The sequence below is a fragment of the Pinus tabuliformis genome, chromosome 1_2 (genome assembly GCF_031772625.1).
Source record: "Pinus tabuliformis cultivar Carrire ecotype Pingquan chromosome 1_2, CPIR1, whole genome shotgun sequence".
NCBI lineage: Eukaryota > Viridiplantae > Streptophyta > Pinopsida > Pinales > Pinaceae > Pinus > Pinus tabuliformis.
Genome location: NC_142298.1, coordinates 334,301,582 through 334,373,670, shown reverse-complemented (window position 1 = coordinate 334,373,670; position 72,089 = coordinate 334,301,582). Strand labels below are relative to the sequence as shown.

Here is a 72,089-nt window from a genome sequence, read left to right as displayed (position 1 = left end):
CTAAAAAGAAATGGACAGGAAACTCCAATATTCCTTTTTCGTAATATAATCCCTTAAGTCCGAAAAAGTATAAAACAATGCGAAAGGGATGACTTTTCGATAGTTTTAACGATCCGAAAAAGACAAACGCTCGATCTTTTTGTGTAATAATCCCTCAGGTCCAAAAAGATTAAAATCTAGAGGAGGGATGGAACTTCCGATCACTTTAACGAGCCAGAGAGGCCAATTTCTTCGCAATCTTTTCATATTTTACGAGTCAGATGAAAAGAGCTTAAAGGAGACTCATTTTTTGAGGAACGGGTGATGTTTTCAGATAGTAGCTAGTTCTAGGTAATGTTTGGAACCTTTCAATCACGGTAGTGTAAAGGAGGTGGCTAATAGGATCACTCGTCGTAGTTGTTCCTCAAAAGGGGTAAACAATCAAATGGAGGCGTATGATCGGCTAAAAAAGAGTGGAGGTGATGGTAAGAACACGACCAAGGCTCAAAAGTGGATAATAATGTGATCGCAATGGTTATTTACTGAAGGTGGGTTCATTTTTTAACGAGCTTAAACTCTAGTGGAACATATGCTCATCGCTAGGTTTATTTTTTAACGAGCTTGAACTTCGCGTAAAACTGCTCATGATAATGGTCATTGATATTCGACTCACCGTTAACACTATGTTCTTTTGACGGTCATACTACCTATTCAATTGCTCCATCAAACTGATTAGAAATGAGAATACATGCTTGAAAAATGAGTTAAAAAACTAATACCCTACTTAAATTACGTGAAAAGTAACTTAAAAGTAGTTTTTACCCCTCATTTTACCATTTCATTTGGAGTTGTGATTGTTAGAGCTCTGGAGGTGTTTTCCTCTTTGATTTTCATCAGCTAATTCCGGGAGATTCTGTGGACAATTTCCAGCACCGTCTGGACCAGGTAGGAGCTAAAACTGAGCTCTTCATTTGCATTCTTTCCTTTTTGAATTCTGAGCATGTTTTCCTGCTTTTCTTAGCCTCTAGGGTTTGAACATTTCGTTCTGTCCCCCATCGCACCTAGTATACATCGAAAGGTGTGATGCATCCTAGGCTAGCCACTGGCCAGTCAGTATGCATCCCACCCAATACACAACCAGGGTGCGATGGGCGCAAGGAGGAAAACTTTTGCACTGATTTTTCATGGAAATTTTGCATGTTTTTTGCCAAATCAGGATCCTAATTCTTCTCTTGTTTGTTTTTCAGAGATTCATCGGAGCAAAAATGGTTGTTACATGGTGTGAACGCGAGCATGAAGAAGAGGACATGGTTTCCTTACATGATCCGGGTACGGTAACTGCATTTCAGAACTGTGGTTTACTCAAGTTCATCCGCATATCTACCATGAGGCAAAAAATCAACTTGCTGCAATATTTCCTCGATGCATGGGATCCTACCAACCAAGTGTTCCAGATTAGAGGCAAATCCATCCCCTTGACTATTGAGGACATCTACTTCTTGACCGGTTTATCGAGGTGTGGTGCCCCTCTCTCACTATCAAGTTCTGCCCATGGGGGCGAATCCATGAGGGATTATATTCGCCGATACTGTAGAGAAGGATCTCAGCCGAGCAGGGACGGCAAGATCAGTATCCAAGATGTCACTGACCGGTCCTTGAGGACTATTTTATTCACCTTCGCTAGATTGGCTAGTAGCACGGCCCTTCACTTGGCCAACAGGTCCTATATGCAGTACGCCTTGGAATGCCTTGAACCTAAGGTATTCAACTGGTGTGATGCAGTACTTCCAGTGATAAAGAACATCTTACCAAGGTGAAAAATGAAAGATCCAAGAACTTTGGCTATGGTTCTATTCTGACCGCTTTCGCCTTGGAGAAGATCCCACTGATGCAGCCACAGTACATTTCACTCGGACCATCAGTACCAACGGAACCACGGATGCAGAGATGGGTCGATCTTATGGCCAGACATGCTGGTCAGTCACAGATTTCATTCTCTGATGCCTTCTTTGAGTGGTTCGACCATCAGGAGATGGTCTTTGTTGAGTCTCTATATGTTGGTATGGATTTCTAGGGTGACCCAGATTTGGAGCTGCCGGCCGGTGAGCAGTGGGGTGTCATAGGTAAAAATCTCTAACCATATCTCTGTTTATTTCTTTTATAATGTTCTTGTGCTTTTCAAATGTTTATCAAGACTAATCAAAACTCATGTGCTCATGTAGATATCGGGCCAGTGCGACTAGAAGTGTGCTCGAGAGCAGCATCTGCCGTTCCAGCAAGAGAGGTTGTAGGGAAGGCCATCCTTCGTGATCTGGATGTAGCCGAGACCCTTGCAGTGTTGTAGGATCAGATCGAGGGTCTCACCCTCGGTATTCCGGATGTGAGGACCAATGAGCTACCTCTGAGATTACTGTGCCATACCATTGGCGTGCTGAGCCAATGGACTAGGCTCTTACGCATGATTGCACAGGCGGTGACTAGTTATCACCAGCACCATTGGATTAGGGTGCCCCCTTGCATCTTGAGTTTTTGGGTCATATGACCGATTTTGTCTTGGACACAGAACACTATGTACAAACTATAAACAATTATATATATTTTTTATTTTCGGAGCTTTATTTTGGTCAAGTTATATGATCCTAATGCAGATATTGATGAAGTGATTTTCTTTTACAAATGTTGCAAATGTCTACCTAACACATAATTTGCTAATGAATTAGTTAATGTGTTTAAGTTTCTGGAAATATGTTGATATTGAATAGAATCAAACTGCCTTTCCAAAATCTTGACCCTTAGGAACATACAGTAGATAGCTGGATTCTGAACGGAATAGATGCCGGTAAGCTGTAGAATGACGAGTTGTGAGTCTAGCCTGATGACAAGTCGGCATATGCCATGTGCAATGGCATCAGAGAGGAGCTCTATCAATGCATTGTATTTAGCGATTTTGTTCGTTGATCAACTAATACACACCCCTCTGAAACTCACTAACTCGCCGCTTGGATCGAAGATGGCCCAAGCTGTAGAAGATAGGTTTTGAATACTACGACTCGCTCTGTCGGCGTATCCAACAAATGATTCCAATAGGTGCGACATCTACAACAAAATGCAAAAGTGGATTACCTAACTAAAACGATCACTCTTAACGAAAACAAAAATGTAACAAAAGCATATGAAGAGGTTACTATGCCGAGTCAAGCATAGTAACGCTTAAGGTACAACCCATTCGGGGTTGCGACAGTGGAATCCCATCGTAATCTACTAGCTCGTAGGCTCCTTTTGCTAATACATGCTGTTAGAGTCGGTCTGGTCATCCCTCCATCGGAGATCATTTCTCTTATTGCATTTCATTTTTAGGTGTCTCATTGAGCTCGATTATCTGCATTCCACTAGGGGCATGCCATAATCTGACGGAAGGGTCTTGTCATACATTACCCCTCATGCCTTATCCATGCTGGCTTAGGTCTGTTCATCAAAATCAAGTTTTAAAATCACTTACAGTCCTATTTTAGTCTATTGATCAGCAAAGGTCATTTCAGTCATTAGGTCTAGGGTTAGTCAATTTGGTATTCAACAATGTCTAATAATGCTAGCTGACTAATGAGGGAGGTCCTTAATAGGTTTTCATTTCCAATATTTTCATCATCATATGCTCGGCTATGACTTTTCTTCAAAACTCTATTTTGAAGAAAATTCGTCATTTCACTTTGTAATAAATTGTCATGTAATTTTCAAAAAGTTTTTTAGTTGTTGAAATCTCCAGGCGCAACCCTGGTCTTCCTCTGTCAAGACATGCCACTATCCCTGCAAAAAATTGACAAAAGACTCATCACTCAAGCCAAAAAATCAAAAGGGAAACAAAAAGACAAAGTTTTATTAATTGTGGAAAAAGTGCCAAGTCAAAACATTACAAAGTGGGTTTGTGAGAAGCAAAAATCAAATCCATCACTATAAGATGTTCTCATGGTTTTAAAACATTCATTTGCATCTAGGAGGTCAAAGAGAGTTGAAGTTTAGTGTTGAGAGGGAAAACTTGCAAAGTTTCAAGCCAAAGCTGCGTTTAAAGCCAGCGCAGCGCATAGAGCAGGTGGTGCGGTGCACTGGGGAGGTGCAGCACATTGGGCACGATAAGCCAATGTAAATAACAAGGGCGCAGTGCTCTAGGACGGCGCAGCGCGTTGGGCAAGCTACGTGGTGCACTCAGCTGTCTGGCTCAAAAAATGCCATAACGGCCTCCAAATGCCAAAATCGTGCCAATTTCCTTTGTTTCAAGTAGGTGGAGCTCCATTTCTCTTGTGTATTAAAGTTTGGTAGTTATGCTATGATGGTTGGTGTGTTGAGCTTCCAAACCAACGATCAAACCCTATTATTTTGAATTCCTCAAATATAAGCTGCTGCCTAGGGTTTCAAAAATTGTTGGCCACCAAGCTTTTTCTTTTTTCCATCATTTCTTTCTCCTTGATTCCATTCATTCCTTGACTTCATTGTTCCCTATCCATTACTAAACCCCTATCCCAAATTCCCTTTCCCAAAACTTTTAAATGTGAAACCCTAAACCCTAATCCCACACATAAATCCTAAATCCTCTCCCATATTTCCCTAACAAATCTATCCCAATAGTCCCTAATCCCTTACTATTTTTTCCCCTTCCTAACATTCCTTGGTTTCATTTGTTTTCCCCTTGGTGGCAGAAATTAAACTCATCACAAAGAGCAGCAGTCCAGCACAGTTTATATACAACAACATCTTTTTCTTCAAGGTATTTTGTACAACAGTCATGGCATCTGAGCATTCATCTGATTATGAAATGGAAACCCAAAGTGACTCACCCATGGAGGAACATGCACCTTGGAGGCCTCATAGAGGAGGTAGACATATCAGAGAAGAACCGGTCACCCTCACTGAATTACAGGCCTGCCCTCTTGCCATGTTTTGTTTCCAGCATCAGTCATGCTATGAGTTTTGTGAAAAGGTGGCTAATGTCCAATTTCATCATGAGTTGGCTCGTCTATTTGTGTTGCATTTACATGGAGATCAGGCTACCTTAGCCGGTGTCACCTTCACACTTACACCAGAATCTGTCTCACTAGCAACCGACATACCAAACATTGGGGAACCGTGGACCAAGAGGAAGAAGATTGACCGCCAGCATTATGAGACATACATTAAAACCGGTTTCTTGAGGCAGCTCAAGAGAGTGTTTCCATTCCGATATCTTAAAGATGAATATGCTCCACTAATGAAATTTCTCATGAAGTATTTCAGCTGTGAGGGACGGTTCTCTCGTTTATATGCTTATCATATCAGGTTGCTCATGCATTTGACCAGGGTACGGATGATGAAAATTCTGTATTTCATTTGCCAGAATATAGAGAGGATGACCACCCTTGTGCAACACAAAACCCCTCAGCAGCAACTTAACAGTGTTTACCATTTTTCTCTCATCAAGATTTTGGTGGTTCATCAGCTTGGATTGCAGGGCATTACTTGGGATGATTTCATATCTCATCACTTCTTCAGAGCTTCACAGGGATTATCAAAGGTTAAACATGAGACAGGTGGACCTTCTCATCAGTATGAGCGCCATGAGACCGCTAGTGTTCCGGTATTCATCAAATATTAGAGGGACACTAGACATTTGTTTGCAGCAGTGAAACGAGTGTTATCTCCACCCAGTGTGGAAGGGGCCTCACTTCCGACATCAGCACCACAGTTACAGGACAAAGGAAAGAGGCCAATGTAGGATGAGGGGCCTTCAGGTGAACAAGAGACCGACTTCATTCTCATTCACGATGATGATACAGAGACGGGCCCACAAAGTGCACATCTTAGAGAGATCATCCAGGAGCAGCAAACAGAGGTCAAAGCCTTATCCCTTGACTTGGAGAGGGCCAAGTGGACTATGAAATACTTGGAGTAGAGAAACAAACAGCTTTAAGATCAGCAAGCAGTCATGGAGTTACAAAACATCCGCGAGAATCGCCAAGCTGCACAAAGGAGAAGGGTTGAGCTCACTTCATTGGAGCAAGAGATTAATGATGATCAAGAGTCTTGGCTCGAAAGAGTTAACATCCACTTAGAGGCACTGCTAGACAAGGTTGATAAAGACAAAGCATTGCTGAGACACGTGGCTTTCCACTACATGGCGCAGAACAAGGTCTGCAAGGCATAAATCAGGAATCTAAAGGCAAAATTAAAGAAGGCCATAAGGAAGCAAAAGAGGCAAAGTGAGCTTGATCGTCTTTAGATATTGGCCGAAGCCTCTTTAGCCCATCATGACACTTGATGGAAAAGCTCCAGCCCAAATTTCAAGAAATTTGGGGCATTTTTGGCATTTTGACAAATTTTGGCACAAAAAAAAGGGTTTTTCTCCCTATGCGCCGCGCCACGTGGCGCGCACTTTTGCTAGGGAGCTCCAAATTGCAAAAAGTTTAAATTTCTAGATTTTTCATAAAAAAATCATGGTTTTTGGTGCATGGCCAAGAAACTTGGGCAAGTTTGAGTCCTCATGAGGTCAAAAACACTCAAAAAAATGACCTCACTGCCCCTGTTTTAACACACAGGAAGCAGTCTTAAGAGATTGAAGTTTTGGAGGGGCAAATGACATCCAAATTAAGAAATTCCAATTGGGTTGGAAATTAGACAGGTAGGGCATTCCAAAAAGTAAACTTGGGCTCAATTTGGACTTCAGGAAGTGCCTCAAAATCAGCTCCAAAGTGGCGTGATGCATAGGGGATTTTTGCCTATTTTTCACTGTTCAGCTCAGAAATTCGGCCAGTTTTGACCAGTTTTGCTTCTTGAAGTTAATATTGACCTTTCATGATGTAATTTGATAAACATGATGTAATATTGGCAAATTTTTACTTGTTCTAGAGGATTCATTCACTAAAAGGTGAAAATTGAATGAATGAATCAGTTTCCTAGCATATAGGGGTAAGTTGTTTGACTACTTAGATTTCAGTTCCTTGTTTAGAATTAGTTCAAACAGCTCCTAGAATGATGAGATCGACCCCTAGAGGCAAAGGAATAGGTTTGGATTGTCTATATTATGTAATTTCTAAGTCATTTTCAGGGTTGGACACTTGGGATTGCTTAGCACTTCATTGTACATTTCATTTATGCAATTTTGGCAAAGGAAAGACAAGGGTTTTGCAGCACTTGTTGGGATCCATGTGGCTTTATGTTTTGATGGTGTGTTTCTCTATGTATTTTTAAGTTTGATGTTATTGTGTATCATTTTCTCTTCTCTTGTCTTCTGCAATTAAACAAAAGAGTGATTAAGGTAGAATTCATGGACTGTTATGCTCTGCCTAGATATTTTGTTTAATTCTTCATGTTTTCATCTATTTGAGGAGGACTCTTGAGACCTTCTTGCCCTCATTGGTGCCTCACCGGTATGATCCACCCATTCATTCAAATCCAAAGCATCAAAACTACTACCTACCTTGCCCCTACCTGACCTCTGCAAAAATCTGGCCTCATCCCCGGACCCAAAATTTGCCTGTCCCTTTTTCCAACAAAACCCCCAAAAAACTCAAATCATAACTTTTCACTTAATACCTAGCCTAAGATCAGTTTCTAAATCAGTCGTCTCAAGCCCCATTGATTATCATTCACTGAGATTGACCCGGAGAGAGCCCTCGCCTGTCCTCGTAGGACTAGCTATGAGGCTGAGCATGGTTTGATGTGGACCTAGAACCTTGTCTTTTCAGCCTGAGGCAAATCTAGGCTCTAACAAATGCTTAACAATATAGGGACCCATCCACAAAGACTGGAATGTACCTGCTCCTAATTTATCGGATTCCTGATCGTAAAGCAAGACCAGGTCACCTTTTGAGAAAACGCGGGGTTTGACATTCTTGTCAAATTGTGCTTTGACTCGTTTATTATGTGCTTCATTAGCCAAGGTGGCATCACGATGGGTTTCATCCAGTTGGATTAACTCTAAGAAACAAGCCTCTTCCTCTGAAGTTCCGGGGAGGAGGTCAACTGTGAGCTTGAGAGATGAAATTTCGCACTAAACCGGTAAGATCGCTTCCAGGCCATACACCAGCTGAAAGGGTGCAAATCGGGTTGCATTTCTCACCGATGTCTGGTATGCCCACAAGGTTGAGTATAGGATTAGGTGCCAACTCTGTTTATGGACTCCAATCATCCTTTGCAGCATGCGCTTCAGGACTTTGTTGATCGCCTCAACTTGCCCGTTAGCTTGTGGATAATACATAGTAGAGCTATCGTAGGACAGTCCTAATTTGGCAGCCAATTCAACCATCATGTGATTGCAGAAATGTGATCCATGATCTATGACTGTAGCTTGTGGAACGCCGAATCTGGAGACTACATGATTGAAAAAGAAAGGAGCGGTCATTTCACCGCTGTTATTTAATGTAGGCATCGCCTCGGCCCATTTCGTAAAATAGTCAATTGCGACTATGATATACCCATTTCCCCTGGCCGAGGTGGGGTTACATGTCATGAAATCTATACCCCATTTGGCGAATGTCCCAACAACAACTACTGGCTGCAGAGGTGCGGGTGGAATTATGGTTTTGCGGTCAAATATTTGACAAGCATGGCAACTTTTGACTGTGGTTATGTAATATTTGAACATTGTTGGCCAGAAGTATCATGCTCGTAAAATCTTTTGTGCCGTAGCATAACCAGATTGATGCCTCCCACATGCGCATAAATGACAATCATTCAGGACTTTTTGGGCCTCCTCATGGGTGAGGCACCTTCGCAAAACTGTATCGACACCACGACGGTAAAGTGTATCATCGACGATCATGTAGTCTTTTGTTTGGTATCGAGTACGTCGTTGTTCTGAGCAAGAGGTATTAGACCTATACGTTTGGGTTTGGAGATAAATGATTATATCTCCATACCACGGATTGCTTGAAGATATCAAAAACAAATATTCATCCACAATTGTTGCTTTGGATGTTGAATCGTTGGACGACGATGGGAAATCACATAGTAACTCTGCGAAACTAGAGCTTTCTTTGATTTGGATTTTACGAATTCCAGATCAAACTCTTGCAAAATTGCTATCCACTTCAAATATTTGCCCCCAAGCAACTGTCGCGACAAGATGTAAGTCATGGGGTTGCAATCTGAAAAAACTGTAGTTTTTCAAAAGAGAACATAGTGTCGAAATCTCTGTATTGCTTGAATAGCTACGAGAGCTAGCTTTTCAACATAGGAGTACTTGCTTTCTGTATCATTTAAGTTTTGACTTAAATAATAAACAGGATGTTCGATTCCATTGTCTTCTTGAACTAAAACCATTGCGATCGTCATATCTGCTGCAACCAGATACAAGTTATAATCTCTTTGATAATCATGAGCGTACATTAATGATGCTTTTGTTAGGGATTCCTTTAGAGCATCAAAGGAAGCTTGTGCAACCTGATCCCATTTGAAGGGTACTTCTTTTTTCAACAGACACGTATAACCTTTAGCAAGTTTGGCATAATTTGGAATAAACCTCCTCAAAAAGTTTGCTTTCCCTTAGAGTTTCTGAATCTGAAGCAAATTTGAAGGTGGAGACAAATTGATGATTGCCTAAACCTTGCACGGGTCGAGGCGAATTGTATCCTTTGAAACTACAAAGCCAAGTAAACGACCAGAACCAACACAAAACACACACTTGTGCGGATTGAGTCTTATTTTGTAGTGTCGGCAATGTAGAAATATTGCTCTCAAATGCTGAAGATGATCAGTCTTCTTTCACGAATGAGCCGGAAGGTCGTCGAGTTATGGTTGAACGATGTTCTTTATTTCATGGAAGGCATAATTCATTGCCCTCTGAAAAGTTGCCCCTGTGTTCTTTAAAGCAAAAGGTAGTTTACAGTATGCGAATGTGCCCCACGAACAAATAAATGCAGTCTTTGACTGGTCCTGTGGGCAGATATTTATTTGATTATACCCAGAAAATCCATCCATAAACGAAAAGACTTCGCATCTGGCGCATTCATCAATTATCTGGTCGATGAAGGGTGTAGGGTAGTTATCCTTTGGAAAAGCTTGATTCACATCCCTGTAATCGACGCACACTCTAATTGTTCCTTGCTTTTTCATCACAGGAACAATGTTTGATACCCAATCAATTAGAGGAACCGGGTAAATGAAACTAGCATGGAGAAGTTTTTCAACTTCTGCCTTGATGGCAGTGGCTTTCTTTGGGTGCACCTACCGAAGCTGTTATCTTACTGGTTTGACATCTGGATACATCTTAATTTCGTGTTCAACTATGCTTGAGTCAATGCCTGGCATTTCTTCATATGACCATGCAAAGACATCTCTGAACTCGCGAAAGAGAGTGTAATATAATTCTAGTTCTGAAGAAGAACAAGATTTGCCGACATGAATATTCTTTACAACATCTGGTTTGATCGAGATATTTATGGCGATAGTTTCTTCAATATTGGACAGATTTCACTTGGAATCCACCTTATTTACAGTATTTTATAGAAAATCAAAAACTGATGGATGATTAAGGTCACTGGAGCTATCTTCGTTGTAATCCGGAAGATGGGAGAGATGGTGGTAATCTTCCCATGGTGCCCCCTCTATGATCATTGACTGAACAATTCCTTCGTCTGTAGAATGTACATGCGACCAAGGATCTAAAGAGGTACCATACTCCTTAGACCTATCTACCCAAATGCTTGATGAGCATTCATTTGGGTTTGCCTCCCATGCCGAGAACATTGATTGCTACAATATTTCTATTAGGCTTGGAGGCAATACCTAGTGATGATCCATGCTAACATCGTGTTCGGACATCTTCTGAATGGAAGATACCATATTGCAGGTTCCCACCATGGCCACTTCCGCCAGGTTGTTTGGAGGTGGTAGGGCAAAAGTACCCATCAATGTAGGGTCTTTTAGCAGGCCTACTCCGATATTTTGAAGCAACTGAGAGCTTCTATGGATCATTGGGATGCTTCCCGTAACTTGTGAACTGTTGGGGAGAAAGGTTTTCTAGTCAACGATTGTAATTCCTCCTTGAAAAGGAAATGCAATCTTTCTGAAGTACATCGACACAACAGCGGCCATAGCATAAATCCAAGGCCTTCCCAGTAGGATGTTATAATTGAGATTTCCATTGATAACTTCAACATCAATTTCTACTGTTTTTCCCCCCAGTTCAACTTGTAAGTTACTCAAAATCTCGTATGGAGTGTATGTTCATCCATCGAATGATTTTAACGTCATTGATGATCGTGACAAGGGTGGTGATCCTAAAGTTTTCCAGCAACTCATTGACATAATACATGTAGATGCCCCCTCATCAATAATTGTTCGATGAACAATTTTGTTGAGGGCTTTCACTTGAATGAGGAAAGCGAGTTGAGCTGGTAACTGAGGTTCATATCCTTTATGATTAAAGGCCACAAGATTGGAATCTGTTGGGTCAATCCCACCTATTGCTGATAATAGAGCCTGCTTTTGGGAGGGGCAATTTTGCAGTACTTCAAGTGTTGACATAGCGGACAGCGATTGGGCCAGGTTCTCTACTATATTATAATTATATGTCGCTTTGGCACGAGGATTAAATGTCAATTTGTGTACTACTCCCTTTGGTGGCTTTATCATTAGCTCAGGAATGATGGGTAGAACAACTTCGATCGAAGTTGTTGTCGAACTACTAGGTTGATCAATAGCTTTGTTGTGCGACAGTTGTGGATTCTCGTAATCTTTATTCCTTGTCGATATCAAAGCATCATTTTGTTGTTTTGAAATGGACAACATAAGCACTTGGGATGGGGAAGCATTGTCGCTAGCAACCAGATTGGTTCCTGGGTTCGGAAATGGGTCATTCAATACTGCTGAAGTTCTTGAATTATTAAATATTTTCTTAACTTTAGCTTTATATGGACAGTCTCTCATCCAGTGGTCCTCATCACATATGACGCATGGCTGACTAAGTTTCTTTTGCCCAGAAGGGTTTGCAGAAGATTTTTCAGGAGACGAATCATCATGTTTCTTCTTTTTTCTCTTCCCCTTCTTCTTGCCCCCTGGTTGCTTCGGTTCTTTGCCTTTTTCAGTCGACATGGCATTAACCTCCGAGGCTAGAAGTTCTTCATTTGCATTTTGACCAGAAACCTTACGGGCTTTCTTAGATGTAGCCTTTGTGGATTTCGTGCTGGTCGTACCTATCATGCCATCGCCGGCATGAGTGTCTTTGTTTGATTTAGGAGGAGGAGGAACGAAAAATTCTGGTTTGGGAGCATCAGGCATTTTCTCATAGAGCGTTCCAGACTGAGTATAGATCAAGTCTAGATATTGCACATGAGCAATGACTTGCTCTTTGGTGACGACTCCTCCCTTTGCCACATCTTCTGTAATAGAAGGTAACAATGACTTAATAAACCATTCAGCTAGTAGCTCATCAGGAACATATGTTTTTACCATTCTACGATGATGTCGCCACTCATGAATATGATTAGATATGTGAGTGGCCGTCGTTTGCTTGAAATTGGTAAGAAGCTCTGTTCTTGTTTCATACCTTATTGGTAACTGAAAATGGGTTAAAAATGTGGTGGCAAGGGCGCCAAAGTTATCAAATGAAGCTCTAGGCAATTCGATGTACCATTTTGCTGCCAGACCAGTTAATATTCGCTGAAAAAGGTGAAGCCTAATCGAATCATCATTTAGAGTGTTGGAGGAACACCATAGATGAAAGTTCATCACATGATTCGATGGATCTTCACCCGGATTTCCATTGAATTTAGGAATATCTGATAGAAGTTTATGAGGAATCACTGCCCACCAAGGGGCATAAGCAATTGGATCGTTTGTTAGCCAATTTAGATCTGGTAACTCTAAAGTCGCCACGAAGGGCAACTGTTGATTCAAGTTCGGCGAAGCATACCCAGGATAAGATGGGATCGCCTGAGCAGTGGGTCTTTGCATACCAGCATAATGTATTTGATGCTGATAACTTTGATAAGGTTGCTGGGAATTACCATTTTGGGATGATTGATAATAATTGTTTTGAATATACGGCTTCTCGTTACTTGCAAAGTTTTGTTGCTCAAGTACTTGGTAAGCTTGTTGGAATTGCGGTTGTTGATGTTGCACCAGCCATGGTTGTGAAACCATTTGTTGTTGCCCAATACTAGATGTTTGACCAAGATGAGGGGTAATAGTACCTGTTTGAGCCTGAGTCGCTCCAGTTAAGGAGTCAAAAATCGGCAATTGCAGTTGCGTCGTAGAGACAAGTGGCTGTTGTATTACGACCTGAGAAAATTGAGGCTGGCATACAATAGACAATGCTCGTACTTGCGACACTGTCACAATAGCTGGTGTAGTGGGGATATTCGACATAGGTAGACTTGGTTTCATTGAGTATACAACACTTTGTTGTTGAGGCAGTATTGGTACCCAACCACTGGATGTGATTCCATTTTGACCCGAATTTGGTTGAGAACTCTCATATGGTTGTTCTCCCGAATGGAACAATGAAAGGGCATAGTGCCCCCCATACGGCGGCAATCCGATGCTCAAGGGAAAGATTGGCCTTTGTAGACTGGACTACCCAAATTGATACTGTTGCGAAGGATCAATCTGCTAAGACTCAACATAAGAAATTCCAGATATTATTCCAGACGAACAAACAGGAACAGACCATATTGTCAAAATTGTCCCTGGGTGGACTCCCTCTAGCGGTTGAGAGCTAGTTGGGACAGATGGTATGCCAGCGAACATCGTCAGAGTGGTGGCAGGAGGTTCTGCTACCACTGTATCAAATGACATAGTCTTAGATATCGATGGTTTTCCAGACATATCGAGTCTATCCAAAAGACTTCCTAGCAATTCTACAAGAACTTGCGATGAAGGGGTATTAACTTCTGAAGCAGAAGGATATAGGTGGATCCAAGTTCCAAAATGCGATGGAGTACTAGATGGAAGATCCTTCGTAATCTCTTCTATAGCAATCAATCCAGGTGGAAGAGGTAGACCGTCAGGTCCGTAAAATATTTCTGGTGCCGAAGAAGGTATAGATTCTGCAGCGACAGATGCTGGAGGGGTAACACCTTCCGAATCAACCCTAGATGGAGTTGGTTCAGGAATAGAAGTGTTTACTATTACACTAGGATCAGTTCTAATGTCCTCTTGTAACTGCGGAACTTATTCTGTAGAGGCAGGGATACCAAAAATGGTTGGAGTAACTAGAGTCTCAGAGGATGTTGATACACAAGTTTCAAACAAGCCAAGAGACTTTGACCCAGTTAAATGAGTCCGCTTGGCTCGGAATTGTTTCATTTCTGGAGTCACATACGGTTGACTCATTAGTCTCTGCGAACGACGGGGTTTTGATTGACTTTCTTCCACGATTGTGGATTATTTGATCAACTCAAAATAAGAGGGGAAAATGTTATTCTGAATTAAATGAATTTTAGACTCTTTGACACAACTTGCTTTTTCAATTTTTAAGAGTCAAGAAAAAGCTCAATATGACTCTAGTCGCCTTCAATTTTTAATGAGCCTGAAGTGACAAGTGCTCAGATGGACCTTTTCCTTTAAGGAGTCTGAAAAGGAACGAAAGAGACTACTCTAGAAATCTAGACAGAGGGATTACCAAACCAATCACAAAATTGCATAATAATTTTTACAGTACAGAAGTCAATCTTCCCAAATGTTGTGTTCAGTGCATTGCAATTGATAGGGTGGTAGACACAGCTTCCTAAGGATAAAGGATATAGCATATTGTGGTCTCCCAATATATACTTGACGATACGTGGGAGCACAAGTTCGTACTGGCACTTGTCATCTCAAAGAGGAGGAATCACCCAACCTACAATGAAAGCGACAGTTACCAGGCTTTACGACACTAGAATACGTCTCTAGCCTAGACTTGTAGATGTTGTGCGTTAGGTTCCAATGCGTTTTTATGTTCATTGAATTTATTTTACAGTTGATCTTTCTTAATAAGTTTTCCTTTAAGTTCCACCACATGATGTAGGTATGCAACTCCTAAATATGCAATCTAAGATGATAAACAGTCGTTTACTCTTCTTTTTGCAATGAAAATCCTAGCTACTAAGGAAAGAGAAGCGAAATCCTTTCAACATAGTGCAAAGAGCACACACTAGATGCACTTGTCCTAAATCAAAATCAACAATCAGTCTAAACGCAAATGCACATGCATGTATTTGTTTTCCGCTTTCTTAATGTGTGAATGACAAGAAGAATGTTAAATACAAATCTAAATTATCTCTTCTTTCAAAGCGACAATACTAATGATTTTCTTTTCAAAAAACAAAACGAAGACAAGACGACACTTTGCGATTTTGAATTGAAAACTACTTTCGACACTTGAAATACTATCAATTCAGATCAAATACAAGAGTAACAGTGTAATTGACTATCAAAAAGAGGAGGATTCTTTTCTTTGATTGAAAACTACACTTTCAAATCAAAATTCGACAGTTCGATTAAGCTACTATTTTGTAAATGAGAATTGTAAATGGCGAAAAACACATAACAACATTCACAATTCTTTGTACAATAGAGGCTGAATAATGTAAAGGGAGGGGGTTTCAATAGTGGTCTACTGATCACAGATAGCAAAACTCCTGAATAAAGCTGAAGACAGTGAAGAAAAAACCAAAATCTAGAGGCAGAAATAGTCTTACCTGATCATCACACCTGTAACATAGGGAAACAGGGATGCATCCCACCTACTACACACGGGAGGTGCGATGCATCCAGTCTGCCAAAAGGAGACAATGCGATGGTCCAGGGACGAGACTTTAACTTGGTTTTTGGTCACAATTTGCAGCTTAGTTCAAGGATTTAGGCTGAGCTAATGATAGTCAGTAAATACAAAGTATAGGGGCTGATCTAATGAGGTTACTTGAGCTACCTCCAGGGCACTTAGGATGTTTGCAAGTCAATTGTTCAGTTCATAAACAAACCCGGAGATTGACTGAAGCAGCATTGATCTACTTTGCACTTGCATAGCAAATGCAGTTCGAAGGCTAGTTGGCTTAACTTCAGGCTCCGTCTGTAGTTTATGAAGCAAACAAATAAAGACAAGCAACCAAACTATTCGCTCCCCAGTGGAGTCGCCATTTTGTTATCGGGAAAACTAGTGTCTATTCAGAGCTGCTAGTCCCACTAAGACGGGTAGCTATCTTAGAAATAAACAAACTAAATTCACTTGTGTTTTCCTTTACGAGAGATAGATGAGAAAGAAGCAAAGAGTACCAACCTCAGTCTTTCGCTTGGCTCCTTTCTTGTTTCCTTTCCCCTTTGACAGAATCTCGCCACTCCTTCCTTACTTGTCCCACTTCAAAGAGCACCTGTAGAATCAAAGCAGCATAATACCATCAAAGAATAGAGATATATCACCATAAACAATATAGGATCAGATATATATTGACCATACAAATTCATATATCAATACAAGATTCAGAGATATACAAGAATATGGAGGAAAACTCAAATAGCTTTATTGATAGAAGTAGTAGAAGAGAGGATTACAACCACTTGGTCTGACCCAGTGCCATCCTCCCAGCATGAAAGCCCTCTTCACCTCATACAAAGCAAGATCACCCAACAATGTCTTCAAAGAGAAACCAACAACACTTCCTTGCAAATTACAAAATTCCAGCCTTTTGATCTCTGGGATGAGGGATCCATATATAGATGTTTGCAGGGGGTGAGTCAGCTTCTGGGATTTTGATTAGTGTCATCTCTCTGATAGTTCTTGGTTCCACTTGGAGATTTCATGATCTCTTACTCATCCTTGGGCGAATTCAGAGGCAAGTGTCAAATGAGTAGCTTCTAGAAGATTCTCAGGGTCTCCACCTAGCAAATTGCTTGTGCCATTTGTCTGCTCTCGCTCATCGCACCCTACAGAAGGTCTTTCCAGTATGCATTGCACTTTTTGCATGTGGCAGGTTGTTGGAAATAATACTAAGAGGGGGGGGGGGGGGTGAATCAGTATTAGCAAATCAGATACTTTTTCATTTTCATACTCAAATTCATATACGCTACTTTAGTTAAGGATACCTGCGTATATACGCAATTGTGTTAAATGAAACTAGCGTACATCCAGTAACTTTATGATTTAGTTAGTTCATCTTCAGTGAATGCATCAGAACGTTATTAACCATATGAATAGTAAACAAGTGCAGTAAAATAGAACAAATCATCACACATAAGAAGCACACATGAACGCCATGATATAAGGTGGAAACCCAATGTGGGTGAAAACCACTTGCTGCAATTCGTGTCTATCTTCCTTTAATAAGAAACTTCTTTTTACAATAGTACTGGTGCAGTCTTATACCAGTACGCAAGCTTCTACCTACAGAAGGCTACGACCTTCTTAGCTCTTGTACTAGCCGATCCATTTACTAGTACGTAGGCACCGGCCTACTGAAGGCTCCAACCTTCACTCGTTTTCCAACTGCTCCTGGAAGGGAGCTACAACCCCCTGGCTCTTGTACTGGCCAATATGTTTACCAGTACGTAGGTGTCGGCCTACTGAACCCTACGATCATCCCAGGACCACGTTTCATACATTTTCATACAGGATCCATGAATACAAAACAATCATCACTGCAATACAATCATCAACTATACTTGTATCATCAATCTCTGAATCACCCAATACTGAATCTCTGAAAACCCTGTCAACAAGACAGTCACCAGAACACATAAAATACAACAGAACTTTGCAACAATAACCAGATCCAACTGCAACTTCAAATATAATGCATACGCTACTATGATGAACCAAACCCGCGTACATACACGCTTTTACCAAAGCCAACCCGCGTACAGATCTGCAAATATTTACTCATAACTTTGCAGTTGTTCCAGACATCAGTCATACCCAGATCATAACATTCATATAATAAACATGTGTCAATAGATCTAGTCTATCCATACTCAAACCATATAATGATAATCATTCCAAGCCTTAAGATCTCGTTCCATCGTTCATCATCCTCCACATGAATGCAACCTTGGTCTAGATCAAGCAAGCCATAACCAGCATCTGGATCTCACACTTCATCAGATATTCATCACTTGCTCATCCCTTTTTCCTAATGATATTCTCCTTATATAGGTTTAGGCTTCTCTCAATACCATGGTCCAAAACCATGTAGAAACAATACCTTGGACCCAATACATGGGATCAACATTTTGAACCAAATACCACGGACCAAACCATGGTTTCCAACCTGTACGCGCCTTTCCTTCTATGAACCTGTGTGTGTACGTGTACGCACCTTTTGTTCCGCTAACTCGCGTGTATACACACTTTCATCAAGGTTAACCCGCGTATACCTCTCCCTTTACCTGCTGCACTATGATTTGTCATCTGAGTGAGTTGCAATCAAGGACAACACCTGTATCATACCTCTGAGTGAGTTGCAATCGACGACAACACTTGTATCATAATGCCAACAATCTCCCCCTTTGGACTTGATGGCAACAACCACACCAAGTCACTCTCCCCCTTTGACATCAAGGGCAAAGGGCGTACCAAGATATTCTCTTCCTTGGTACACCTTCTGTTGTCCGTAGTCCCCCTGAGTACCTGCTGAAATCTTTGATTGAGCTCCCCCTTTGTACATGCCAAGATGTACCAATCCGTCCATGCTCCACCTAAGCACATGCAAGGTATCATGTATGATATGTACCATAAGCAACTGTCATTAGCATCCAAACCTATAACCTGCAATACCATTCTTTTGACCAACCAATAAGTAGCAAGATGTATCATTTGGTTATATAAGCATCATCACCAAAGACTTCTCATCAAAATGCCAACAATGCATTATTTAAGTATATGCTCCCCCTGAACCTGTGCCATGCCATCATCAAACAGTGACTGAACCATATCAGACTTCTGTACTGCTGCTTTTCTTTAGAACATCATATACGTGACTGTGCAGCATATAACTTGCATATATACGCGACTTGTCTTCATGAAACCTGTGTATGAGATTTAGAACACTGATGTTCCACACTTCCAGCTTCCTCTGAATCTGTCATGTCTGTGTGTACTGCTATGCCACATATTTCTGGTTGTACTTCCTTTTTCTTACATATCTTCAACTGTGATGATGTTTTCTTCTTTTGGTATGGTGCCCAAAATCTTCTCCTACATTCCTTTGCTATGTGTGCCAGCTTGTTACATGCATAACATCTTACATGTTTCATATTCCTTTTGTAGCAATCAACAACTTTGTGACCAAACATATTGCAAGCAAAACAATATCCCTTGAAGTACCTGGAACGTGATGATCTTCCTGTGTGATGGTCTTGAACCATTCTACTTCTGCATCTGGCTGCAACATCTCCAAGATTATGACATACATAACATTCAACATTCTTCATTGGAGGAAATAATCATCTATTACTTCCATTGTTAGGAGCTAAAGATTTTCTTTGAGGAATTTCTTTCCTTTGATGGGGTTGTCTTCTCATCTCCTTATTGATCATTTTAGATTTCTCATTAGAGTTCCTTGTCTTACTTTGTGAACTAGATTCACCTTCAACATATTCATGAAAACCAAGACCACTTTTGATAGCAGGAGACCTTTGACTACTAAGAATATCATCCAAGATCTTAGTACTATATTGAAATCGAAATAGTTTATCTTTTTCTTCTAATTTACCTTTCAAGATATTTACCTCAACCTGATGTTGTTCTTCCTTTTCCAGACATTGCTTCGTCAAAGTTTCTTCAGAATTTCTTCCTTCTTCCACTTGTTGCCTTAGTTTGAGAATCTCATTTTCTTGCTCTTCATTCAGCACCTACAGCATTTTTCGTACTCTGGAGGCACATTCCAACTGAGCTTTTAAGCTGATAATTTCTTCTTTGAGGGCACTCTCCCTTTTTCTAGGTAGATCTTGTTGATCTATGATTTTATCTGATGCTTCATTTGCTTGTCCATCTTCAATCTGAGGTGATTCAGGATCTAAATACTTGCTTCCACTCAATAGTAGGCTGTCATTGTTCCTTTGAGCTGTCTTCTTCTTTTGATGCGCTTTCTTTCCCATTGTTCTACGGATCTCCTTCAAGCGATCAAGCTTCTACCAAAGGACCTGCTCTGATACCAATTGTTGGAAATAATACTGAGAGGGGGGGGGGGGGGGGGTGAATCAGTATTAGCAAATTAGATACTTTTTCATTTTCATACTCAGATTCATATACGCTACTTCAGTTAAGGATACCCGCGTATATACACAACTAGCATACATCCAGTAACTTTATGATTTAGTTAGTTCATCTTCAGTGAATGCATCAGAACATTATTAACCATATTAATAGTAAACAGGTGGAGTAAAACAGAACAGATCATCACACATAAGAAGCACACATGAACACCATGATATAAGGTAGAAACCCAATGTGGGTGAAAACCACCTGCTGCAATTCATCTCTATCTTCCTTTAATAAGAAACTTCTTTTTACAATAGTACCGGTGCAGTCTTATACCAGTACGCAGGCTTCTACCTGCAAAAGGCTACAACCTTCTTAGCTCTTGTACTAGCCAATCCATTTACTAGTACGTAGGCGCCGGCCTACTGAAGGCTCCAACCTTCACTCGTTTTCCAGCTACTCCTGGAAGGGAGCTACAACCCCCTGGCTCTTGTACTAGCCAATATGTTTACTAGTACGTAGGCGTTGGCCTACTGAACTCTACGATCATCCCGGGACCACGTTTCATACATTTTCATACAGGATCCATAAATAAAAAACAATCATCACTGCAATACAATCATCAACTATACTTGCATCATCAATCTCTGAATTACTCAATACTTGATCTCTGAAAACCCTGTCAACAACACAGTCACTAGAACACATAACAAACAACATAACTCTGCAAAAATAACCAGATCGAACTGCAACTTCAAATATAATGCATACGCTACTATGATGAACCAAACCCGCGTACATACACACTTTTACCAAAGCCAACCCGCGTACAGATCTACAAATATTTACTCATAACTTTGCAGCTATTCCAGACATCAGTCATACCCAGATCATAACATTCATACAATAAACATGCGTTAATAGATCTAGTCTATCCATACTCAAACCATATAATGATAATCATTCCAAGACTTAAGATCCCGTTCCATCGTTCATCATCCTCCACATGAATGCAACCTTGGTCCAGATCAAGCAAGCCATAACCAGCATCCAGATCTCACACTTCATCAGATATTCATCACTTGCTCATCCCTTTTGCCTAATGATCTTTTCCTTATATAGGTTTAGGCTTCTCTCAATACCATGGTCCAAAACCATGTAGAAACAATACCTTGGACCCAATACCTAGGATCAACATTTCAGACCAAATACCACGGACCAAAACCATGGTTTCCAACCTGTACGCGCCTTAACTTCTATGAACCTGCATGTGTACGTGTACGCGCCTTTTGTTCCGCTAACTCGCGTGTATATGCACTTTCATCAAGGTTAACCCGCGTATACCTCTCTCTTTACCTGTTGCACTATGATCTGTCATCTGAGTGAGTTGCCATCAAGGGCAACACCTGTATCATACCTCTGAGTGAGTTTCCATCAAGGACAACACTTGTATCATAATGCCAACACAGGTGAGATGCATCGCACCCTTAGCACTGGGCAGTGTGTATGGTCCTGCTTTGACCAGTTCTGAGTAGTTTCTCATGGAGAACTTCTGGGAGATGATGTAATTAGCTGACATTGCTCCTTTAGGGTATGAAACAACACTTTTAGGGACATAGAAGCCCTTGGTTTATGGACATATATGATTGGGGTTGCAGTGCCCAAATATGTCTATAACACTTACAGACAGGTTGAGGCAATCAACAAAGTCCTTAAGCGCATGTTGCAGAGAATGATTGGAGTCCACAAACGGAATTGGAATTTAATCCTGTACTCAGCTCTGTGGGCATATAGGACTTTGGTGAGAAATGCGACCAGATTTATGCCCTTTCAATTGGTGTATGGTCTAGAAGTTGTCTTACCAATTCAGTGTGAAATCTCATCCCTCAAGCTTGCAATTGATCTACTTCCTGAAACAACAGCAGAAGAGGCTCGTTTCTTGGAACTAATCCATCTGGATGAAACCTGTCGTGATGCTGCGTTGGCTAACGAAGCACATAAGAAATGTGTCAAGGCGCAATATGACAAAAATGTCAAGCCTCGTGTCTTCTCAAAAGGTGACCTGGTCTTGCTTTACGATCAGGACTCTGACAAATTAGGAGCAGGTAAATTCGAACCTTTATGGATGGGCCCCTACATTGTTAAATGAGTATTGATAAAAGGATCCTACGAGCTAGTCAATTATGATGGGATTCCATTGTCGCAGCCTCGAAACGGGTTGTATCTTAAACGTTACTATGCTTGATTAAGTATAGTAAACTCATTGTACAGATGCTTTTGTTGCATTTTTGTTTTCTTTTAGAGTTGTCATTTTGGTTAGGTAATCCACTTCGCATTTGTTGCAGATGTCAGACTTTTTGGAACCATTTTTTGGGTATGCCGACGGAGCTAGTCGTAGTACACAGAACCTATCTTCTGCAGCCTGGGCCATTTTTGCTCCAAGCAGCGAGTTAGTGAGTTTCAGGGGGATATGTATTGGTCGATCGATGAACAACATCACTGAGTATAGTGCGTTGATTGAACTTCTCTCTGATTCCATTTCACATGGCATACGCCGACTCGTTGTCAGGCTAGATTCGCAACTCGTCATTCTATAGCTTACTGGCATTTATTCCGTTCGAAACCCAGCTATTTATCACATGTTCCTAAGAGTCAAGATTTTGGAAAGACATTTTGATTCCATTCAATATCAACACATTTCCATAAACTTAAACACATTGACTGATTCATTAGCAAACTATGTGTTAAATAGACATTTGCAGCATTTGTAAAGAAAGCATTTCACATCAACATTTGCATCAGGATTGCATAACTTAACCAAAATAAAACTCCGAAAATCAAAAATAGATAGTTGTTTATAGTTTTTACAAAATGTTTTGTGTCCAAGGCAAAATCGGTCATCTGACCTAAAAACTCAAAATGAATGCAGAAAAGCATCCTAGACTAATGATGTTGGTGATAGCATGTCATCGCCTGTGCTATCATGTGCAGGAGCCTAGTCTAATGACTCGGTATGCCAGTAGTATGGCGTTGTAACCTCAAAGGTAACTCGTCGGTCCTGACATCCTAATTGCCGAGAGTGAGGCACTCGATCTGATCTTGCAACATTTCCAGGGTCTCTGATATGTCCAGATCCGAAGGACGGCCCTCCCTACAGCCTCTCTTGCTGAAGCGTCATCTGTCGCTCGTGGGCGTGCCGCTGGTCGCACTGGTCCAATATCTACACACACATATGAGTTTGATTAGTCTTGGTAACATCAAAAACCCAAAAAAATTATAAAACTGATAAACAAATATGTGGTCGAATGATTTTACCTATAGCACTCCACTGCTCGCCAGCTGGTAATGCCAAATTCGGGTTGCCGCGGAAATCCATCCCGACGTATGGATACTTCACAAATACCATCTCCTAGCGGTTGAACCACTCGGAAAAGGCATCAGAGAAGGAAATCTGTGACAGGTCGGCATGTATGGCCATAAGATCAACCCATCTCTACATCTGTGGTTCCCTCGGTGCTAGCAATCCCAGTGAAAAGTTATGAGGTTGTATCAGTGGAATCCTCTCCAAAGCAAAAGCAGTCAATATGGATCCATAGCCAAAATTCTTGGTTCTTCCATTCTTTACTTTGGAGAGTTGTTCTTTTATGACAGGAAGTATCGCCTCACACCAATTGAACACCTTCGGTTCCAGGCATTCCAGGGCATACTGCATGTAAGATCTGTTCGCCAAATGTAAGGCCGCGCTACCAGCCAATCTAGCAAAGGTAAATAAAATGGTCCTCAAGGGCCGATCAGTGACATCCCGGATATTGATCTTGCCATCTCTACTGGGCTGAGATCCATCCCTGCAGAACTGACGAATGTAATCTTTCACAGATTCACCCCCACGAGCAAATCTTGATAGTGAAAGAGGGGCACCACACCTCAACAATCCCATTAGAAAGTAAATGTCATCGACTATCAAAGGAATAGATTTACCTCTGATCTATAATACTTGGTCAATCAGATCCCAAGCATCGAGAAAATACTGCAACAAATTGATATGTTGCCTCATGCTGGATATGCAGAAGAACTTCAGCAAACCACAGTTTCTTAATGCATCAACTGTGCCTTGGTCATGTAAAGAAATCATGTCCTCCTCTTAATGTTCTTGTTCATGCCATGTGACAACCATCTTGATCCAACCAATATTTGAAATGAAGACAAAAGATGAGTTAGGATCCAAATTTGAGCAAAAACGGGCAAAAATTTGATGAAAATACACTATGTAAAGATGCCTTTATGCACCCATCGCACCCTGCCTTTGAGTAAGGTGAGATGCATATTGACTGACCTGTTGGCAGCTCAGTATGAATCACACCTTTCGATACAGGCTAGGTGCGATGATTTGGGAACGAAATCTTCGAACCCCAGGGGCCCAGAAAAATGGAAAAACTTGCTCAGAATCAAGAAAAGGTGGAATGAAAATGAAGAGCTCAGGGTTAGCTCCTACCTGGTCCTGACGGCGCAAAGAATGGTCCATAGGATCTCTCGAAATCGACTGGTGAAATTTGAGGAGGAAAACAACTCCAGAGCTCCAAAATCCCAAATTTGAAATGAAATGATGAAAGTGAAAGGTAAAACTACTTTTTATGGTTACTATTCATGTACTTCAAGTAAAATGTTAGTTTTAGTTCATTTTTCGTCCATATATATGTATTTCTAAACAATTTGATGGAGTTTTGAGCAGGTTGAATGACTAATGAAAGAATCTCATGTGCTAAACAGTGAATTGAACATCTTTGACCACCGTATCAAGCATAGTTCCCCCATGGTTCAAGCTCGTTAAAAAATGAACCCACCTTCGATAATTAACCTTTGTGATTGCCATTCTATCAACCTTTTGAGCCTTGGTTGTGTACCTCTCATCACCTCCATTCTTTTGGCCGATCATACGCTTCCACTTGGTCGTTTACCCTTTTTAAGGAATAGTTGCGAGGAGTGGTCTTATTAGCCAGCCTCTTTACAAAAATCACCATGTTTTGAGAAGTTCCAAGATTACCCGAAACTAGTTGCTACCCTAGACACCACTCGTTCCTCAAAATCGAGTCTCCTTTAACCCTTTTCAAACTCGTTAAATATGAAAAGATTGTCGAGAAATTGACCTTTCCAGCTCGTTAAAGTGTTTGGAAATGTCATCCCTCCTGTATATTTTAATCTTTTTCAGACCTGAGGGATTATCTCATGAAAAAGTTCGAGCGCTTGTCTTTTTCAGCTCGTTAAAGTGATCGGAGAAGTCATCCCTTTTGTATTATTTTATCATTTTTTGGACTTAAGGGATTATTTTACGAAAAAGAACTGCTGGAGTTTTCTTTTTGTCCCTTTTCAAACTCTCTAAACATGAAAAGGACCGAGTTATCCTTCTCATTAAACTCATTAAAACAATAGCGACAAACTTGTCCATTCTATACAAGACCGAGTTTCACTATTGCTAGACTCGTTAAAACATAGCAATAGGTTTGCTCGAAGGGCAAATTATAGAAAAAGCATATGTTATCCTCCTCAAGCTTGACAAAAATAAAGAGGTACTGGTCAGCAATGACTGGGGAAAAAGGGAAAAAACTTGAAGAACTTATGGTAGCAGGTCGCTCTTGAACATGACACTTTCACTCCATCACCATTATTGAGTCGAGTTGGGTTATTCCGTTCATCAGTCATCTCAACATTGGTCTTACATACCATCCATCTTTTGGGGTTAACGCTACCAATCCATCTCAGTGTCGCCGACATGTTCAAGAGAAGTCATTCAGTTGAGAAACCACAATCCAGTTAATGCCTCATCCACTACAATACCTTCAACCTTCATTTTTCATGACCGCCATTCCTGAACCTTGTGTCGTCAGATCGTTTTCACCTCCAAAAAATCATTTGCTTTGTTTCGTGTCATAGATGTGGGATACATCAAGGCCCTCCTACGATGAGTCAATTCTTGTCGACATCAGCTCATTATCCAAGAAGTTGACTTAGAAACACCCCTTTCAGTGCTTTGAAGCTTGCATGCCTCAATGGCAAGTTTCTCGCTTTCTGCAACAGGTTGACATCAATGGCCTTCGACCGAAAGATTTTGCATGGTGCTTGACATCAGATCATATATTCACACCACATGAATTGTACTGTAGTACCTTGAGGGTCATTATCATTATCGGTGATTCCTGTCGCGTCTATTAACAGCTCACATTATTATCTGGTAATCAGGCGATGTCTTTCCATGTTCAACTTCAGAACATCTCTTCACATGGATTGACTTGTACATCGGGCGAAGATTGAACGAGTTTGAAGACCCGGATCTAGTTTCATCCATCTGGGCTATGATATATTCGGAGATATAAAAACATCAAATGTATAAAGACGCTGCACAAATGGTCATCCGAACGAGGGATGATGACTCTACATCTGAAGAATCATCAATCTGCATCAGCCGACGACTATCTGGTCTATGTACATGAAATGAATTTATAAAGCTGGGCATGGGAATTCCTGCCTCAGCTAGATCAAGAAAATTATATTATGATGATGTATTGTATTGTAACTTATGCAAGTCACCTTCTAGTTCGAAACCTCGGATCCTCATGATAAAGCATTTCACCCGACATCAAGATTTACGACTTCATGCTTTAGGGGGCAACTGTTATAGACATATTTGGGCACTTCAACCCCAAGCTTATATGTCGATAAAATAGGGATCATTAAACCCTAAAAGAGTTGTTTCATACCCTAATAGAACATGGTCATCTGATTACATCATTCCCCAAAAGTTCCACCTGAGAAACCATCCAGAAATGGCCTTAACTGAACCATACTGACTGCTACACTGGCCAGGTGCGATGCATACTGAGCGATACACTGCTCAGGTGTGATGCATACTGATTAGGCCTTTTATAGGGTGCGATAGGCGAGGATGGACAAATGTACGAGACAGTTTGTTAAGTGGTTGCTCATGGAATCTTCAAGAAACTTCTCCTATGACAATGGCCTCTCTGAATTCGCCCAGGGATGAGTAAGAGATCGAAGAAATCTCCAAGTGGAACCAATTGTAACAAGTGGAATGCCATTAATAAAAACCCCAGAGATGACTTACACCCTTACACACATCTATAAATGGATCCCTCATCTAAGACATCTAGAGGCTAGAATATTGTGAATTGCAAGGAAGTGTTGATAGTTTGTATTTGAGGAAAGAGCATTGTATTGTTGGTGTGATCTTGCTATTGCATGAGGTGAAGAGGGATTGATGCTGGGACGATGATGTTGGATCAGACAACTGGATTGTAATTCTCCCTTCTATTTAATAAAGTTCTTCAAGTTTTTCTTCCATATGATTGTGCAATTGTGAATGTTATCATTTTTTAATGCTATTGTATGTTCATTACATATCTGATTCTGTAATGCTTATGCTGTAATAGATGAAGATGCTTTGACGGTTCTTTGTTACTGTGTTTCTACAGGTACTCTCCAATCAAGATAAGTATGGGGAGGAGTTGCAAGCTTTGTCAAGGGGGAGAGAGATCAAGCAAGGGATTAAGCGAAAGTTCCAGGTTGGTTCCATTGTCTCTCTCTTATCTATTAGACATAGAAGAAATTGTGAATTGCTTTAAACTGTTGTTTCTAGGGTAGCTGCAAAACGTAGAGGGCTAGTCGTTCAAAAAAACACTAGTTTTTCCAGAAACAGTGGGTAATCCAAAATGCACTCAAACATTCTGAAAGAATAACTGAGTAGTTTGTTCAACTATAACTTTATTTTTACATGGCATTAAAATACACATTTTTCTAATCCTATTTACACCTACATACAAATAATCATGACCTCTTTTTGACAATGGAAGACCTCCTACAAAATCCATAGAAACACTCTCTCATGGTCGTGAAGGAACCATAAGTGGTGTGTACAATCCTAACTTCCTATTGCTAGGCTTACTGATTGCACATAATGAACATCCTTTAATAAAACGAAACAAACTTTCAAGCATATGAGGCCAATAACAATACCTCTGTAGATGTGCCACCATCTTACTTACATTGAAATGACCAGCAATAAGAGAAGTATGTGCCTCTCTTATGATGTTAAATCTTTCTCCCTATGGAATACAAAGCTTTCCAAGATGGTACAACAAGTTATCATGCAAATGATAATCCAATTCTGCTACCTGGTTACCTTGACTCAAGCTTGCATAAACATCTTTAAATTCATTATCTAATGCATATTGCTCAATATAGCTTTCATGTAAAAAACAATTATGCTTGAGTAAAGTAGCTGCACTAACAATAGGACTAGAAAGCATATCAACAACTTTATTGTAGATACCTTTCTTATACTTGATTACCAAGTGGAATTGTTGAAGAAAACCCATCCATCAGAAGTGCCTTGATTGCTGCAACTTTGATTATGATTGCAGGTATTGAAATGGTTGATGATCAGCGTGAATGACTGTTTCCTTACCCATCAAGTAGTGTTTCCATTTTTCACACTTTGCACCAATGCATACAATTCCTTGTCATATGTAGGATAGTTAATCATTGCACTATTAAAATTTTATGAATGAAAACATATAGTCTTACCATGTTGCATGAGGATTGCACCCATAGCATAGTCACTAGCATCAGTCTGAATCTCAAACGACTATCTCAAGTCTGGAAGTGCAAGTACTGGAGCTATACTGATCTTTTCCTTCAATGCATCAAAGGCCATTTGATGTTTGCCTCCCCACTAAGAAACCTTTTTCATGCTTGTCAACACATGCAAAGGAGTTGTTATAAGAGAAAAATTAGCAATGAATTTCCTCCAATATTGGGCTTCTCCCAAAAAACTTCTTACCTCGATAACTGTCTTGGGCCTTTGATAATTCACAATTACATCAACCATGGAGGGATATATTTTCAACTCACCTCCTCCAACAATATGACCCAGGTAAACTAACGAAGTTTTTCCAAATTTGCACTTTGACATCTTAAGATATAATTGTTCTTCTTTTAAGACATCAAGTACTTTTCTTACATGCATGACATGTTCATCACAAGATTTACTGAAAATTAAGATGCCATCTAAGTAGACTATGGCAAACTCATCAATAAATGGCCTCACTACATCATTCATCACATGCATGAATGTAGCGGGAGCATTGCATAAACCAAATGCCATAACTAGCCATTCAAACAAACCCTGTTTTGTTTTGAATGCGGTCTTCCATATGTCTCCTTCAACTATTCTAATTTGATGGTAGCCACTTATTAAGTCCAACTTAGTAAAAATATTTTTCATCTTTCAATTGATCAAGTAAATCATCTATTCTAGGCAGTGGGTAACGGTTCTTTACCATAATTTTGTTCAATACACGAAAGTCCACACACATGCGCAATGTTCCATCCTTATTTGGAACCAAGACAATAGGTGAACCACACGGCGAGGAAGATGGTCTGATGATTCCTTTGTTCAACAACTCTTGAATTTGCTTCTTAATTTCTGCACTTTCCATCACTGACATCTTGTACATGCAAATGTTAGGAAGAGGACAATCTTGATGTAATTGTATCTCATGTTAGATTCCTCTCTTGGGAGGTAATCCCTTTGGTTCCTGAAACATCTCGTCATATTGGTTAACTATGTCAACCAATTCAGATTTCAAATTTGAATCACAACCTTTAAAAGCTTCATTATCAACATCATCGTTGGGTTTGATCATTAGAAGCACAAAATTCTTGCTCTAATTCACTTGTCTTTTCATCTTCCCTGCATTAACAAGCGAAAGATTTATTTTCTTGCTATGAGCTCTCACAATATATTCTACTCCACCTTTGAATAAATGATATTCATTTTCATGTCTATGGAAGATAGCTTTTCTGTCATAAAGGTACGGGATGTCCCAAACTATGCCATAGATATCTAACGGCACAACGTCACGCTCCACTTCATCTATGAAATTTGCAGTAATGGCAAATTTCAATTTACACTTTCTCGTAACCTCCAATTGCGCATTGTCACACACCCATCCCAGTGGATACAATTTATGATGTGGAACGATTTCCAAATTTAAACTTTTGATAATGTTTTCAGAGACAAGATTGGCTTGAGAGCCGCTATTGAACAATGTATCAATCTTGTTGTGTTTTGATATCACCCTTATGTGAAAAGGTTCTATTCTCCTCTTTTCATTTGGAGTTTCATTTTGTGAGTTTGAAGAACTAGTGCTAGAAATGAATTCCTTTCCTTTAACCCATGTTTGTGATTTTAGTTTCATCGCCCGAATCAAATCCCAAATATTGTTAAGTGGTTGCAGTTGTTTTTTGTTTTCCCTCCTTGTTGTTTTTCTTTGGTCTCATTTCAGGATGAAACTTCCAACAATGAGCTTCATCGTGACCCTCTCTGTAACAATGTTTGCATGTAATTTTCTCTCCTTCTTTTTTGATAAACACATTTTTCTTTACCTTCCCTTTCAAAGCCTTCTCCTTTCGTTTACTCTTAAATGGATTTTTACTGCCTTCTTCTTGGGTGTTTTTCCCTCTTGCCTCAAGATGAGTGGCTTGCACACACACATCATCTAGATTATTTGGATTAAACATTAAGATATTATGCCCAAGGTAACTGTGTAAACCCCCTATGTACTTAAACAATGTGTCCTGTGATTGAAAATCTACACCTAACGTCAAAGACCTTTTCCTGAATTCTTGGGTGTAATCTTGCACATTTTTACCTTTGAGCTGTCTAAAGTTCTGCCAATTCATGATGGTTTTCTGCATATAAGCTTGAGGGTAGAATTTTATTTTGATTGCAATAATGAAATAAATCCAAGAAATTGAGATCTTACCATGTTTTTAAATCTCCTCGTGAGTCTTTGATTCCCACCATACCAATGTTGCACCCTCCATCCTCAAGGAAGCTAATTAAATCTTTATGTCATCCTCTTGAAGGTTTTGAATCCTACAATAGACCTCCAAATGACGAATCCAATTATCAAGCTTATCTGCATTCACTTCATCATTATACATTTGCAACTCAAATTTAACATTAAGTTTTAAAAAAGGTGATTTACCAGTTCCTTTTGAAGAACGATGATGAGTATGAGTAAGGGTTGTGTTAGTGGAAGAGGGTGAAGATTCTTTTGAAGAACAAGATGAAGAATATGGTGGAGAGGGTGGAGGTTTGTCTCCATTTCCATTACCTCCTTCTGAAAAGCCTTCTCCTTTGGGAGGTTTGGAACTTTCCCCTTGCAACTTCGTATTCCTCTCTTCATAGAGGACCTTCGAAATCTTTGTCATATCAAAGAAAGCCATTCTGAAGGTCTTCTCATCTTTTGTCATGTTTGTAGGTTCTCCATCATGAGACATGATATCTAAAGTGTCAACTGCAACTTGAGGCTGAACTGGTGTTGGAGATTATGGAAACCTTTGCTCTCCTTCCCTTTGACCCAACTTCAGGGCTTCCAACTAGCTTCCCTTCTCCTCTTTTGAGTTTTAACCTTGTAAGAATGACATAAAATTACAAACAATTAAATCCTTATTTCACAAAGAAAACTTAGAGCTCTGATACCAAAATTATCTGATTTAGAATATTAGATTGTTGTGCTAAGATCCTTCTCAGATTAGAAGCAAACTGCTTTCGTTTTTCTCAAGGATTCATGATTTTTTGCAAGTGAAATGATGAGCTTTTATGTTAATTTTATGAGCAATTTACAAATACATAAATATATACAAAGCATCATCAAAAACACATTACAATAGGAATGTGATAAAGGAGTTCATCCCTTCTAGGCTACATCTCCTTCGTCCAGCTTCCAACGGCTTGGGCCTCTCTATTATGCTCCAAAGTGTAAAATTTTGTGTTGACAATGATCAAATGCTTCTGAAACCTACTCCAATCAGTTAAAAATAACCAAAAATGGCTATCTAGCCTCTTTTTGCATCCAATTTGGTGGAAAACTAAAGAAGTCATGACCTCCCCTAGTTTTCCCACTATTCGCTCCACAAATTGCTCCAAATCCAACATGATCCTATAAATTATCTCCAAAAAGTTCTAACTGAGCGAAAATTTTACCATGCGACGATCCATAATCTGTTGGCACTGACTGTCCCATCGCAAATCGCAATTGGTGAGAACTAAAGGGCTTATGGTTTGTTTATACGGCAGGGCAAAGTGCGATTGTGATATGGTGGACACGACAGAACTATTAACCAGAACTCATAAACTTATCACATCCAGGATATTTTCGCAATTCGCAATCGGTGGAGTAATAACGGTCTTATATCTGTAGGACTTTGTTTTCTGTGGTGTGCGATTGTGATCTGTGATTGTGATTATCACATCGCAACCCTTTCCTGCTCGAGGGCTGATTCTTTAATGTCTTTCCACCTACCCTGTTGCGATGTGCGATTATGAATATCGCATCGCACCCTAGCTATTTCTGGGGTCATTTTTTAACGTCGACCCAATTGCGACATGAGATTTGTGAAATGCGGGGGCTAATGGCGGCCTGCCACTTGGTGCTTCCCCGTTCCCTGAAGAGCCCTACCACATCATATTTCCTTGCCATTTGTCCAAGTCAAACCTAAACTTTGACTTTCTCTAACTTCTTCATAAGAGCTCAGATTTGAGTGTCGTTCGCACCATTGGAATCAAGATGACAAGATCTTCAATCTGAAGCTAATTTTATGGAGATTCTGACAATTTGATTTTTGAGCCTAATTTTAAGCCCCTGGTCAGTGAGAGTGTTGTTGGGAAAAGTATCCAATACGGAATGACCATATCCCACTCTAAGGGTGATAGTACCTCAGCAACAATCAAAGCAAAGCTATTCAAGATTACTTCTTTATGAGATGAGAGAGAGAAGAGAAAAGGGATCCACTAACCGTTATCTTCCGCTAATGGTTGATCCAATCTTCCCTCTTTGCTGCTTGCTCCTAGCTCCTTGCTCTTTCACCGGCCCAGCTATACAAAGATCCTGTAAAAGCACAAAGAAAGGAAACTACAAGAAGCATACATCCATAACTGATTCAAGGATTAGAATAAATCAAATGTACAAGCATCAATTCACCATAGAGATACATGCATATAGAAGAACCTCAAATGCTTTTATTAATAGAAGAAGTAAAGTTCTGAGAGTGTTACAACCATAATAGGCCCAATCCAGCAACACCTCCCAGCAGAAAGAAATCTCCTCTTCACCTCCTTCAAAGCAATCACCCAATAGTTCTATACTCAAACCAACAACACTTCCTTACTTGCACAAAATTCCAGCCTCCCTAGACCTCATGAGAGAGCTCTATATATAGGAGTTTTGGAGAAAGGATGAGTCAGCTTGAGGCTGGCATGAAGCTGACTAGTGTCCTCTCCCACTTCAGTTATACTTCAGTTCTTGAGTCCACTTGGATTTTCTTGCTTCCACTTGGAGATCTAGATCCTCTTACTCATCACAAGGAAAATTCCCTGATCCAAGTGTCATTTTGGAAGCTTCCTGGGCATTTGACACCTTGCAGAATGACTGTGCCACTTGGCCAATCTCGCCCAGCGCAGGTAGCCTTCATTGCTTTTGACATTCAGTGCAGGTACAGAGTGGAGCAGTTAACATTCAGCGCAGATGCTCAGTGGAGCAGCTGACATGATCCAGAAATAGCTTGTTTTTGAGTGTTTTCAGGTGGAGAACTGATTTTCAGTGCTGTGGTTTGCTGACCTTGTTCCTCTAGGGGTAGGAACAACATGTTTAGGGACTTTGGATCCCTTAGATTATTGACATTTCATGCTTCATGCTGTTAGGCACAAAAATGTCTATAACAGTTGCCCCCTAAAGTATGAGGTCGTTTATCGGGTGAAATGCTTTATCAGGAGGATCCGAAGTTCATTCAATCGCTGAGAGGTGCCCTGTAATAAAATACAATACAATACATTATTTTTCATTCTGCTTTCATGATCTAGCTGAGGCGGGCATTCCCATGCTCAGCTTTACAAATTCATTTTGGTACATAGAACAGACGATCGTCTGGTGGTAGACTGATAATTCTCTGCTGAAATTATCATCCTTTGAGTAGGATGATCATCTGTTGCAATGATGTACATAACAAATGTCTTTATATCCTGAATATATATATCGCAGCCCGGATGGATGAAACTAGATCCGGGGTCTTCAAACTCGTTCGATCTCACTCTAAGTACAAGTCGATCCATGTGAGAATTGCGCTGAAGTCAAACATGGAAAGACATCGCTTGATTACCGGTCAATAATGTAAACCGTTAACAAGCGCGAGAGGAATCACCAATAATGACAATGACCCTCAAGGTACTGCAGTACAATTCACGTGGTGTGAATAAAGGACTTGGCGTCGAACACCACGCAAAATCTTCTGGTCGAAGGTCATTGATGTATACCTGTCGCCGGAAGTGAGAAACTTGCCATTGAGGCATGCAAGCTTCAAAGTACTGGGTGGTTTTGTTCCTAGATCAACTTCTTGGATAATGAGCTGAAGTCGACAAGAAGCGATCCGTCAAAGGAGGGCCTTAATGAATCCCACATCAGTGACACGGAACGGAGCTAATGATTTTAGTGGAGGTGAAAACAATCTGTGAAATATGATTCAGGGTGGCGATCATGGGTGGATGAAGGATAATGTATGGCAGTGGATGGGACACGGTTGACTCTTTCTGAACACATCTCTTGAACATATAACGACACTGATGTGATGGATCGGTAGCATTACCCCAAATGTGGATGGTTTGGCGAGGACCATGGTGATGAGACCGGTGAATGAAACAACCCAACCCAATGTGATACGGAGGACAAAGTGTCATGTTCAAGAGCGACTTGCTACCATTAAAGCTTTGAGGTTCTCCCAATTTTTCCCCAGTCATTTCTGACCAGTACCTCTTTATTTTTGTCAAGCTTGAGGAGGATAACATATGCTTGTTCTATAACCTGCCCTTCGAGCAAGCCCATCGCTATGTTTTAACGAGCCTAGCGATAGGGAAACTCGTTCTCGTCTAAAGACAAGTTTGTCGCTATTTAATCATTTTAACGAGTCTAACGACAAGGAAAACTCGGTCCTTTTCATTTTTAGAGAGTCTAAAAAGGTACAGAAAGTTAACTCCAAAATTCCTTTTTCGTCATCTAATCCCTTAAGTCCGAAAAAGTATAAAACAATACAGAAGGGATGAGTTTTCGATTACTTTAACGAGCCGAATAAAACAAGCACTCGACCTTTTTGTGTAATAATCCCTCAGGTCCAAAAAAGATTAAAATCTAGAGGAGGGATAGCTCTTCCGGTCACTTTAACGAGCTGGAAGGCCAAAACTCGGCAAACTTTTCATATTTTACGAGTCAGGAGAAAAGAGCTCAAAGAAGACTCGTCTTTTGAGGAACAAGTGATAAACAGGGATAGCAGCAGATTCCAGGTACAGGTTGGAATTTTCCAATCACGGCAGTGTCACAAGGATGGCTAAGTGAAATCACTCTTCGCAGCTGTTCCTCAAAATGGGTAAACAATCATATGGAGGTGAACGATTGGCCAAATGAAATGGAGGTGGCGGGTGCAAACATGACCAAGGCTTTTATGGCTAATAAATTTACGATCACAATGGTTATTTACCGATACTGGGTTCATTTTTTAAAGAGCTTGAATGCGCCAAAACACTGCTCAAAAGCTTATGTTTATTTTTTAATGAGCATGAACTATGACGCTAAAACTGCTCGGATCTCGCTTTTCTATTTTTTAACGAGCATAAATTCCGCGGTAAAACTGCTCGATAGCTTATGTTTATATGCCCCCAGCATGCAAACGAGGCACATGCCCACTAGACTTTAGGGGGTCGCTTCATTTTTTAATGAGGTTGACACCGTAAAGAACTATCCTCTTGACTCTTCATTTTTTAACGAGGTTGACCTGAGATAGGAACTTTCCTCGACTTTTAGATCCATTAGAAATAGAAGGTTTCATATTCCATTGTGGCCATTTCCGCCAGATTACTCGTAGGCGGTAGGGCAACAGTACCCATTATCTTGGGGTCTTTTAGGAAAATGACTCCGATATTTTGGAGAGGATGATTGCTTCTATGGATCTTTGGAATGTTCCCTGTTATGAATGGTGGTACGACTTCCGTCGAAGTTGTTGTCAAACTGCTTGGTTGATCTTTTCCTTTGTCGTTTGACAACTGTGGATTCCCGCAATCTTTGCTTCTTGTCGAAATCAAAGCATCATCCTGTTGCTTGGAGGTCGACAGCATTAGCACCTGGCACCGGGAAGCATTTTCACTATCAACCAGACTTTGACCTGGATTTGGAAACGGATCAGTTAACACCGCTGGAGTTTGTGAATTCTTTAAGAATCTTTTAAACTCAGCTTTGTATGGACAGTTTGCCGTCCAATGATCCTCGTCACATATCAAACATGGAATTTTTGGTTTTCCTTTCCAAGGAGAGCTCGAAGAATTCTTTTCAGGAGATGACTCACCCTGTTTTTTCTTCTTCCCTTTGTTTTGTTTCTTCTTGCTTCCTGGTTGATTGGTTTCTTTGCCCTTATCTTCCGATACGGCATTTACTTCCGAAGCAAGAATTTCTTCTTTTGCATTTTGATCCGAATTCTTACGGGCTTTCTTTGACGAAGCCTTTATCGATTTCTCATTTGCCGTGCCAATCACGCCGTCACCGGCATGAGAGTCACTGTTTGATTTAGGAGGAGGAGGAATTGAAAACTCTGGTCTAGGGGCGTCAGGTATTTTGTCATAGAGTGTGCCGGACTGAGTATAAACTAAGTCCAAATATTGTGCACGAGCAATAACTTGCTCCTCTGTTACGACTCCCCCCTTGGCCACATCTTCCGTAATAGACGGAAGTAACGACTTTATGAACCATTCAGCTAATAGCTGATCGGGAACATATGTTTTCACCATCCTACGACGACGACGCCACTCATGTATATGATCAGATATATGGGTAGCAGTTGTCTGTTTGAAGTTGGTTAATATTTCTGTTCCCGTTTCATACCTTATCGGTAATTGAAAGTGGGTTAAGAAAGTCGTGGCTAGGGAACTAAAATTGTCGAAAGAGGCTCTTGGCAATTCAATATACCATTTAGCCGCTGGACCTGTCAATGTCCTCTGAAAAAGGCGAAGTCTTATCGAATCGTCGTTAAGGGTGTTCGACGAACACCACAGATGAAAAGTCATCACGTGATTCGACGGGTCTTCACCTGGATTTCCATTGAATTTAGGAATGTCAGATGGAAGCTTATGAGGAATCGTTGGCCACCAAGGGGCATAAGCAATCGGATCGTTGGTTAAACGGTGTAAATCGGGTAACTCTAAAGTTGCCACGAATGGTAATTGTTGATTCAGGTTAGGCGAAGCGTAACCAGGGTACGATGGAATTGCTTGAGCAGTGGGCCTTTGCATACCAGCATAATGTAATTGATGTTGGTATGACTGATACGGTTGGTGGACTTGACCACTGTAAAGTGGTTGGTTTTGACCGTTTTGGATATACGGTTGTCCATTATTCGCAAAGATCTGTTGCTCAGAACCTTGGTACACTTGCTGGAACTGCGGCTGTTGGTATTGTACAAGCCATGGTTGTGATGCCATGTTCTGTTGCGCCATGCTAACCATTGGACCAAGGTGTGGGGTAATTGTACCCGCTTGTACTTGTGCCGTCCCACCAGTTGGCGATTGTGGTTGTGACCCATGGTCAAGCGACTGTTGCATTACAACCTGAGAAATCTGAGGTTGACATGTAACAGGTATCGCTTGAACTTGCAACACGGTTACGATAGCCGGGGTGGTTGGGATGTTCGTCACAGGTACACACTGTTGCATAGAATATACAATCCTTGGTTGTTGAGGTAGCATAGGTACCCAACTACTTGATGCAATTCCAGTATAACCAGAATACTGTTGAGAACTGCCATATGGATATCCTCCCGGAGGAGGTAATGAAAGGGCATACTGCCCCCCATATGGTAGCAATCCGGAACTTAGAGGGATTGTTAGTCCTTGAGGACTAGATGGCCCAAATTGACCTCCATGAGGGTCAATCTGTCGAGTTTCAACATAAGAATTACCGGGTATTACTCCGGATGAACAAACTGGAACAGACCATACTGTCGAAATAGTCCCTTGGTGGACTCCTTCTAGCTGTTGAGAGCTAGTTGGGACAGCTGATATGCTGGCAAACATTGTTGGAATGACGGCAGGGGCTTCTGCTGTCGCTGTGTCATTTGACACAGTCCTAGATGATGACGGTTGTTCAGACATTTTAAGTCTATCCAATAGATTGCCTAGCGATTCTACAGGGACTTCCACTTGTGGTGGATTAACCTCTGATGAAGGAAAGAGAGTGACCCCTACTCCAAAATGAGTTGGAGTACTCACTTGCGGATCCTCTGCAATTTCCTCTATCGCAATCAAACCTGGTGGAAGAGGAAGACCGTCAGGTCCGTAAAATATTTCTGGTGCCGAAGAAGCGGTTGTTTCGACAGCGACAGTTGCTTGGGGAACAAAACTTTCTGGACCAGTTACAGATGAAACTGGTTCAGTTACACAAGTATTTGCCCCCAGACTAGGATCAGTATTACTGTCCTTCTGTGGCTGTTGAACTTCTTCTATAGAGGCAGGGTTTCCAGAAATGTTAGGAGTAACCGGAACCTCGGATGCAGTAGGAACACTTGTTCTAACTTTCAAAGGAGATTTTGAACCGGTTAAACAAGTTCGCTTTGCCCGTACTGTTTTCGATTCCGGGGACAAAGACGGTTGACTCGTAAGCTTCTGCGAACGACGGGGTTTCAATTGACTTTCTTCCACGATTGCGGATTACTCGATCAACTAAAATATTAAAAGGGGGAATTTGTGTTTCCGAATTGAATGAATTTTATTAGACGCTTTTAGACACAACTTGCTTTTTCACTTTTTAAGAGTCGAGAAAAAGCTAAAGATGACTCTAGTCTCCTTCGATGTATTAACGAGCTCGAAGTGACAAATGCTCGATTGGACTTTTTCAGTTATAGAGTTTGAAAAAGGCCAAAAGAAACTGCTCTGGAGATCTAGGTAGAGGGTGTGCCAAACCTTTCGCAAAACCACATAATACGTTTTACGGTACGAGTGGTCGATCTTTGTGAATGCTGTGTTCACTGCATTGCGATCAGTAGGGCGGCCGACACGGTTTCCTATTGGATAAAGGCTTTATTCCTATAGGGGTCTCCCAATATATACGCGACGGTACGTGGGAGCACAAGTCCGTATTAGTGCCACCGACTCTCAGGAGGAATCACCCACCTTCGTCGAGATCGACAGTCACTACGTTTAACGACGCCGGAACACGTCTCTAGCTTAGACCTCTAGATGTTTGCGTTATGTTTCAAAGCGTTGTTATGTTCATTCAATATATTTTAAGTTGATCTTTTTAAAGTTTTCCTTTCAAGGTTCACCACGAGATGTATTGATACAAATTCCTAAATGCAGTCTAAGATGAGAAGCAAGCTTTTTCAATCTTTTCGACTTATGAAAATCTTAACTACTGAGGGAAAAGAGAGACAAAATCTTTTCACACAGATCAAAGAGCACTCGCTAATGCACTTTTTCCTTAAATCAACATACAAACTTATATGCAAAATGCAAAAATGCAAGTATTTCTTTTCTTTTTCTTAATGTTGGTGTAATGCAAAAAGAAAGCTGTTGTATAATTTTGAATTCAATTTCAAGTGAAAGCAAACAAGCTTGTCCAAAATCAAAAGACACCTTAAGATTTACTTGTTTCGACACTAGAAATATATAAATTCAAACCATATGACGAAAGTAAAAGCTCAATCAGCTATGAACAGCAAACAAACTAACTCTTAAGATCAAAACGACACTTTATCACAGGTCTAGATCTAAGAGGCCACCGCAAGACTAGTTCACTTTCGTTATGGGAAACTGTAAATGTACAAGAAATACACAAAGAACAAACACAGTTTCTTTATACAACTGAGGCGGAATAGTGACAAGGAAAGTTTGTTTCAGATAGGCCCACTGACTGGTAACAAACAGCAAAAACAAGAGTGAAAACAGGGCAAGAAACAGCAGGAAACCCCAGCAGCACAAGGCAGGACTGGTCCAGCGCAGGTGGAACACTGCCTGTTTGACCTTCAGCGCAAGTAGCCCCTTCGGGAACTGCGTTGAAATGCAAACAGCCTTTGTACAGCCTGCACTGAAGAACGAAACTTTCGTTTCTGGTGGTTTCCGGGTCACAGATTGCTCAAAAATTCACAGTTTTTGCTCAAATCAGAAGCTATCAGTCAAGGACACACTAAGGGATGACAAGGAGGATGAAAAGCTATCACTAAGAGCTTATTAGAGTCCTTGTGGATCAGCTCTTCAAATCATAAACTTGCCCAGAAACTGAGCTAGAGTAGCTGCCCTCTACTTTGTATTTGAATGATTCAAACACAGTTCGATTCGGTACTCCCTTTGTTTATGAAATGAATAGCAAAAAACACAAACAACCAACAAGATACGATCCCCAGCGGAGTCGCCAATTTGTTGTTGGGAAAAGTATCCAATACGGAATGACCCTATCCCACTCTAAGGGTGATAGTACCTCAGCAACAATCAAAGCAAAGCTATTCAAGATTACTTCTTTATGAGATGAGAGAGAGAAGAGAAAAGGGATCCACTAACCGTTATCTTCCGCTAATGGTTGATCCAATCTTCCCTCTTTGCTGCTTGCTCCTAGCTCCTTGCTCTTTCACCGGCCCAACTATACAAAGATCCTGTAAATGCACAAAGAAAGGAAACTACAAGAAGCATACATCCATAACTGATTCAAGGATTAGAATAAATCAAATGTACAAGCATCAATTCACCATAGAGATACATGCATATAGAAGAACCTCAAATGCTTTTATTAATAGAAGAAGTAAAGTTCTGAGAGTGTTACAACCATAATAGGCCCAATCCAGCAACACCTCCCAGCAGAAAGAAATCTCCTCTTCACCTCCTTCAAAGCAATCACCCAATAGTTCTATACTCAAACCAACAGCACTTCCTTACTTGCACAAAATTCCAGCCTCCCTAGACCTCATGAGAGAGCTCTATATATAGGAGTTTTGGAGAAAGGATGAGTCAGCTTGAGGCTGGCATGAAGCTGACTAGTGTCCTCTCCCACTTCAGTTATACTTCAGTTCTTGAGTCCACTTGGAGTTTCTTGCTTCCACTTGGAGATCTAGATCCTCTTACTCATCACAAGGCGAATTCCCTGATCCAAGTGTCATTTTGGAAGCTTCCTGGGCATTTGACACCTTGCAGAATGACTGTGCCACTTGGCCAATCTCGCCCAGCGCCTTCATTGCTTTTGACATTCAGCGCAGGTACAGAGTGGAGCAGTTGACATTCAGCGCAGATGCTCAGTGGAGCAGCTGACATGACCCAGAAATAGCTTGTTTTTGAGTGTTTTCAGGTGGAGAACTGATTTTCAGTGCTGTGGTTTGCTGACCTTGTTCCTCTAGGGGTAGGAACAACATGTTTAGGGACTTTGGATCCCTTAGATTATTAACATTTCATGCTTCATGCTGTTAGGCACAAAAATGTCTATAACAGAGAGAGAACAAAGATGGTTTGTGCACTATAGTATTCTATGAGCCATAGATCTCACTTCTTTGTATTTGGATCCATTTACATTTATAGAAAGAGATAGTAGAGCAACATCACCTTCCAATTGGGTTCTCTCCCGAAACAATTTCTCGAGTCATATCTTGCGTTATTATGATTATAAGTAATTGTATTTTGTATATTCTCTATTTCTTCATTTTTTATATTATATCCATAAAAATAGAAACCTAATAGATCCATAATTCTATGGAAAATGATCCTCATAATATAGATTTTGTATTTTCAGTATAAAATTTATTAGATATGTTGGGTTGAACTACCCAATGGAGTATCCATAGTTATTCACAGATCAAAAACATTAGGAAATAAATTGGTACAATAATATAACTTAAAATTGAAACAAAATATAAGTTGTCATTTAGATGATCTCAAATCACGATCATAGAAAAATAATTAGAGGAAAATGCTTACATGAGACCCAAATCATTCCAACATCTTCAATTATAAGAGACCAAATGGCACGAATCTAAATGAAGAGGTCATATAACCCACTTATATAATTTATATTAAGCCTAGATGCCTAAGAATAGGTAGCAAATGTCACATGGACTCTAATTTCAAAGATGATCAATTCAAAATACAAAGATTAAGGAAGTCTCCTGTAATCCCAAGTACACCCGAAGGTGTTGAAATTTTCATTGATATTTCACCAATTTGGATGAGTAGTCCTTATGATACCCACCTTCATAAGTGGGGTGCTTCTTGAGGGCTTCATGAAGTAACAACAATTAATGTTGGAGAAAGTAACTAGTAGTATTGGAAAGGAGAGGTAGGGTACAACTTGTCTTGACTTGGAATTTTGAATGGCCCTCAGATTCAACCTCCCTATGGTTGATACAAAAATATAAGAAGCCTACCAAGTATAGCTATAAAAAATTGTGAAGAATATTGATTGAGATTATTCTATAATCTATTTGTGATCTATCTTACCATTCCCATCTACCAAGTATAGCTATAAAAAAATGGTGACAAATATTGATTGAGATTATTCTATAATCTATTTGTGATCTATCTGACCATTCCCATCATCATCATTGAACAATGTTATTTACCATATTCACATTATTCCTTATGTAAATTTTGAAGTGGTGTTCTTGATAGTACTATTTAGATTATAGAGGATATTCAATAAAAAAAAAAAAAATGTACATAATTGATGATCATCTAAATTTTATGTAGACACAACAATTGGAACCAACATATATCTACACTAATGGTGGAATTGGATTTATCAAACATCAAGATGGATGAAATCCCTTGACTTGAAAACCTTTCTTAAATTGTTTTTCTTTTAAGAAAAGTCCACCTCAAAGGATTTGATCCCTCTCAACACTTGATAGACCAAGTGTTATAATAGAATTTATTAAAAAACTACACAATAAAAAATACTTCATGTCAAAAGTATTATACATAGAAATTTCAAAATATTTGTAAACCTATTCAATCTTGTAAATTAATATCTTAGATAATTTCTTAAAATTTAATAAACATAAATTATATCACTAAAAATAATCAAAATCCTCTCCATCAATATTACTTTATCTAATTTTAAATTCATACTAAACAAATAATTTATTAAAAATTTACACATCAATAATAAATAGTTCAAAATTCATTCAAAAAATAAAAAAATATAATATTATAAATAATATCATTTCAAAATTCATTCAAAAAATTAAAAAATATAATATTATAAATAATATCATTTCAATTTTATATGTATAATTATTTAAATAAAAACCGATGTAAATGTAATGACTAATTTGATACATAAATATTATAAGGAATTCTTGGGAAGGAAATGACATCATTGACTCAAGTGATTACATACAAAAATTTATTGAAGCTTCAACCTAAATATATAAAGCCATGAAGCATTTGACAAACACATTTGATAGAGGTTAAAGCATAGTTCTACAACATTTGACAAACACATTTGATAGAGGTTAAAGCATAGTTCTACAACATTTGACAAGCTTGTGAAAGCCCAAGTGTTTTCCAAGCTGGACTTGAGGCATGGGTATTATCAGGTGCGGATAGCTGAAGGAGACGAGAAGAAGACCGCGATAGTAACAAGGTATGGTAGCTTTGAGTTCCTTGTTATGCCATTTGGTTTGTGTAATGCTCCTGCTACATTTTGCACTTTGATGAACGATGTTCTACGACCATACTTGGATTTGTTCGTAGTAGTATACTTGGACGATATAGTGGTGTTCAATGACAACATGGAGGATCATAAGAAACACTTGGCGATGGTATTCGAGGCACTGAGGGAAAATCAGTTGTTCTTGAAGAAGTCTAAGTGTGTGTTCGCTCAGACCGAGATTCTGTTCCTTGGGCATATTGTTGGTCAAGGGTACATACGGATGGAGCCGAGCAGAGTGAAGGCGATTGAGGACTGGGTTGAACCGAAGAATGTCCATGAGATGAGGGTGTTTTTGGGCATGACCAACTACCAACAGAAGTTTGTAGAGGGGTACTCCAAGGTGACATCAGCACTGACAGACTTATTGAAGAAAGACAAGAGGTGGAGTTGGACGAGCAAATGTCAAGAGGCATTTGATGACTTGAAGAAGAGGATGGTTACAGCACCGATACTGAAGTTGCCTAACTTCGAGAGACCGTTTGAGGTACACACTGATGCTTCAGATTTTGCCATAGGAGGAGTTCTTATGCAGGATGGGCATCCGGTGGCGTATGAGAGTCGGAAGTTGCAGGATAGAGAACGAAGGTATCCGGTTCATGAGAAGGAGATGACTGCCATCATCCATTGTCTTCATGTGTGGAGGCATTACCTGATTGGGAAGCCGTTTGTTTTCAAGACTGACAACGTTGCAGCAAGTTATTTTGCATCACAACCGAAGCTTTCTGCGAAGCAAGCTCGTTGGCAGGACTTCTTGGCAGAATTCGACATGACTATCGAGTATAGACCGGGTAGACACAATGCGGTAGCAGATGCCCTTAGCAGGAAGGGACAACTTGCAGCATTGGAGGAGGAAGAAGACCGAGCAGCAAGGAGTAGGAGTCGAGTTCAGATGTCAGAAGAGATGCAAAACAAGATCAAGGAAAGTATTGAAACCGATACTTTGGCGCAGAATATAGTGAAGCAGATAAAGGAGGGGAAGACACGAAAGTTATTTCTACGGGATGGGTTCTTGTTCTTTGGAAACCGACTCTATGTTCCAAAGTCATCTGGACTCAGGAGGCACCTTTTGAAGGAGTGCCACGACTCACCGTGGGCTGGCCACCCAGGGCAGCGTCGTTCTTTGGCATTGTTGGAGAGAGGATTCTTTTGGGAGAAGATGAGAGAGGATGTGGAGGAGTATGTACATACGTGCATCATTTGTCAGCAGGACAAATTGGATACTCAGAGGCAAGGAGGACTGTTGCAACCTTTACCGATTCCAGAGAGGCCATGGATGAGTGTCTCGATGGACTTCATCACTCAGTTACCACAGGTTCAGGGGTATAATGGGATTATGGTCGTGGTTGATTGTTTTTCCAAGTATGTTGTCTTTGTTCCTACAAAGATACCTTGTGGAGCCGAGTGGACAGCGGAGTTGTTCTTTGAGAACATAGTGAAGTATTGGGGGATGCCTTTGAGTATTGTGTCGGATAGAGATCCACGTTTTACAGGGAGATTTTGGACCACATTGTTCAAGTTGGTCGGGACAGAGTTGTTGATGAGTTCGAGTTACCACCCGCAGACAGATGGGCAGACCGAGAGGATCAACGCATTGCTGGAGGACTACTTGCGACATTATGTGACGGCTGATCAGAAGAATTGGCCCGAACTCTTGGATGTTGCTCAGTTTAGCTACAATATTCAAAAGAGTTCTGCGACGAGGTATAGTCCATTTGAGTTGGTAAATGGACAGATGCCGGTTGCACCGCATACCGTAGTGACGAGAGGCTTCTTGAGAAGTCCTCATGTGAGGAAGTTCATGAAGGCTTGGGAGGAGACCTTGGAGTTAGCACGGTTACGCTTGCACGATGCTGCAAGGAGGATGAAAAAGTATGCTGATCGTGGAAGACGGGAGGCACACTTCGGTGTTGGAGATATGGTGTTTCTCAGGATTACTGGGGAGCAGTTTCAGCCAGCCAAGGGGACGATGAGCAAACTGACACGGAAATATGAGGGGCCATTCTGAGTGAAGAAGAGAGTGGGGGAAGTTGCTTACGAGCTGGAGCTTCCACGCCATATGAACATGAAACACCCAGTTTTTCATGTGAGTCAGTTGAAGAGATGTAGACTTGATTCAGACCATCCAGAGAGGGTTGAACCGACGAGAGGACCAACCGGGATTGTGGATAGACCAGGACTAGAGTTGGAGAAGATTTTGAGTCTCAGAACTACAGGAGTTGGTTGCCACATGCGACGGGAATTTCTTTGCAGATGGAAAGATGCACCAGAGGAGGATAGCTGGGAAACAGAGGACTCACTTTGGAGATGGAAGAACAAGATCGCGAAGTACGACAGGAAGTTGAGAAGGAGAGCAGGAATTGTCGGGACGACAATGACTTCTGGTGGGGGAGGATGTAACGCCCTGCGGTTCATACCGGGCGCGCGCTCCTCCAACTCACGAAAATGACTAAGTGTCGAATCACCATCGCACTTGGGCGCGCGAGTTATGGGTGTGCGAAGCCATGTTTATATGCGATGGATGATGGGTGATGAACATACCCAAGCCGACGGTGAGAAATGAAGGCAAGGGGCGTTCATTGTTATGATTGTGAGGTCGGCTAAGAGTGGGCACACACCTTAGTGCGCATATATATTGGTGAGACTGCAATTCATTTGGGCATCGAACTTCGCTCTTGCTCCAACGCACAAAGAGGAGTGCGCAGAAAAGAAGGGCGCAGAGTTATGATACGACGAGCGGTTGGATGAGCCCGCCGAGTCGGGCGTTCCGGGTGTGAGTCGGTTGTGTGGTGCGGTCGGTCGCCACCACACGGTGATATATCTTGTTGTGTGTTGTGGTTCGGCGGTGGGTTCGTGCACGGGTGCGCCCGCCCGCCCGACGACACAAGAGGTGTATGTTATATGTTGTAAGGTTGTATTTTGGTGGAGTCTTGGCAGACCGCCATGCACTCTTGCACGGGCGGGCGCCCTCCCGTTTATGGAACGCCCGTTGAGTGCGGCTCCCGGTCATGTAACTTTGCATATATAATAAAAGTTTGATTATTATTATTATTGTCGAGTTGATTTTATTATTGTATATTGTTAATGGTTTCCGCACATTAATAATATGAATTCATGTGTATTATGAATTTTTAAGGCGTAGTTCGTAAAGTTTATTAATGATGGAACATCTTAATAACTTAGGCAGTGCCGCACCCGGCCAATTTAACGAAAAAAGAATTGGGGGTGTGACAACTCTCTTCACAAATTTATCGTGGATGCCCTTTTGAACATATACCCGGGATCCTGCGAAGCATACTTGTCCCTGCCATCCAAATGAAATAGCAAATGGTTTGAATAATGGAAGAATTTTTTTTTAGTAATTTTTAAGTATATAAAGTTTTGGTCGAGATCAGATTACTACGGATTTAGATCAGGACTAAATCTCCCCACTTAACTATTTACTTAATTATAATAAAAACATTGCCAATGACTACTTTGAGCTTACCATGTTATAAAATATCGCAGTGTGGGCAAGATTCACGGCCTCCTCAATATCAGCATCATCCATGATAATTAAAGGAGATTTTCCACCGAGTTCGAGAGTTACAGGTTTCAAGTTGCTCTGGGCAGCGCCCACCATGATAACCCGACCTATATCAGTAGACCCTATAAAGGCGACCTACACACAAACAAATACTTCTTTACCAATATTGCTTCCATGGTACCTTGATGCTAAGAAAGATAAATAAGAAACATGATTACCTTGTCAATATCCATATGGTTGCTTATTGCAGCACCAGCCGTTTCTCCAAAACCAGTTATCACATTAAGAACTCCAGGTGGAAGCCCTGCCTGTGACAACAGCAAAACATTGACACATTGGCATGAAAACTTCTTGGGGATAAGAAATGATTTCTGAGTTCAACGGTGAATAGAAATTACAGACACATATTGACTTACCTCCTTGGCCAGATGTGCACAATAAAGTGCAGTTAGAGGAGTTTGTTCGGCAGGTTTGATAACTATAGTGCATCCACAAGCCAAAGCTGGAGAGATTTTCATGAAAAACATGACAAGTGGGAAGTTCCATGGTATAATCTGACCGACCACTCCAATAGGCTCATGCAAAGTATATGCATGATATTGCCCTCCCATTTTTAATGTTTCGCCATGTATTTTATCAGCCGCTCCTGTAAATGTCATGAAATTTATATATTGTAATTACATAGAAACCATTGTTAATTGCATTTCCAAAGCTGCGTAAGTCAATATAATATTTCTTTATTATTGGACAGAGGGAGGTCCTGCGATGTTTATAATTGTGATAACTTAGAAGTTACAACCTTGGACAATGAACAATATTGACAAAACCCTCGTTAACGTACCACACGACACATTTTGGTTTATTGGTACAAGCTACACGAACAACACCTATTTCTTATTCTAGGGAATCAAGGTATTAGATAAATATATCTTGAAATGACAACAATCTAGTGACAATATTTAACTGTTATTTAAAGGAATCAAGGTGGCATTACAAACAAAAACAAATAGGTTATATGAGATAGGAATCAAGGTGCCATTACAAACAAAAACAAATAGGTTATATGAGATAAATTTTCTTAAACAGTTTAGTGTAATAATTTGATTGGTACAAATAAAATTTATCTTTAAGAAATCCGATAAAGGAATTAAGGTGGTATTACAGATAAATATGTTAATGAGAAAAAATAAAAAAAAATTAAATATTTTATTGTATTAATTTGGTTGGTCCAAACAATATTTATTTTTATTTTAAGAAATGAGAAATTAAGATAGATAATTATATTATTGAGCAGAGAGGCTTATTTTACATGCCAGTGTGATGTGTAATGTCCATTCATCATTGAAGTTGAAATTTTGCTCATGTGTGCCAAAATAAAAAATATAAAAAATATAAAAATATAAAATAAAACTATACAAAACATTTAAATAATATCAACTCATAAAATAAAATTTGCACTTGAAGAAATTGGATCGCTCTAAACTCATATTAGATCCATATTTTAGATAGATTTGTGCTATCATAACATGATATTAAAACTAGAAATAGAAAAAAAAAAACGGCAATCCACAAACACTTCATAACATGAATTCAAACTCTATAACAAAAAATAAAACTATACAAAACATTTAAATAATATCAACTCATAAAAAAAATTTGCACGTGAAGAAATTGGATCGCTCTAAACTCATATCAGATCCATATTTAAGATAGATCTGTGCTAGTATATAAACATATCATAACATCGTATTAAAACTAGAAATAGAAAAAAAAACAACAATCCACAAACACATCATAGCATGAAATTCAAACTCTATACCCAAAAATAAAATGATTCAAAACATCTAAATAATATCAACTCATAAAAAAATTGGCACGTGAAGAAATTGGATGGCTCTAAACTCATATTAAATCCGTATTTAAAATAAATCTATGCTAGTATATAAAGATATCATAACATAATATTAAAACTAGAAATAAAATATGAAAAAAACAATCCACAAACACATCATAACATGAAATTCAAACTCTATACCAAAAAAAAAAAAAAAAAAAAATAACCATTGACAAACACATGATAACATAAATTAAGCACAGGTATCATGGAGTATTGACTGTTCAGTACCTGCATAGTATCTGAGAGTCTCGATACACCCTGGCAAATCGACTGCACGAGCAAGGGTCAGTGGTTTTCCATTATCTAGGGTTTCCAGAGCAGCTAGTTCATCTATATGCTGCTCTACCAAATCTGCGTACTTGTTCAGAAACCGATCCCTTTCCTATACACAAAAGGAAATTCTTGATCAGATCCAAATCACAAGGCAAAAACACAAGGGAATCTATTTATGCACAAGGGTCTAAAAACTGATATTACATAGCCAGACATTCGAGGCCAAGGTCCCTTATCAAAAGCCTCCCGGGCGGCCTTCACAGCCAAATCCACATCCTCCTTATCACCCTCTGCGACACGTGTTATCAAATCTCCTGTTCGAGGATCCAAAGTTTCAAAAGTCTTCCCTGCACCACCAACACCTTGCACGCATTAATCAACAGAAATGTCGCCTCATCCTTGCACCCATTAATCCACAGATATGCCAAACTCCGAATATTTTAGCATTTAAGCACAGTTGTTAAACATGCTTTAGCTTATACATAGTTAAATAATCATGTTTCCTTCGGATACACAGATTATATCTGTATCGAAAAATAAAATAAAACAGCAAAAAAATTCAAAATATTTAGTTAGGATTGTTATTTTTTTCAAGAAATTTAGCTGTGGAAGTGTTTAAATCATATCCATGTCTTTTTAAAATTAAACAAAAATTTATATCATCAAAAAAATTGGTCTACTTAGAGTTTAGATTAGCAAGTTTGTATTGAAAAAATAACCCAGCAAAACTCAAAATATTTCAGGATAACATATAAATACCTGAAATTGCATCCACAAATTCTCCATCGATGAAAAGTTTGGTGAATTTCACAGACACGATACCATTACCTACCCCATTATCTGAGCCGGCCATTCATTCACGCAACTCCAATTTCTTGAATCCTTCAAGACTGCACACCATGCGTTATTAAAAAACATTAACATTGTAGTCAGAAACAGATCCACAGGAAAAGCCTTCCACCCAAATACTTAGAAAGTTGGAAAGGAAAATGAAATTGAAAGAATTCCACCATAAACAATACCTTCAACAGGGGAAGCTTAGTGTAATGACCCCAGAAGATGTAATGTGGAATTTTACTATGGTAAAAGATAGTGTGGTAGTTGTTTTATTTAAAAAAAAACAAAACTCTGATATATTATTGGTATTGAGAAATTTAAATATTTTGCTTGAAATGCTAACAGCCTCTAAAAGGAGGATTTCAAAGAAAGAAGTCAGTTGCAATAACTAATTAAAAACTACCCTCCCAAACAGGAAAAGTCCTGGAGGTGGGGAGGAAGTTCTGTGCTGTAGGGACAGACAGAAGGAATCTCTTTCCAGGAGGAGAAAGAGGGATAAACACAAGAAAAACGGGTTAAGTCTGGTAAGGACCAGATAACCAAGCACCAGGGGTGCGCATATCTTGTTGAGGGCTGAAGGCCTGCAAGATGGCTCGGGGGGAGAATCCACTCTGATAGATGGATCTCATGGTTGGGAGGTAGAGCAGAATCGAAAAGCAGGTGATTGCTAAAGTACCTATTCATGACTCTGGCGAACCAGGTATGGTTTCATACTGCAGAGTCTTTAATGAATTCTGAATGATGAATATTCTGTGAACTTATAGTAACCCAATGATAACTGTGTTTCATTCCCGTAGTTACTGTCGTGCTGTTATTATAGCTACACAGGAGTAGTTTAACTAAAAGACAGACTATTAATCTATAGTCATATTAAGAAATAACCAGAGAAACAGAGATAGTTCCAAGCGAAGAAAAGCAGTGCATAAGACAAGCAGTCCTGAGTGTTCTAGAATATAACCAACAGTTAATGTAATATGCCGAACAATATCAGAGACATCCTGAGCCTGAAACACGCATGCCGGCTGTAACTCTTGTCTTAAGGCACCGACAGCAAAGAAGATGAACCCCACTTCTAACTATAAGGAAACTGTCGAAATATGAAAGAGCTAATATATTGTTTCAGTCAAGAAAGCAAAACGCTGTAACCATATGAAATGGGAAGCCATACATTAACCCGAAACGAACAATGTTATCAAATAATAATATTTGAAGCTACAGCAGTAAAGAAATCAGACTCATATAGAATAACAAAGTATAAACGATGCATTAAACAGTGTATACGTTAGGGTTAAAGATTTAGAGAAGGTGCAACCGCTGCTGTGAGCGCGGCCGAGAGGAATTCTACCTCCGGGGTAACCGTATCGAAACAAGAACCGGTGCATGTATCAAGAAAACCCCCAAACAGGGGATATGATCCAACATTTCCAAGGAAAGGAAAGAAGTTTTGTACCATTGCATAAACCGAACCGAACACATTATTAACAGAACTATTCTATAACAAGAATTACCCGGAGATACCAGAACCATTTACTCCGACACTGTAACCATTATAAGTAAACATGAAGAACTCCGTCGTCGCAGAGACAGATAGCTTATCCATAGCTGGAAATGGACTATTGGTAAGCAAGGGAAACGATACATCATATTAACATTGTTCGGAACGCAACGCGAAAACATATTAATAATTGCTAAAAACGCAAGCAACCCCGGAGAGGGCTCAGACAGTAAAATCTTCGAAGGTAAAAATTAGAAGAGAACCCAGAAAGTATAATTTGAAGTATAAACATTTATATATGAAACTGAAACTCTCAAAATATAGACTGGTTCTGCTAACTAGAAGTTGGCGCTACGCGCACAGTTGCCTTAAAATTAAATACAGAGGCACCATTGTCTAAAGATGCCGAAAGGGGAAGATATACCAAAATAATTAGTCCACAGACAACTGAAACTGAGTACATGGAGTCCGCCGAGCATTACAATTCATCAGGGTCGGACATGGAATCAAGTCAAAAAAAAACCCATATCAGTAGTGAGGGTCTTCTTGGAAAAAATACCTCCGCAAATCAAAAGAAAACAAGAGAGGGAACCAGCATCCGGACCCCGGACTGCAATAACCAAATACGAATGTATTAGGATCGAAGGGGCTGAGAGCTCTCGCACCCAGGAGAATACAAAATAAGAAGAACGCCTCTTACCTGTAATTGCCGAGAGAACTGAGGCGCAGGGGTTAGCTCCTCGATGTCGTCTGAGGAGCTGGAATGAACCCACCTGCATACATTTCCAGTAAGAGAAAACGAATCAGTATGAACTTTTAACTGGTAACAAATTAACTCTAAATGCGAACCACGAAATGGAGACGGATAAGTAATACCTGTGCAAGCTTTGCGATGAACACTCCACGGTCTCCGGAAGGTGAACTGGTTGCGAGGACGACGCTGGTGAAATCGAACCGGTGTCTGAGCACCAGGGTGGAGTCGGATAGTCTTCGCGGAACAAATGAGCTTCCGTCTTGCTCCAGCAGGGTTATGTATTGATCCAAAACCCTCAGGCTTTTCCCAGCCCTTCGATCCGAGGGGTGAATCCTGATCGTCGAAGTAGAGCGGGAAACGGGAGCGGAGAAGCCGAGAAAACAGAACCCGAGGTGTCACATGGCCGAGCGAGCAAGCCATGCCACCTGCCATAGCGTGGACCACATCCATTAAGACGACCGATGACTTGGCACCTGCAAGGGCTGCGGCCAGACCACAAACCTCTGCGCCAAATTAATATAAGCCCAGGACTGGGAGGGGATGGTGAGTGAAGTTAAATGAATGTCATACGACCCACCTTAACCAAATCTCAGCGCAATATATATAGACATTAATACAGCACACAAACCAACACGTGGTAAGGCGTTGGACAACGCAGCACGCAAATCACAGATTATAAAGTATATGGTGTTGATTATAAAGTATATGGTGTTGGGTAGTGCGGCATACAAATTAACATGTAGAACTACGTAAAAGGGAACAATATTTAAGCATAGTAGAGTTACCGTTTATGCCTCTTAAATTTTTTTTGTTATGTATATGTGAATGAGGGTGTGACAAATTGGTATCAGAGCCCAGTTTCAACACTGTGGCCTCAGAAATGACATGTTCCACTGTGCAGGAAATTACAACATACATAACCATACATATGTATAGAGAGTTAACAAAACAATTAACTACTGTTTCTGTTTATTTTAGGGGTGAGATACAGGAACTCAACAGCTAACAGCTAGCTAGGAAAAGAAGGAAAATGCAAGAAGACGGCAGCGCTCCTCGGGAAAACCCAGAGCTGTGGGTACAGCTGGGCGAGGAAACACGAAGTACAAATCTCGCAATCCTGGAAACCGTTCAGGAGTTGAAAAATGAGATGGCATGTTTACGGGAAGACAATGCGCACTTGACAATGGAACAAGAGAAAATTCTTAAGAGTTTGTCGGATAGACAGAACCCACCCTTATCTAATCCCAGTACGGAACAGCAGAAGATGACGGAAGAACAAAACTATCAATTTGGACCTGAAAATCCAGAAGGTAAGGAGGATCATTCTGATAATGTACCAGAACAGCAAACTTCCAAACGTCAGAAGATGGAACTGCATGGAGAGTTTCGAAAAATTAAACCCCCACATTTTGATGGGGAACAGGAAGAAGCAGCTGAAGCTTGGCTAATAAACATGAACAAATATTTCCAGTTGTATGAGTATGATCATAACTTGAAAGTGCGACTGGCTATTTTCCAACTACAAGGTAAGGCAACCCTGTGGTGGGAGGAAATCAAGATAGTCAAGGGGGTAAGTGAAAGGACTATCACATGGGAAAAGTTCCAAAGAGAGATATCTGACCGAGTGTTTTTACGATGAAAAGGCAAAGGAATTCCATGATTTACGGCTGGGGCAGCAGACTACGGACGAATTCATTAATCGTTTTACTTCTCTGCTACGTTATGTACCCTATATTAAGGAGGAAAAAGCCAAGGTGCAAAGTTTTGTGAGTAGCTTACCTTCATACATAAGAGAGAGGATTGAGTTTGACAATCCCAGGACCATGGATGAGGCTATCCGCAAAGCAAGGATCTGCTACCAGCAGAATAAACAGAAGGGGGATGCCTCAAATAAAAGATGGAATGAAAGAAGGAGTAGTCGGATTGCTGGAAATAGCAAAGGAGGTCGCAGTAATGGGGGTAAGGGAGCTGGTAAAGGATTAAACAGCAGAACTGTAGCAAAAAGTGTGCCCCGAGCAAGGCCAACAGGTGAAACTAGAGTAAGTGAACAGCCTGTTAGGCCAGAAGGTGAAGGGTTGACTAGACCTTCAGTTCAATGCTGGGGCTGTGGAGGACCTCACTATGTTAAAAACTGCCCACAGCGAAAGGGTACGGACCAGATATCCCAGATTCACGAAGCATCGACCGTTGGGGATGTGGCACGTAGTGTACCAAGAATTAACGCAGCTTTGGATGATCGCCAAGCGGAATACCAGCCGACTATGGTGGAATTTGAAGGTAAAATCTCAAACTTTTCTATAGCTGTTCTCATTGATCCAGGAGCTACTTTAAGTTATATTAGCCCAAAAATAGTGGAACAGTGTAAATTACAATCCGAAAAATTCCGAAATCCGTGGTTGGTTCAACTAGCTACGGGAGCCAAAAGACGGGTCTTGGCAAAAGTAAATAATTGCTCTTTAACCGTAGCAGGCCAGCCAATAGTTGTGGATCTGAACGTACTACCTTTGGGTTCATATGACATCCTGATTGGGATGGATTGGCTGGAAAAACACTGGTCATTGGTAAATTGCAAGACTAAAACCATTTACTACAAGAATGATCTTGGTGAGCAGCAAGAATTGCAAGGGATCAAGCACCTCATACAGATCCGACCCATTACAGCGTCCCAACTAGCTAAATGCATTAAAAAGAAATGCCAGATTTATGCTATTCAGGTGGGTTATGCAAATCAGAAGGACAAAACCGCTACGCTGGATAACATTCCAGTGGTGCAAGAATTTGCAGATGTTTTTCCAGAGGAGGTACCGGGATTACCACCTAAAAGAGATGTGGACTTTACCATCGAACTGACCCCGGGGGCAGCACCGGTGTCACGGGCACCATACCGAATGAGCGTACCGGAATTAACAGAATTAAAAATGCAATTGCAAGAGCTGTTAGACAAAAATTGCATCCGCCCTAGTGTATCACCATGGGGAGCCCCAGTGCTATTTGTCAAAAAGAAAGATGGAACACTTCGGATGTGTATTGATTATCGTCAGCTGAATAAGCTCACGATCAAAAACAAATATCCTTTGCCCCGGATTGATGAGCTGTTCGATCAAGTGAAGGGGGCAACGATGTTTTCTAAGATCGATTTTCGGTCTGGTTACCATCAGATCAGAATTAAGGAAGAGGATATCGCTAAGACAGCTTTCAGAACACAGTATGGACATTACGAGTTTGTGGTGCTACCTTTCGGCCTGACCAATGCACCTGCTACCTTTATGTGTTTGATGAACAGTGTGTTTCACAAGTTCTTGGATAAGTTTGTGTTGATATTTATTGACGATATTCTGATTTACTCCCGATCAAGGGAGGAGCATGAGGAACATCTTAGAATAGTGTTACAAACACTGCGAGAACATTAGTTATATGCTAAGTTTAGTAAGTGTGATTTCTTCCGGGAAGAGATACAGTACTTGGGCCATATAGTCACCAAGGAGGGGATTGCAGTGGACCCTAAAAAAATAAGGACTATAATGGAATAGCCCATACCAAAGGACGTGGCAGATATTAGGTCTTTTATGGGGCTAGCTGGCTATTATAGAAGGTTCGTGGAAGGCTTTTCAAGGGTAGCATACCCTATCACCTCCTTACAAAAGAAGGGAAGGGTATTTAAATGGACCTCAGAGTGTCAGCGAAGCTTTGAGCAGCTTAAACACTTACTCACCACCGCACCCATTTTGAGCATAGCTGATCGTAATAAGGATTACGTGGTTTGTACTGACGCAAGTAAAGAGGGTGTGGGAGGAGTGTTGATGCAGGAAGGAAGAGTAATTGCATACGAGTCAAGGAAACTAAAGGAGCATGAACAGAAATACTCTGCCTACGACTTGGAGTTGGCAGCCGTTATTCATGCGCTGAAGATGTGGCGACATTACCTTTTGGGAAGGAAGTTTCTATTGTTGACAGACCATCATAGTCTAACAAATTATTTCAGTCAACCCACCTTAAATACGAGGCAAGCTCGTTGGGCAGACTTCCTAAGTGGCTTTGATTTTGAAATTAAACATCTAAAAGGAAAGGAGAACCGGGTGGCTGACGCGTTGAGTCGAAAAGTGCAATGCTTGTGCAAAATTTCGGTCAGTAGATGGCAGAGTACCCTACTCGAAAAGATAAAGATGGCAGCTGATCAGGATGCTGTTTATCAGCGAATTAAACAGCAGGTTCAGCGACTTTCTGATAGGGAAACACCGCAGGGATATGAATTGGATGACGCCGGAATGCTGTACTTTAATAAAAGGCTGTATGTACCTGGTGAAGATAGCCTTAGAAAACTGATTCTGGACGAATTTCACATCAGCCACTACACCGGGCATCTAGGATACCAAAAAATGGTCACTGCACTTTGGAAGGAATACTATTGGCCAAAAATGAAGAAGGATGTAGCTGAACATCTGGCGCGATGCCTGGAATGTCAACAGATTAAGGCGGAGCATTTGCATCCAGCAGGGCTGCTACAACCCTTACCCATTCCGGAATGGAAATGGGAAACTATATCCATGGACTTTATAATCGGGTTGCCTCGAACGAAGAAAAATAATGATTCCATTATGGTGGTAGTGGATAAGTTAAGTAAGGCAGCACACTTCATACCTGTACAGTCCATGTATAAGGCTGTGCAAATTGCTCATATTTTCATGCAAAATGTGTTCAAGTTGCATGGACTTCCGAAGGTAATAATCTCTAATCATGATGTTAAATTCACATCAACTTTTTGGAGGACATTGTTTGCGGAACTGGGAACACAGCTGAACTTTAGTATAGCTTACCATCCCCAGACCGATGGCCAAATGGAACGGGTGAACAAGGTAGTGGAGGACATGCTGAGAGCATGTGTTATGATGAAACCAACCCAATGGGAGGAGTACCTCCATCTGGTTGAATTCGCGTATAATAATGGGTATCTGTATGAGCGAAAGTGCCGTACACCCTCAAGTTGGGGTGGACCTGAGGATAGGTTAAGATTTGGCCCGGAAATGCTCAAGGAAATGGAAGACATGGTGAAAAAGGTGCATACCAACTTAAAGGCCGCCCAGGACAGACAAAAATGTTTTGCAGACCGGAAGAGAAGGTTCAAAGAATTTCAGGTCGGAGACCATGTTTTTGTAAGAATTCAAACCAGAAGGAGTGCCTTGCTGTGGAGTGGGTGTGCCAAACTTGCCCCTCGCTATTTTGGACCCTTTCAAATCCTGGCGAGAGTGGGGCCAGTAGCTTATCAACTTGCCCTGCCAAATCACATTAAAATCCACAATGTTTTCCACGTTTCAGTGCTAAAAAAAATACGTCTACGACCCTAAACATGTGATCCAATGGCAAGATGTTCAGGTAAGAATTAATCTGGTTGTTCTAGCTAAGCTTGACCTCAAACAGGAAAATAACTAGACTTTTTGTTGGTTGCAGGTAGAGCCGGAAGGCGAGGTTCTGGTCGAACCACTGAACATTCTCGACCGGAGAGAAGTGCGGTTGCGGAAGCGGGTTATTTTCCAAGCTAAAGTGCAGTGGCAGCACTACGGGCCTGATGAGGCCACCTGGGAGGATGAGGAACTCCTTAAAGAAGCTTACCCGAACTTGTTTAGAGAAAGCAGACATCGGGACGATGTCCAATCACAGGAGGGGGAGATGTAATGACCCCAGAAGATGTAATGTGGAATTTTACTATGGTAAAAGATAGTGTGGTAGTTGTTTTATTTAAAAAAAACAAAACTCTGATATATTATTGGTATTGAGAAATTTAAATATTTTGCTTGAAATGCTGGCAGCCTCTAAAAGGAGGATTTCAAAGAAAGAAGTCAGTTGCAATAACTGATTAAAAACTACCCTCCCAAACAGGAAAAGTCCTGGAGGTGGGGAGGAAGTTCTGTGCTGTAGGGACAGACAGAAGGAATCTCTTTCCAGGAGGAGAAAGAGGGATAAACACAAGAAAAACGGGTTAAGTCTGGTAAGGACCAGATAACAAAGCACCAGGGGTGCACATATCTTGTTGAGGGCTGAAGGCCTGCAAGATGGCTCGGGGGGAGAATCCACTCTGAAAGATGGATCTCATGGTTGGGAGGTAGAGCATAATCGAAAAGCAGGTGATTGCTAAAGTACCTATTCATGACTCTGGCGAACCAGGTATGGTTTCATACTGCAGAGTCTTTAATGAATTCTAAATGATGAATATTCGGTGAACTTATAGTAACCCAATGATAACTGTGTTTCATTCCCGTAGTTACTGTCGTGCTGTTATTATAGCTACACAGGAGTAGTTTAACTAAAAGACAGACTATTAATCTATAGTCATATTAAGAAATAACCAGATAAACAGAGATAGTTCCAAGCGAAGAAAAGCAGTGCATAAGACAAGCAGTCCTGAGTGTTCTAGAATATAACCAACAATTAATGTAATATGCCGAACAATATCAGAGACATCCTGAGCCTGAAACACGCATGCCGGCTGTAACTCTTGTCTTAAGGCACCGACAGCAAAGAAGATGAACCCCACTTCTAACTATAAGGAAACTGTCGAAATATGGAAGAGCTAATATATTGTTTCAGTCAAGAAAGCAAAATGTTGTAACCATATGAAATGGGAAGCCATATAGTAACCCGAAACGAACAATGTTATCAAATAATAATATTTGAAGCTACAGTAGTAAAGAAATCAGACTCATATAGAATAACAAAGTATAAACGATGCATTAAACAGTGTATACGTTAGGGTTAAAGATTTAGAGAAGGTGCAACCGCTGCTGTGAGCGCGGCCGAGAGGAATTCTACCTCCGGGGTAACCGTATCGAAACAAGAACCGGTGCATGTATCAAGAAAACCCCCAAACAGGGGATATGATCCAACATTTCCAAGGAAAGGAAAGAAGTTTTGTACCATTGCATAAACCGAACCGAACACATTATTAACAGAACTATTCTATAACAAGAATTACCCGGAGATACCAGAACCATTTACTCCGACACTGTAACCATTATAAGTAAACATGAAGAACTCCGCCGTCACAGAGACAGATAGCTTATCCATAGCTGGAAATGGACTATTGGTAAGCAAGGGAAACGATACATGATATTAACATTGTTCGGAACGCAACGCGAAAACAGATTAATAATTGCTAAAAACGCAAGCAACCCCGAAGAGGGCTCAGACAGTAAAATCTTCGAAGGTAAAAACTTAGAAGAGAACCCAGATAGTGTAATTTGAAGTATAAACATTTATATATGAAACTGAAACTCTCAAAATATACACTGGTTATGCTAACTAGAAGTTGGCGCTACGCGCACAATTGCCTTAAAATTAAATACAGAGGCACCATTGTCTAAAGATGCCGAAAGGGGAAGATATACCAAAATAATTAGTCCACAGACAACTGAAACTGAGTACATGGAGTCCGCCGAGCATTACAATTCATCAGGGTCAGAGATGGAATCAAGTAAAAAAAAAACCCATATCAGTAGTGAGGGTCTTCTTGGAAAAAATACCTCCGCAAATCAAAAGAAAACAAGAGAGGGAACCAGCATCCGGACCCCGGACTGCAATAACCACAAATGCGAATGTATTAGGGTCGAAGGAGCTGAGAGCTCTCGCACCCAGGAGGAAAACAAAACAAGAAGAACGCCTCTTACCTGTAATTGCCGAGAGAACTGAGGCGTAGGGGTTAGCTCCTCGATGTCGTCTGAGGAGCTGGAATTGAACACACCTGCATACATTTCCAGTAAGAGAAAACGAATCAGTATGAACTTTTAACTGGTAAAAAATTAACTCTGAATGCGAACCACGAAATGGAGACGGATAAGTAATACCTGTGCAAGCTTTGCGATGGACACTCCACTGTCTCCGGAAGGTGAACTGGTTGCGAGGACGACGCTGGTGAAATCGAACCGGTGTCTGAGCACCAGGGTGGAGTCGGATAGTCTTTGCGGAACAAATGAGCTTCCGTCTTGCTCCAGCAGGGTTATGTATTGATCCAAAACCCTCAGGCTTTTCCCAGCCCTTCGATCCGAGGGGTGAATCCTGATCGTCGAAGTAAAGCGGGAAACGGGAGCGGAGAAGCCGAGAAAACAGAACCTGACGTGTCACATGGCCGAGCGGCAAGCCATGCCACCTGCCATAGCGTGGACCACATCCATTAAGACGACCGATGACTTGGCACCTGCAAGGGCTGCGGCCAGACCACAAACCTCCGTGCCAAATTAATATAAGCCCAGGACTGGGAGGGGATGGTGAGTTAAGTTAAATGAATGTCATACGACCCACCTTAACCAAATCTCAGCGCAATATATATAAACATCAATGCAGCACACAAACCAACACGCGGTAAGGCGTTGGACAACGCAGCATGCAAATCACAGATTATAAAGTATATGGTGTTGATTATAAAGTATATGGTGTTGGGTAGTGCGGCATACAAATTAACATGTAGAACTACGTAAAAGGGAACAATATTTAAGCATAGTAGAGTTACCGTTTATGCCTCTTAAATTTTTTTTGTTATGTATATGTGAATGAGGGTGTGACACTCAGACAGCTTACTGGATGTATTGATATCCTATTTATAGGAGTCTAATGACTGAGTGACACAGCCAAGAATCAACTATGTACGTGGGATCGATGCACACATTCTCAATTTTACCTCCGTTACTTTCCACTCTCACCTGCAGACACTGTTAAATGCGCTCCTTTTACCTCCGTTATTTTACAAAAGAAACTCTTATTTTATTTCAGTTACTTTTCTATCCACACTACCAGAAATTGTTGAATGTCATATGTGATTAATATAAATTTAATATGAAACTAGAAAGATCTAATTTCTTCACTGTGATAATGGACGAATCTCAATTAACTCTGAACTGAACGAGTCAAGCCTCAGAGAGATTGCGTGAGATCCTTTTGAGATTTTCAAATACATGTGATGTGTGACTTTCCATTTAATACTTGTGATGTGTAACCTTCCATTTTTAATATTATTTGTCAATTAATAATACTTCTTGATATCTCTGCAACGTTTTCTTGACAGCCACTCATACGTCTCCTGCGCTTGATTTATTAGACACGATGCTGAGTCAACAAAAACAAGATAATGAAATTCAAGTAACGAATTGTTTTATTTACTGGGCGACCGCGCTGGAGATTAACGTGTTCCGAATTAAATACAAATAATCACTTGCAGTCTTCAAGGAAGGATTCAGTAAAAAAATTACTTCAAATACAATTTCTCTGCTTTTCCTTTTAAATTAATGTCTGAATAACGATTAAAATCGCTACCACAGCTCCTTCAAAGTCTACACATGAATAAGAGCGAGCAGCTCTGACCCCCTTGGTAATATTGTTATACACAAAAACAAAGGCATGCTAGACGGAAATATGATAAGGTAGAAGTAGCTAGTAGCACGGTGATCAGTGAAATATATATATGTTGAATGAGTTTTTGGCAAGTGAGAATTTTGGGAATTTAGATAAGAGTGTGGGGAAGGGTTAGAGATTTTCTAAAATGTATAGGAAACTGGTTAATCAAAACAGTAATATTATATAAAAAAATTAAAATTAAAATTATAAATAAAAAATAAAAAATTATTATTTATATAACAATCAAAATATTTAAATATTCAAATTAATTTAAATAAATATATAATATTTTTTATATAAAAATATATTTCGTGGGTGTTTTTTTTTATCTTTCTTTTTAATATATATAAAATGTCAAGTTCATTATTAATTCTCTTTTCTACACATGAATAGTCTTTGAAACAATTTGGCTTAAAAATACAAAGGAACAATTTTACATATGTTTCTCTAGTTTCATTTTTAAGAGAAAAAACAAAGCAACTCTAATGTTTAAGCATTGATTGCCACATACAATATGCACAAACAATTTTCTGTAATGTATATACATAAACAACAAAAGAAATACTTATCAGCATGACATCCCAGATATTGCCCTTAGGTAGAGGTGCTCCAGTTTCTCAATTAAGCATTTACGTGTTAAGGATGTCTTTGGCCTTTATTCCTGCGAAGGTTTCAACATAGGCTCTTGTTTTGTGGGAAGTTCAACATAATTCTCTACAGGCTTCGTATTCCTCAACCCTAAGGAATGATGAAACTCAAAAAAAAAATCTTCAAAGCTCATTGGAGCTCCGGTTGAAAGGGTGTGTCGTTCCCATATAGTTTGAAAGCTCATGTTCCCATACAGTGCCAAAGCTCCCCAGAAGGCGTGAACCATTGGAACGGGTTTCATATATATATATATATATATATATATATATTAAAATTCCCTAAAAAAATTCCACCTTCTCAAAGTATTCACTTTGTAAATTAATCGAGGGAGACTTTTGCCCAAATTTTGAAGCTTATTTGCTTTCACTCATTCAGGATTACAATATATGAGAAATTTTCAGTTTCCTATAAATAACAGGGAAGATTATGTGGGCATGTTTTTTACATCGTTATTGTGTAAAATTTACTTTATATGTATATGGTAAATTAAATTAACTTTGACTATTTTTACACTAGCCTAGATCCATCTTGACCCAAAGGGATCCAATCTCTCGAGGTGCAAACCTCTTTTTTGAGTGCAAAACTTGAGGAAATGTTTGCACCTCTAGATATTTCATCTCTCTGGGAGCTTGATAGATCCAGGCTAATATGGATCTAAGCTAGTTATATAATACTATATAATATCTATACTTGTATTTATGTGTCTTTTTCTTATTCCCACTCTCCCCCTCCCTCTTCCTCTCTTCCTCTCTTTCTCCATCCGGCTCTTGTCACTCCCCCTCTCTCTCTAACTTTCTCCCTCTATTTCTTTCTTCTTCCTTCCCTCTCCCCCCCTCCAACTCCATCTCTCTCCTTCTCTCTCTTCAGTCCTTTCTTTCTCTTTATCTCCCACCTAGCTCTTTCTCTCCCCCCTCCATCTCTCTCTCTCTCTCTCTCTCTCTTCTCCATATTTGTGCCTCCCTCTCTCTCTGTCTTTCCCTTCTCTCCCTATCTCTCTCCCCACCTCTTCTCTCTCTTCCCTCCTCTCCTCTCTCCCTCTATCTCTCCATCTCTCCTTTTCACTGCCTCTCTCTCTCCACCTCTATCTCCCTATGTATTTGTTCTTTCCTCCCTCTCTTCCCCCCCCCCTTCTTCTCTTTCTCCCCTCCGCTCTCTCTCCCCCCCACCACACACACACACACTTTGCCTCTGTCTCTGTCTCTGCCCTCCAACTTTGTCACTATATCCCTTCCTCTCTCTCCCTCCCCCTCTCTTCCCTTCATTTGCTTGTTGCCATGGTTTGGATACTTAGTTAAGATGGATCTATGTTGGTTCTTACTAATACCATTTGTATTATATAAATTTCATGTCTTTAAATATAAAAATATTCTCATTTTTTTTATTTTATTAAAACCTTAATTTAATTTCTATGGGAATATTTTTAATAGTATTGAAGATAGAGAATTTAAATATATCTCATAAGTCTTTTTAACCCTTTTCCTATTAGCTTGTTATAAAATTAAATTAAAATAAAATATTTTAATTGTCAAATAAGTTATGGTTTTTGAGCATGTGGTATTGATAAGTCATGGTATTTGCCCATGGTATTCTAACAAAGTCTATTTACAAGTTAATAATATCCATGGTAAAGTGGGGGTGAATCTTGTTAAGAATCTTGTCATATTCTTATAAAATATTTTGATTGTGAAATAGGTTATGATTTTTTGGGATGTGGTATTGCTAAGCCATGGTATTAGCCCAAATCCATTGTAACAAAGCCTATTCACAAGTTCATAACATCAATGAAAAAATTGAAGTGAATATGCATAGTTATTTTTTACTTTTATAATTATTTACATACTTACATTACACCTACACATCTACTCTATACTGTGTTCAAATTTATAAAAATAAAAATTTTAAATTTTATATTATAATAATAAGTAATATAATAAATTAATAAAAATAATTTACAATAAAACTTATTACTTATCCACAAAAATAATTTATAGTGTTAATTTTATATTTATATTTAATTTAATTTTTAAAATATTTGTTATATTAATAATTTATTGATTTTTAATTAAAAAAATAATTAGATATACAAATAAATGGGAAAGGATTTGAATTAATATATTATTTTTAAAATCCGAGTTTTAGTATATTTTAATCCTTATAAAAAAGGAAAATCCAAATTTCGCCTCCATATTTATTAAAATATAATTTATCCAACATAATGTCGGCTATAGAAAGGATTGTTAATGGCATAAGCCGTCATATTTAAACTACATGTACACTGAGGGTTTGTCGTTCTGGATTGAAAATAATAATAATTGTCGTAGTTTAACTATATTATTTTTCTTTTTAAAAATAATAGAAATTTTAGTAATATTTTGATAAAAAAATTCAGGGAATTTTGTAAATTCAGGTTACAATCGTCAAATTTCAAAATTTTAAATGTTTTAAAAAAATTTAATAGCATTGAATCTATTTTTATCATAAAAAACGTAATATTTATTAAAAATATTTTGTACAATACCAAATACTTACCAATTACTTTTAACGATGGAGGGAATTCCTCCCAACAACGCCATAATAATTCAGGAATCCTAAGGAACCAACTGATACAACATCTCGACCACAATTGTCATTAACTTTAACATATATATTTTTAAATTTAAAAATAGTGTTGATGGCTGTCACGACCCCAAATAAATATATTAAAAAAAAAATTATTTAAACTATACGGCTCATACCCCTAACTATACTTGATCATAACCATGACCATGCGATTCAAACTTTCCGCAACAATGGGATAAAACTATGATTGAACCTTGATCTACGATATCTAACGTTTAGATTCATTGACCGCCATGTGTTTGGTTGATGGTCGGAAAGTTTAGCCCGCATCCCTTTTCCGGCGCCAGGTGGTTGACAGTATTAAATTGTTCTTACCAGCACATTGCCAGGTGGCATGGCTCACCCGCTTGGCCATGTGACTCCTTGGGTACTGCGTTTTCGGTCTTCCCGCCTTGGATTCCCGCTCAGTTTCGACGGTGGAGATCTGCTGTTCATATCGGAGGGTTCGTATGCGTTCAAGGGTTTTGGGGTTATTCATACCCCTTTGGATCGCACCTACGGTTCATTTGGTATGCGAGGAGGTCTCTCGGCACTCCTCTGGTTGCTCAATCCGCGATCGATTCCTTCCACCACTAAGCCGGGGTTCATCCTCCACACCGAAGTGTCAAGGTCACTACAGCCATAGTTTGCACAGGTAACTGCTCTGTTCACTGCTTGGCTACGGATTCCTGTTTTGCACCGTCGTTTAACATATGCTGTGCATTTTGTTTCGATTCAGGTTTGATTGTATTACTACTGTTGAGAGCTCATACTAATTCATGGCTTATCTATTGTGGTGTGCAGGCGGAACAATGCTACAGCCTTCCCACTGCTCGTAGGATGACCGAGCCACCATCCATTGAACCTTCCAGGTAAGTCATCGACCCTTAGCTGGGTGCGAGACCTGGGGTTTGCTCCGCACTGGTGAATCACATGCTCTGTTCATGCCGTTCCTCTTATTCTTGAGTGTTAGATGGAAATTTGCCAGAGGAGTCCCTCATGGCGCTCGTGTTCGTTTGTCTTCAGGGTTATGCTTTCGACCCATTCTGCCGAGTTATGAATCGCAGGCCGTCTATTCCATACTTGGATTTGTGCAGCAATTTAGTTAATCAAAGGGCAAACTTGTTTTATTGTGTTTTCCGGCATTTATGCCCGGTTGTATTTATATATATACTTATGAACAATGGTGATTTCTCGGCCTCTGAGTCGACCCGACTGGACAGAGTTTAACTCTGGGTGAATGAACGCTCATTACCCTTTGTTTTCCAATGTTTATATATATGTCTATTATGGTTGCACTTCAGACCTTCGTCTTTGTTTATTATGGAACTGTATTATTTTCTTACCGGCCCTACCGGAATGTTTACAGCATACTGTTTGTTAATGTCCTAATGTTTACAGCGTGCTATTTAGAAATGTTCTTACAGTTCCGTTTGATATGCTCTTCTCCTGAATGGTATGAAGATATTGTTTCATTTACCATACTCGGTAGAGTCCGTTCCAAATAATGGTCGGTTTCCATTTTTCGATGTACCGTTAATCTCGGTTGTGCAGTGATATTGGGTGTTGCTTTCAGTCACTACAGAGTTGGATTAAATCATGTTTAGAGTTTTTGTCACAGTGAATACATATGTTATTACTTGTCGATGTATGATTACACCTACAGCAATGTATGCGGCCGTGTACCAACGGCTGGACGCGCCCGTTCTGGTATGGTTTACTGTTTAGCATCATTCGGTTAATTTGTTGATTTTTAACAGTTACATCGTGTACCTTAGCCAGTTTAATCTTGCTCTGTGATACACGGCGCCTCATGCAAATTCTGATGCCTTAACCCTCGACTCAGAGGTTCGTTGTATGTTTGCTTGTTGTATCCATTAAATACGCCCCTGCTCGTGTTTAAATGGAAATAGTTTTTAAAGTTTTTGATTTGTTCATGGCACAGGAATCATTAGCATATTTCTCTAGTCGCTTTCTTTTCTTTTTGGGTGTGCTTGGTTGTTTTAGTTAACCACTATGATGTTCTGTTCCGGATGAAATCTCATAGTTCTATTATTGGTCTCTCTGAAACGCACTGGTAATCTCTGCGCTTTTATATACTTCTAAGTATTCTGACGGATAGTCTATATGCATTTACATAACCTATAATATTCTGTCATTTCAATACGAATGTTCTTCTGTTATAAATTTGCTGAGCATTATAACATCTAAGAGAGATTTAGATTGTGACTATTGTACATTTAATCTGTAGTTCAGTCCATATTCTAACTAACTAACTTTTTTATGGTTAACTCGTACCTGGTTCACCAGAAGTATGAATAAGTACTCCAGAAGTTCACCTGCATTCCATACTTGCTCTTAACCACCCAACCTTGAGATCCATCATTACACTGGATTCTCCCCCCGAGCTATCTTGCAGGCCTACAGCCCTCAACAAGATTCATGCACTTCGTGCCTGGTTATCTGGTCCTTACCAGACTTAACCAGTTTCTTGTTTTCTTTCTTTTTAGAATCCTCCTGTTTGTCACTACAGCACAGGGGTCCCCCTTCCTAGGACTTTTCCCCTGTGAAATGGTAGTTTCCATCAGTTTCATAACTGATTTCCTTTTTTTAAATCCTCCTCCCAGAGGCTGCCAGCATTTCAAGAAATATATATATTTTCCAATATATTTAAATTTGCCAATAGAATAATGTCATTATAGTTCTTTTTTTTTTTTTCAAAGAAAATAAAAGAACAGCAACTTTCAATTCTGTTTCTTACCACAGTAAAATTCCCACATTTACATTTTTTCCCGGGGTCATCACATCTCCCCCTCCTGTGATTGGACATCGTCCCGATGTCTATTTCCCTTAAACAAGTCCGGATAGGATTTTTTAATGAGTTCTTCGTCCTCCCAAGTAGCCTCATCAGGCCCATAGTGCTGCCACAGCACTTTAACTTGGGTAATAACTCGCTTCCGCAGCCGCACTTCTCTCCGGTCGAGGATGCTCTGTGGTTCGACCAGAACCTCGCCTTCCGGCTCGACCTGCAATCAACAACACTTTCAGTCACTTTCTGTCAAGCATAAACGCTTAACTAAAACAACCAGATTAATTCTTACCCGAACATCTTGCCACTTGATCACATGTTTAGGGTCGTACACATATTTTTTTAGAACAGAAATGTGGAAAACATTGTGGATCCTAATATGACTTGGCAGGGCGAGTTGGTAAGCCACCGGCCCCACTCTTGCCAAGATCTGAAAAGGCCCAAAATACCGAGGAGCAAGTTTGGCACACCCACTCCATTGCAGTGTGCTCCTTCTGGCTTGGATCCTCACAAACACATGGTCACCAACCTGATATTCTTTGAACCTTCTCCTTCGGTCTGCAAAACTTTTTTGTCTGTCCTGTGCAGCCTTTAAATTGGTACGCACTCTTTTCACCATGTCTTCCATCTCTTTAAGCATTTCTGGACCCAAACTTAGTTTATCCTCAGGTCCACCCCAACTTGAGGGTGTGCGGCATTTCCGCCCATACAAGACCTCAAAGGGGCTTAGCTGTGTAGACGTATGATATCCATTATTATATGCGAATTCAACCAGGTGTAGATATTCCTCCCATTGGTTTGGTTTCAGCATTACACATGCTCTCAACATATCCTCCACTACCTGGTTCACTCGTTCGGTTTGACCATCGGTCTGGGGATGATAGGCCGTGCTAAAGTTCAGCTGTGTTCCTAACTCAGCAAACAACGTTCTCCAAAAAGTGGACGTGAACTTTACATCACGATCTGATATTATTATTTTCGGCAGTCCATGCAGTTTAAACACGTTCTGCATAAAAAGGTGAGCAATTTGCACAGCCTTATAAGTGGACTGCACAGGTATGAAGTGTGCTGCCTTACTCAACTTATCAACCACCACCATAATGGAATCATTGTTTTTCCTTGTCCGTGGCAATCCAGTTATAAAATCCATGGAAATAGTTTCCCATTTCCACTCTGGAATAGGTAAAGGTTGTAGCAGCCCGGCCGGATGCAAATGCTCTGCTTTAATCTGCTGACACTCCAAGCACCGCGCCAAATACTCAGCTACATTCTTCTTCATTCCTGGCCAATAATATTCTTTCCTAAGTGCGGTGACCATCTTTTGGTATCCTGGGTGTCCGGTGTAGTGGCTGATGTGAAATTCGTCCAAAATCAGATTCCTAAGGCCATTCTGGTTAGGTACATACAACCTTTTATTAAAATACAGCATTCCGGCACCATCTAATGTATATCCTTGCTGTGTTTTTCCATTAAAAGGTTGTTGTACCTGCTGTTTTATTTGCTGGTATTCAGCATCTTGATCTGCTGCTGTTTTTATTTGCTCAAACAAGGAATTCCGCCACTTGCTGATCGAAAGTTCACACAAGCACTGTACCTTTCGACTCAACGCGTCAGCCACCCGGTTCTCCTTACCTTTTAAGTGTTTAATTTCGAAATCGAATCCACTTAGGAAATCTGCCCAACGAGCTTGCCTTGTATTCAAGGTAGGTTGGCTGAAATAATTTGTCAAGCTGTGATGATCCGTTAATAACAGAAATTTTCTCCCCAGGAGATAGTGTCGCCACATTTTCAGCGCATGTATAACGGCTGTCAACTCTAAGTCATAAGCAGAGTATTTCTGCTCATGATCTTTTAGTTTTCTTGATTCATACGCAATTACTTTCCCTTCCTGCATCAATACTCCTCCCACACCCTCCTTACTTGCGTCAGTACATACCACGTAATCCTTATTAGGATCAGCTATACTCAAAATGGGTGCGGTGGTAAGTAAATGTTTCAATTGTTCAAAGCTCCGCTGACACTCTGATGTCCACCTAAATACCCTCCCTTTTTTCTGTAAGGAGGTGATAGGGTATGCTATCCTCGAGAAACCTTCCACGAATCTTCTATAATAGCCAGCTAGCCCCATAAAGGACCTGATATCTGCCACATCCTTGGGTACGGGCCATTCCATTATAGTCTTTATCTTCTCAGGGTCCACTGCAATCCCTTCTTTGGTGATTACATGGCCTAAGTATTGGATTTCTTCCTTGAAGAAGTCACACTTACTAAACTTAGCGTATAGCTGATGTTCCCGGAGAGTTTGCAGCACTACTCTAAGGTGTTCCTCGTGCTCCTCCCTGGAACGAGAATATACCAAAATATCATCGATAAATATCAGCACAAATTTATCCAAGAACCTGTGAAACACACTGTTCATCAAACACATAAAGGTGGCAGGTGCATTGGTCAAACCAAAAGGTAGCACCACAAACTCGTAGTGCCCATACCGTGTTCTGAAAGCTGTTTTAGCAATGTCTTCCTCTTTAATCCTAATCTGATGATAACCAGATCGCAAATCGATCTTAGAGAACACTTTCGCCCCCTTCACTTGATCAAAAAGTTCATCAATCCGAGGCAAAGGATATTTATTTTTGATCGTGAGCTTATTCAGCTGACGATAGTCTATGCACATCCGGAGAGTTCCATCTTTCTTCTTGACAAATAACACTGGAGCTCCCCATGGTGATACGCTGGGGCGAATGTAATTCTTATCTAGCAGCTCTTGCAGTTGCATTTTTAATTCGGTTAATTCTGGTACGCTCATTCGGTAAGGTGCCCGTGACACTGGTGCTGCCCCTGGTGTCAGTTCTATAGTAAAATCTATATCCCTTTTAGGGGGCAGCCCCGGTATCTCTTCTGGAAAAACATCCGCGAATTCCTGTACCACTGGGATATTGTCCAGTGCAGATGTTTTGTCCTTCTGGTTTGCATAGCCGACCTGAATAGCGTAAATTTGACATTTCTTTTTGAGGCATTTAGCTAGCTGGGATGCTGTGATGGGTCGGATCTGCACGGGGTGCTTGATCCCTTGCAATTCCTGCTGCTTCCCAAGGTCATCTTTGTAGTAGATGGTTTTCGTCTTACAGTTTACTAATGACCAGTGTTTTTCCAGCCAATCCATCCCAATCAGGATGTCGTATGAACCCAATGGAAGTACATTCAGATCCACTACTATTGGCTGTCCTGCTACGGTTAAAGAGCAGTTATTAATTTTTGCCAAGACCCGTCTCTTGGCTCCCGTAGCTAACTGTACCAGCCATGGATTTCTGAATTTTTCAGATTGTAGCTTACACTGTTCTACTATCTTTGGGCTAATATAACTTAAAGTAGCTCCTGGATCAATAAGAACAGCTATAGAAAGATTTGAAATTTTACCTTCAAATTCCACCATAGTCGGCTGGTATTCCGCTTGACGATCATCCAAGGCTGCGTTAATCCTTGGTACGCTACGTGCCACCTCCCCAACGGTCGATGCTTCGTGAATCTGAGATATCTGGTCCATACCCTTCCGCTGCGGGCAGTTCTTGACATAGTGCGGTCCTCCACAGCCCCAACATTGGACTGGAGGTCTGGCCATACCTTCAATGTCCGGCCTGGCAGGCTGTTCGCTTACTCTGGTCTCACTGGCTGGCTTAGCCCGGAAGGAACTTCTTGCTACATTTCTGCTATTCTGTCCTTTGCCAGCACCCTTACTACCGTTACCGCGACTTCCTTTGCTATTCCCAGCAGTTCTGTTACCCCTTCTTTCACTCCATCTTTTATTTGAAATATCTCCCTTCTGTTTATTCTGCTGATAACAGATTCTCGCTTTACGGATAGCTTCATCCATTGTTCTAGGATTGTCAAACTCAATTCGTTCTCTTATATATAAAGGTAAACTGCTCACAAATCTCTGCACCTTGGCTTTCTCCTCCTTAA

At 40.3% G+C, this 72,089-nt stretch overlaps 2 protein-coding genes across 2 annotated transcripts; both read right to left on the bottom strand.

The window, feature by feature from the left end:
• Nucleotides 1-47,508: 47,508 nt before the first annotated feature.
• LOC149205728 (aldehyde dehydrogenase family 2 member C4-like) lies at nt 47,509-50,463 on the bottom strand. The gene is made up of 6 exons (XM_089397490.1): nt 50,370-50,463; nt 49,815-49,957; nt 49,566-49,719; nt 47,857-48,086; nt 47,659-47,748; nt 47,509-47,562 (listed from the first exon to the last, which is right to left on the bottom strand). Exons 1-6 carry the CDS (start codon nt 50,461-50,463, stop codon nt 47,548-47,550), a joined length of 726 nt encoding a protein of 241 aa, XP_089253616.1. The 3' UTR covers nt 47,509-47,547.
• Nucleotides 50,464-52,642: 2,179 nt separating this feature from the next.
• LOC149205727 (uncharacterized) lies at nt 52,643-53,203 on the bottom strand. Its single transcript, XM_089393539.1, has 2 exons — nt 52,819-53,203; nt 52,643-52,715 (listed from the first exon to the last, which is right to left on the bottom strand). Exons 1-2 carry the CDS (start codon nt 53,144-53,146, stop codon nt 52,675-52,677), a joined length of 369 nt encoding a protein of 122 aa, XP_089249665.1. The 5' UTR covers nt 53,147-53,203; the 3' UTR covers nt 52,643-52,674.
• Between the last annotated feature and the right edge of the window lie 18,886 nt (nt 53,204-72,089).

What these genes read in the sequence shown, in the direction of transcription:
- LOC149205728 (XM_089397490.1), bottom strand. Translation starts at nt 50,463, where the DNA reads ATGGCCGGCTCAGATAATGGGGTAGGTAATGGTATCGTGTCTGTGAAA. An exon ending in ATTTGTGGATGCAATTTCAG is followed by an intron (nt 49,958 to 50,369) that starts GTATTTATATGT and finishes TTGGTGGTGCAG; the next exon opens with GGAAGACTTTTGAAACTTTG. An exon ending in GTGCACATCTGGCCAAGGAG is followed by an intron (nt 47,749 to 47,856) that starts GTAAGTCAATAT and finishes CTGTTGTCACAG; the next exon opens with GCAGGGCTTCCACCTGGAGT.
- LOC149205727 (XM_089393539.1), bottom strand. Translation starts at nt 53,146, where the DNA reads ATGGATGTGGTCCACGCTATGGCAGGTGGCATGGCTTGCTCGCTCGGC. An exon ending in TCATCGCAAAGCTTGCACAG is followed by an intron (nt 52,716 to 52,818) that starts GTATTACTTATC and finishes AAATGTATGCAG; the next exon opens with GTGGGTTCATTCCAGCTCCT.